This window comes from Benincasa hispida, chromosome 7 (genome assembly GCF_027475165.1).
Source record: "Benincasa hispida cultivar pf3 chromosome 7, pf3_genome.v1.1, whole genome shotgun sequence".
In the NCBI taxonomy this organism is placed as follows: domain Eukaryota; kingdom Viridiplantae; phylum Streptophyta; class Magnoliopsida; order Cucurbitales; family Cucurbitaceae; genus Benincasa; species Benincasa hispida.
In genome coordinates this window covers 31887160-31959248 of record NC_143484.1, presented here as the reverse complement: position 1 = coordinate 31959248, position 72089 = coordinate 31887160, and the positions used below count along the sequence as shown (strand labels likewise).

At 30.8% G+C, this 72089-nt stretch overlaps 2 protein-coding genes and 1 pseudogene across 5 annotated transcripts; 2 read left to right on the top strand and 1 right to left on the bottom strand.

Annotated features, from left to right (window-relative positions):
• The first annotated feature begins 20255 nt into the window (after window positions 1–20255).
• On the top strand, window positions 20256–27855 carry LOC120080891 (GDSL esterase/lipase CPRD49). Its single transcript, XM_039035557.2, has 6 exons — window positions 20256–21416; window positions 24302–24379; window positions 26365–26505; window positions 26737–26813; window positions 26901–27050; window positions 27209–27855. Exons 1-6 carry the CDS (start codon window positions 21306–21308, stop codon window positions 27420–27422), a joined length of 771 nt encoding a protein of 256 aa, XP_038891485.1. The 5' UTR covers window positions 20256–21305; the 3' UTR covers window positions 27423–27855.
• Window positions 27856–33601: 5746 nt separating this feature from the next.
• LOC120081777 (peptidyl-prolyl cis-trans isomerase CYP19-4-like) lies at window positions 33602–37422 on the bottom strand. 3 transcript variants are annotated; one of them, XM_039036937.2, is made up of 9 exons: window positions 37115–37422; window positions 36956–37006; window positions 36807–36867; window positions 36242–36289; window positions 36117–36140; window positions 35801–35983; window positions 35572–35647; window positions 35308–35479; window positions 33602–34434 (listed from the first exon to the last, which is right to left on the bottom strand). In XM_039036937.2, the coding sequence occupies exons 1-8, from the start codon at window positions 37190–37192 to the stop codon at window positions 35338–35340; spliced, it is 663 nt and encodes a 220-aa protein (XP_038892865.1). In that variant the 5' UTR covers window positions 37193–37422; the 3' UTR covers window positions 33602–34434; window positions 35308–35337. The 3 variants fall into 3 exon arrangements, with proteins under 3 accessions (XP_038892865.1, XP_038892866.1, XP_038892864.1); XM_039036938.2 differs by having other exon boundaries at window positions 33602–34153; XM_039036936.2 differs by having other exon boundaries at window positions 33602–35479.
• Window positions 33682–34402, top strand: LOC120081778 (protein ELF4-LIKE 3 pseudogene; annotated as a pseudogene). Its single transcript, XR_016530639.1, has one exon. The product of XR_016530639.1 is annotated as a protein ELF4-LIKE 3 pseudogene (transcript).
• Window positions 37423–72089: the final 34667 nt, after the last annotated feature.

Sequence of the window (72089 nt, the reverse complement as noted above, 5' to 3'; positions counted from 1 at the left end):
ATAATAATAATAAAGAATAAAAGATGGATGTAAATTTTTTACCTTTGAAAGAACAAAAAAAAAAAAAAAAAAAAATAGTGGTTAAATTGTGTCGAGCATTGTCCAAGACAAGGTCTAACCTTATGGGCAAGTTCAGGCCTAAGACATCCAAGAGTTGGAGTACGTCTAAGGATCCACACATCCCTAATAGAAATCAAAGCCTTGAGCGTTGGGCTAGCCATGTCGAGCTTGAACCCTATACCAAAAGTGTAATGATCGAGTTGAGCTCATTGTTGGGAACTGCAACCTCAAAAATCAAACCTACACTAATTCTGTCAATATGTACATGTCCCAAGCGGATGTTAGATAATGAATTCTATAAATAGGCTCATTCCTCTAACTCATGGATAAGCAATATTCACAATGCTTAGTTGAAACTAACTACTTCCTATACTGACTTAGGCATCAACATGAGTTCGTTTTGACACCACACCAGTACGAATTCTCCTGACAAGTCTAAATTCATTCACAAGTCTAAAGGAGCTTTGTCTACAGGCTCAAGATTGTGACGAGATTTGTCTGTTAACAAACTAGTAACAATCCAAAGAGATAAATTAATTTTGTACTAAATAGATTATTTTCCTTCCAGATGGAAATAAAGATAGAATTACAAAGGTTTGGAGGATTGACCATGGGAATGAGCTATTCCTATCCCATACTTTTTGTAGGAAAAAAAAAACATTCTCTATGCTCAATAAAAATATGAACAACCACCATGATTTCTTCCTCTTTATCACATTAAAAAAGATTAAAATTCTTTTTTTTTAAAAAAATCAAATTGCTATGTAAGAATATTTTATTGTGTGCATCCGATTAGTATCTAATTATTTCCTATTTTTGTTTACTCATGAGAAAGGGGTATTTAATATGAGTTTCATTGTGCGATTATCTTTATTTTATTTTTTGTTAATATCCATCTTTCTTTTAAATACATTTATTTCTTCTATTCAAATTAACTTTTATAATACGGATGATGTAAAAGTTATTTTATTATATATATATATAGAATAATCTAATTCATCAATACAAATTATAATATATTAATTAATTCAAATTATTTGATTGATTAAAAATACATCCACACAACGAATTCTCAATTTTAAAAAGAAGAAAAAAAACCAAAATTTACCTCTATATTTGTCAAGTTATATAAATTTCTATCATAAACTTTTAATTTCATGAAGTTATACTCCAATCGAAAATAAGTATTATAATTTTAACGTAAGATATTGCAATTTATATCCATCAATAAACTTTACTTGAAAGTTGATGGAAGCCAATAAATAAATTGATGAAATGGGTATTATTGATGAATATTTTCTTTCTCTTATTGGAAAATGCAACGTGTCACCACATGGAAATTAAATCACCCTATAAGTAAGCTGATAGGTCCATTTAATAAAGTAGAAAATAAAAACGAAAGCCACAAAAAATTGAAAAAGAAAAAGTCCACGTGGCTTTACCTTGACAACATGAAACCCTAGCTTAGGTCACAAGGTAGGGGATTTTATCATATTGGCCACACACGCATACAAGAGATTCATTCTCCATTTCCCTTTCATACCTTTACGTGTATCTTCATTTACAATCTTTTTTTTCTTAATCATTATTTCTTAAAATCCTTCCTATTTTCTAGAATACCAAACCATATCTCTAGTACACGTTGTGTGTTTTGGAAATTCTAGTTTTTTTTTTTTTAAAAAAAAATTATAAATAATGTAGATTGAAATAGATTTTAAGCATGGTGGATGCTTGATGTAGATTTTGATAAAGTATTTAGTACTAGAGAAAGATGTTTTGTATTGATGTCAAATTTTGGAAGAGGAAAAGAACTTGCACATACTTTGATAAGAAGAGAATGAAAGAGTGTGAAAGCTTGAGAGTTTGAGAGTAGAACTCAAGTTACCTCTTATATGAAGTTATAATGATGTATTTATAGAGAAAGTTCACCTATGGTATTCTCTAGGGTTTTCAAGTTGCCTTAGAATAATTAGATAATCAAACGGGCCAATTAAGGCGTATGGTTTCCTGTTTGGCACAGTAGTCGAGGCCTAGCGTTTTTCTTGGATTATATCTTGGGCTTAAAATGCTACTTTGGGTCAGGGCATGCATAAAACATGTTTCTTTAGGCATTTGGAAAAGGTCAGCCTTGGCCTCGAGCCCAAGCCCAAACCAGTCCACTTTTCCTAGGCCCATTTCGATTTTTAGTTGACACTTTTGGTCCGTGTCAAGCTTCTTCTTGATTTTGGCGTTCCTAAATGTCAATTATACCTTTCGATCCAAAATCGCCATAACATTTTGTATTCAAAGTGAAACTCTAGTATTCATCTTTTCATGTTTGGATGTCATATTTGAAACTCGATTAACTATATATCTAGTTGATTACTATTAGATTTGGCTTCATTTGTTAATCATTTCGATCTCGTTTGGTAACTATTTGATCTTCAACTTTTTATTTTTTAAAATTGTGCTTGCTTACACTCTCTCAATTTCTTACAATAATTTCCATCTAAGTAAAAGAATTGAATTCTTAACAAAATTCTAAAATAAAAAATTGGTATTTAAAAACTTTTTTTTCAAAACTTGATTTGATTTTTTATAGAAGAAAGTAGATAATTAAACAAATAAACCCAGATGAGATGTTCATTGGTTAATTTAAAAAATAATAATAAAAAAATCAAATATCAAATGATTACCATACCAGATATTCATTTTTAATTTTATTTTTTTGAAATTTATGTTGGTTTCTTCACATTTGATGGGAAACTATATTTCCATCTTTGATATTTGTTCAAGAAAATGAGTAGAAGAAGTTCATAATAATACATTACTTATGTCTTAACTTTAAGTGAACTAGTTTGATTTCTTGTCCTTGACTTCACTTTAAAATTGTATTCCCAACACACACTATAAAAAAACTCTTGTAAATTATATTTACTTCTTCTTCTTTTTTTTTTCTTTTTTTTTTTGTGTGTGTGTGTGAGAAACTTTTTGAGTTACTAGTAAATTCTAATAGAAAAAAAAAAGATTTGTTGGCTTACAATTTAGTTAGATCATCTAAGATTGTTTCTTGGGATGAGTAGGATCTTTATTTTCCAAAGAATCTTCTTTTTCCATTTTCACATCTTTATTTATTCATTTTGAATAATTTTTCCACAAAATTTCAGTCCTTGTAGGTTGGGTTTTTATTTGATTGTTCACATTTAGAGAGCAACCAAAAAATAGAATTTCAAGCAAAGTCTCTTGCTTTAAAAAAAGTTAAAAGAAAGGAAACTTCCTCTAATGGATTAGGCTTTACCCAAAATAATAATAATAAAATAAAATAAAAATAAAATCTTTTGCTCTTCCATTTTCAATATATATAATGTGAGAAAGCCCTAGCTTACTCTCAATGGAAAGGAAACAACTAGACTTAGAAACCCTTTTTGTTTCATTTCTAGACAAGGCCATTTGTCACATTAAGAGTACTCTCTTGAGGCATTATTTTATCTATATAAGCTAAGATGGTGACAATTGATACTTTGGAAGATATGAAATTAAATTTGATTTAATTTTATGAAAAGTTAAGAATTATCAATTTTAAATCATTTCTATTTTGCACCACAACCTCTTTTCAAAATATCTTTTTAATAATAATATCAATGAATAATATTAACGATGAATAGTTTTATCGAGAGAGAAAATTACACAAACTACTCTTGAATTATATTATATTGATTTTGTTATAATTATGCCAATGAAATTTAAAATTAAAAAATTGAATAATACTTGCACTTTCATAATGTTAAGTTGGACACAAAATTTATGAGCAAAGTATGTGGGGAAGAAGTTTTGAAATTCCATTGAGGGAAAATAAAAGGGAAAATTTTTGTGAATGAGAAAGAAGAGAGAGACGACTTGAAAGGGTGTTCTCTTTTCATAGACTTTTTCAAAACCCTCAATCAAACTATATATTTACTCCCATGTTTTAATCTTTAGATTAATTGCTACATCATTTATATTTAAAAACATTAATTTTGGCCCTAAATTTCTTATATTCTATCAATTTAGACTCTAAATTTTCAATTTCACCAAATTTAATAAAAAATTTACATAAATACAACAATTTTAACTCACAGTTCAATTTTAGTTAATTCACGTAATGATTTTTTAAAATGTATATGCTTCGTTAATTCATTAATTTCAATAAAATAAAGTTTTGCACAACAATAAGTTTGACCAATGAAAACTAAAGATTGAGTAACATTTTTCAAATTCATAAATTAGAAAAAAAAAAAAAAAAAAAACTCTAATGCTGTTTTTCTCTAAAAGAAAATATCATTTTGCATCTTAGAGTCCAAATTGTACTAGCTTTCTCCGATTTTTGCTTCTTCAATTTCTTTTATTATTATTATTTTTTTCTTTCTCCGATTTTTGCTTCATCATTATTTCTTTCCTTCCTTTTATTTTTTAATTTTCTTTCCTTTATCTAGTTTTTGTTTCTTTTTCTTTTTTTTAATCTTCTTTTCTTTATCCAATTTTTGCTTCTTCCATTTTTTTCAATAAGAATTTTGAGGCCGAGTTTCGTACCCAAGACTTGAAAGGACCCAACTCATAAGTGACTTAACACCAACAAGTCAATCATCAAGTTTGATTATTATAATGAAACATTAAATATAAATAGCAAATGAAAACGGATTTGAAAAAAAAAAAACTATTTTTTTAGTTCACAAATTTGCACCATTTTTAAAAAATATTTTTTAAAAGTCTAAAATAAGAAACGAATAGTTATTAAACAAGTTTATTTCTCAAAAAATGAGAAATGTGAACGATATTAGATAGGTCAATAGTTTTTTTTTTTTTTTTATAGGACTTTAAGAGTATGATGTCTATCAGAAATAAACTTGAAAAAATAGCATAGATAGCCCAAAATGAAGGGCACAAATTGAAATATTTGTGTATTTGTGTATCATAATATCTTTTTAAAAAATCAAATGAAGAAGAAGGTTTGGCTTGACTGTTCATTGTTTTTGTGGAAGTGCCCTTGAGAGGTATCAAAAAGAAAAAGGAAGCGTACGAATGTTTGGAAAGGACAAGGAAAGGGACAATAAGGTAGTTAATAGTTATTATGGATAGAAACTACCACTAATAGCATGTTATCGGTGATAAAAGCTAACATTAATAGTACGTGATCGCTAATAGAAGCCACCACTAATAGCACGTTATTGATGATAGAAGCTACCACTGGTACCATGCTATTAGTGGTAGAGAGCTATCATTGATTGCATGATATAATGAGATCATTGATATCATGATAGCAGTGAGATCATTGATAGCATCTTATCAGTAAGATCATTTATAGCATCTTATCAGTGATGCTATCAGTGAAAGAAACTATCACTGAGAACCACGATATGAGTGATATTAGTGATATCGGTGATAGAAGTTAGGTGAAATCTATATATCGAGTTTCTTTGAGAGTTCATGACAAGTTATAGAAGTCTATCATTGCTAGTCTTAAATGTTAATATTTCAAGGTTGATTCTAATTGATGAAAGTCTATCAGTGAAAGCGATTGATAGCTGCTATTAGTGATAGCCACGATAACTACTATCAGTGATAGCCATGATAAAAGATTATTAGTGATATCTATTGTGTTAATCTTTCAAAGTTGATAGTCATTTATGAAATTCTATCAGTGATAGCCAATAATAGTTTTCCATCACTGGTATAGCTCAATCTTTCAAAGTTGTTGGTTTTCTTTCAATATTGATAACTACTTATAAAAGTAGTTATCAATATTGATAGCCACTGATAGCCTTAACGGTTAATATTTCAAGATTGATTCCAATTAATGAAAGTGTATTAATGATAGCCACTGATAGCTGATAGCAAATTAAAAGCTAATATTTCAATATTGTATTAATATTTTTCAAATTGAAAGCTACCACTGATAGCAACTATCAATGATAGCAATTTATAACAATTATCGGTGGCTATCACTGATAGCAGCTATCAATGATAGCTTTCGATTTGAGAAAACCAGAAAGAAACAAACAAAATAGTGGCTAGATGTGGGCTTTTTAGTCTTTTACCATTTTTGTTCTATAAATGCAATTATTTTATCATTGTACTACATATTCTATTATTTTGGGTTTGAATTCCATTTATGCAATTAGCCCTTAAAAAATACCTCGAAACTTTGGATCTTATATCCAAAATACCTCTAAACTTCGAAAAGTTTCAATAATACCCTTGAACTTTAAAAAACAAACTGTAACAAAAAAAAAACAAAAAAACAAAAATAGACGTGAATTGACAAATATTTGATATGATGTGAATCAACTTGTTCCTCAACGAAGTCGTTGGTCAACAAATTTTTTCATTCACCACATTTCAATCTCAAGTTTTTCGTTTTTTTGTTGAATTGTTTGTCTTATTATTTTTCTTTTAAATGTATCAACACATGGTTTTCAATAATTTTTTTTACATCTCAACATCCATGTTATCATTTTTTCCCAATGTCATATGGGTATTCATTCCAATTGAACGGTCCATGTCAGTCTTTGCTTGGTTTGCCAACATCAAGAATAAGTTTAGTCGATTTTCTAAAGTTCAAGGATATTAACAAGTGTAAATAGGAAAAAAGATTTTATTCATTCATCTAATTAGCGGAAGATTACATCCCCAATATATAATGGGCTCACTACTAACAAATTATTATTGCATTTCTAACAGAATAACAAACCGTATAACAAAATATATAAATAACTTAATACTTCCCCTCAAGTTGGAGTGTGCATATTGAAAACTCCTAACTTGGACATAAAATATATCAAAACGAAGAAAGATAAAGCCTTTGTAAACATGTCAGCAAGCTGAGAATGTGAGCGAATAGGCAGTAGATGAAGAAAACCATCAACAATCTTTTCACGAATGAATTGACAATCACTAACAATGTGTTTGGTCCTCTCATGGAACGTTGGGTTGGAAGCTATAGCAATTGCAACCTGACTATCACAATACATAAGAGCAATCAATTCTTAAATCATGAAGAAGCTACCTAATCCAAATTAGTTCACTAGTAACAGAGGCCAAAGCACGATATTCCGCTTCTGCAGATGATAGGGGACAACAGTTTATTTCTTGGACTTCCAAGATACTAAAGAGTCACTAATGAAGACACACAAACCAGTAATAGATCACCTTGTATCTGGGCAAGCACCCCAATTAGCATCAACAAAGCCTTTCAACTGAAAAAGAGTACAAGGTTTCGGCAATATTCCTTAGCCAGATGCGTGTTTTAAATACCTAAGCAAATGATAGACTGCATTCAAATGTGAAGATGTTGGCTGCTGCAAAAATTGGCTAAGGCGTTGGACCAAAAAGGAGATATCTGGCCTAAATATCTAAAGATATAAAAGCCTACCAATTAATCTTCTATAGCAAGTAGAATCATCGGGCGACAAAGGAGTACCTTCAGTTTTGAACAACTTTATATTAGGATCTGATAACTTGTAGAAATACAAGTTATTGTTCTCTCAAAGTTGGAATAATTAGGATTTTTGGTGATATAAACACACTTGTTATGAAGGAAAATGCATAAAATTCCATATGTGTGATAAATGCATACAAAAGTATCATTTTTAGTAAAAAGCCACTTCACTAACACATTTCAACGCAAAAATCAAAGAAATTTACTAAGTGTTGCAGTTAAAGCCAACGTAAGGGGTATGCGTCCGAGAATGTTGGACACATGAAAGATACATTTGGCTTGTGCAGTTCGTGTCGAATCACCACTTGCAGGCATGAGCATTTTCTGGCAGCGTTTAAGCATTTCCGACTATCTCAGGGTATAGAAATTAATGTAGTTAAATCACCAAGTTGGTGAGATTTTCCTATAAAAGGAGAAGACACTTGCAGAATCAGAGTTAGACAATTTTGAGCCCAGATAGTTAGAAATTCTCTTAAGCTAGTAGTTAGAGTCCTCTGTCGGTGCAAGCAAGAAGTAGAAGAGAAGACACCATTTCCATCATTGATCAAGAGTAGTCGTCAGAGAGAAGCTTGAGAAAGATATCTTCCTCAACTCTTTCAACAAGTTTGTGTAGCAAGCATTAAAAACAAGTCAAAGGGGACAAGAAATTGAAGTTTATGGCTTGACTTCTTCCTTTTATCTTTCATTTCCATTCACCATTTCATTTCATTAAGCTGAGATTATTTGTTTAAACACTTGTTATCTTTAATTAAATATTACTTTGGCCATTTATCACTTCTCTATCTGTTTACCTTCAAAATTGTGTGTGTTTGTGAATTTTCTGACTTAATGAGAACATGAAACCTATAGCTTAAATATTCCTGATCGGTTGATTAAAGTGATTAAATAGTTAAGTCACTCAAGAGAGCAATTTAACTATTGAACGCATCAAGTCAGGGCCTGAAGTAAGTCTAGAGATAGAATTGCTCACGTCTCTTGCCTGTTTTTTATAATCAACGCATGCATCCTAGAATTAGGATTATATGTGGCTTTCGCATCGAGAGATACTGAACTTAGTATAAACTAAAGAATAGAATTTTCAATGCATAGCATATACATTTATATTGTAAACAAGCATCTACACCATCTTCATTTCATCTTTATTGTGCTCATCTAGGCTTGCTATTTCTGCTAGGAAATCAACGCATATCACTGACACTTTAGACCATTAATCCATAAAATTCTTTCTCCCTTTGAACTTCTATTTATTCTTGCATGCGTGTCGTAGATTAGTATAAATAACCAACACTTCAGTTAATTAGGAAACATCTGCATCAGATCCAAAACAAACTATGCGCTAGAACATTATAGAGTCCCTGCGTTTGATCCTGCACTTACCAGGAGACTTACATTAGATTTATACTTGAGTCTGATTTGAGAGAACTTGTATGTATTCACAAGGTGTGCACACATCCACTACCAATGCATTGCCTAATTTTCTTACCAAGAGAGAAATCAATCCATCATCTAGCTCCATTCATCATAGTCATTTATCACCATTCTCCTTCATCATTTTAAACACGTTTAGAATCAAAATCATGGGGCAAACAGGATCCATGAGAGAAAAAGTTGGCTTTGAGTCAAGGAAATTAGTGTTTTCTAATATATGGAGACAATATTTCCTTTGAGACAAAAATAAACCTTGCTGAGACCTTGATAATTCGAGGCTAAGGAAATATTTAACGCTTCCTAAGTCTTTCAACATGAAATGAGAATGCAACATGCGTTTAACAGAATTCATTTCATGTGTAGATGGTCCAGTCAACATAGACTAATAGTGGAATAAAAGAGTTTCCAGTATCCTGAGTAAACAAGGAGTAGTCTGATTTCTATTAGATAAACCCATGTGACAACAATGCACTTGAAAATTTAGTAAAACATTGACATGAAGCCTGTTTAAACCATATATAGAGTTATCCAGCCTACAAACCATTTATTCCCTTACCAGCAACAACAGAAGTGTGATAACCTAATGGTAAAGACATCTATACTTCTTCAAATAAGTCACCATTCAAGAATGCATTATTTATGTCCATCTGAGCTAATTGCCAGTTAAAAGAAGTAGCAAAAGTCAAGAATACCTTCATAGTAACAATCTTGGCCACAGGAGAAAAAGGGTCAAATATGTCAACCCTTCTTGTTGATTGTATCCTTTTGCCACAAGACGAGCCTTGTAGCGATCTATAGTTCTATCCAGTTTATATTAATTCGATAAACCCACTTCGAGCCAATAGCATGATGTTTTTCAAGAAGTGATACAACCGTCCATGTTTTTGTATGTTCCATAGTCGCAAGTTCCTCGACCATAGCATGATTCCAATGATCAAATTTTGCAGCTTGATGATAACATGGAGGTTCATAAGTTGTAGACACATTAAGCATAAAATATTCGTGAGAGTCAAAATAATGATCATAGGAAATATATTTGCCAAAGAAAAAAAGAGCCGCTGAAGACAGTGGGATGTTAGCAATCAAATTGTAGTGAAAATCCTTGAGATAAGAAGGGGATCAATCCTGCCTATTTGATTTTTGAAAAAATGATTCAAGAAGAAAAAAAAATAGAAGAATTGATTGGAAAGAAGTAAAAAAAAAAACTGAAGGAAGTTGGAAGAAAAATTGTAGAGGATTTTCTGGTACTATAATAAGTGTTAATTGGAAAAAAGATTTTATTTACTCATCTAATTAATAGAAGATTACATCCCCTATATATAATGGGCTCACTACTTTATTGTTGCAACAAATTATTTTTGCATTTCTAACAAAATAACAAAAGTATAACAAAATATATAAATAACTTAATAGATATTATTAAACTTTTAAAACTTTGGGAGTAATTTTGACACAATATATTTTTATAATTTAGGCAAAAAGAAAAAAATTTCATTGGTATTTATGTGTTCATAAAATTAGTCATATTAGGCATTCCATATTGCACAAGGCATAAGGTGTTGGGTTAACTCAAGGGTCCATCTTCTTGATTGGATCTCACATCAAGAATCCATTATAATGGATCTTAACATATGGGCCCAAGTTTTGCAAATTAAAGCCTCAATCATGAACTCGGCCCAAGGTCCAAGCCCACGTTTTGCTGAGCCATTGGGCTGCGGATTCTTCTAGTTCCTATTTTCAAGCTACCCTTGTTGAAGAATTTGTACATTTTCAAAAATATAAAATTTCCCAAGACTACGGATATATTTGCAATGGTTACTAGTTGCTATATTTACAATTTTTTAGCATGTCAAGGAGATAACAACCTAACACGAACTACCTTGAAAGTTCAAACTCAAAACTCCACAAAAAAAGAATACTCTCTTTTGGCCAAATGCTCTTAAAAAAAAAGAGCAAATGAGAGAATATACAAGAAAGTAGAGAGAAAAAGACTGTTTATAAGAGAGGTATTTTATAGTGTTATGGAATCGACAAGTAAAGAAAATTAAAAAAATGTAAAACAATAGAAAGTCGACACAGAGATTTATTTGCTTTATTAATAGTGTTTTAACTATGTCCATAGACAGAGAGAGAACAATTTACTATTAGAGAGAATAGTTCATATTATTGATCAGGGTCGCCTCTAAGGTTAGAGAGTTTATATAACGCTCTTCTTTAAACCCTAAGATAAAAAATCGTAAATAATACAAATAACATAAATAAGAATACAACTTAGGTTTTGGAGTTGCCCCAGAACCCTACCTGGGTGCGTCAACTCTTGAAACCCGACTCGATGACTAGCAACGAGATTATGATACTTAATTATTTGAAGTGTCAAATAATAAATTTAAGGCATTTCAACATATAAGATAATTTAGATCTCTACAAATTTAATATAAAACTTGTAACCTCTTATACAAAAGACAATTTCTTCTTTAAAAAAAAAAAACTCAAGTTTTGATCAATTAAAAGAAACTCAAATTTTTAAAAAAACGTATAAAATATATTGCAACATTTCATATTTGGCCCATCACTCTCAAAAATGTTTTGTAGTGTGCTTCTCAATCAACCACACTTGAGGCAAAAACATTCAATATTTCCTTACATAGCACTTGATGTGCTTTGATCTTGTCCCAAAAGAATAAAAGCAATGATTACTAAGAAATTATGTTATCCTGAAAAGAGTGTTTTAATTCGATAACATAATTCAATCAACATAAATTTGTACTATTAATTTCGAGGTTAGAGATTCAATTTTCAAATTTCAAAAGAAAAAACTTCCCAACCTAACCTAATACATTTGGGTGGAATAGAAATAATAATAATAATAAAATAAATAGAGTAGTGGTGAGACCATTCTAAAATGTGATTTGATGGATGAACTTTATGAATGGGCCCTCACCATTAAGCAAGCAAAGCATTGTGTGTGAATTTGAGTGTGCCCTATATTAGTTTGACATATTCAATGGCATAAAACTTTTATAAATGCTTTCTAAATTCTAAAAGCACAAAACTCACATCTCATTTAATGACAAAGCTAGGGTTTTGGTTGGTTGGTAGTTATATATTGGTGGGGTGCTTTTAATACATGTCAAAGACTTTCACCATCAAATCAGCTTCCAATGACACCTATCCAAAAAATGCTTCAAACATTTAAAAATATGTGCTTTCTTTTTCTTTCCTAACCCTTGACCTTTCAACCCATTTCATTAAACTTGCCCCAACCCTTCTCTTTTCTCTTCATCACCCAAAATGTCTTTTTTCCCCCTTTTCCTTGGACATTGGGACATATATATCTCCCATTTGACAAGAAAAATGTTGTTTTTAATGTCATAATGAAATGTTTAGTCGAGGAAAGGACTACAAATTGTGTTTTGTTTGGATAGATTAGGGAAAACAACATGTTTATATATTTGGGACTTCAGAATTTGAAGTGTGAAAATTCACACATGTGCATCGATGGAGATCACTTTTTTAAAAGTTAATATATTGGGTGGGGAAATCAAATCTCCGAATTCAAAATTGATAATACAAGCATCATCCCAATTGAGTTATGCTCATTTTGACTAGTGGTGGGGATGACAATTTTGAAATATTCATGCAACAACCGACTTTTAACCTTTATATGACAATTTTAACAACGTTCATTATTAACTTATGTCCTACGTGTAATATTATAAAACAAACAGTAGAAATAGATCAAAAATGGGATTTTGTCGCAGGTGTTAGAATGATCTACTCTACACAGGTGTGGGCTTAGAGGGCTAGGGCACTAGGAGAATTAGTAATGTATCAGGAGAAATTGGTACAAAAAGTCGTGGATACACTTCTTGATAATGGGCCAACAAAGACCGTAATTACATAGCCCTTCTCTCCCTCTCGGTCGAGTGTCTTCGAACCTCTCCCATGGTGTCTTTCTACTTCCCTCATGTCAGGGATGTAGCACCAGGCGGACTATTAGCTAGTGTGTATCACCAGTATATAACTTTACAAAAAATATTGAAATTATTTTAACAAAAATTTAATTTCTTAAATGTGTGAAAGTAAAACATGACACGATACATCTACTTCTCTCAACAAAACTCTACCCATCAATTACCCCTTGCTAGGAGGTACCTACCCTAACATTTTTTTTTTTTTTTTTTTTGTGAGTAGTAGGTGAACATTAACAATACCTATTAATTAACATGGGAAACATGACATTAAGGTCCAAGAACGTACTATTATATTATACATGTTCACATATTCTCAATGGATTCTAGAGAAATGCTATCATACACACTTAATCTAGGATCTCATAAATAACATTAAAACATAGAAATAAAAGTAAGTTATGATACATGTTCCTACCTTCTAACAAAATATTATTAATCTTTTTTTTTTTTTGGAGATTTAAACCTATATTTGAAAAATAATTTTCTTGTTTATATCTTACATGCTATACTCTATTTAAACTATTAAAAATATAAGAGAGATTAGAGAGAGTTATCAAATGAATTTGTGGTTCTTCCAGAAATATGAAACATAAATAGTTAATTAACATATTTCTGTTTCTAATTCTAATTCTAAAAAAACATGAAATATGTTTCAAATTCTAAAAATACATAAAGTAGGGAATGGGAGTATTATCTAACGTAGCTTTATGAATTTTGATAAATGCAATTCTAATGATAATAATAAAACAAAATGCAATACAAAATTCTAATGATAATAATAAAAATGAGCTTTCATGTAGATCAGTTTCATAAACAAAAAAAATTTGGAGTAGATTTTTTTTAGTAGTCTACGTTTGTTCTTGGGAATTTTTATGTGATAATGAAACTAGATATGAACAAGATATACGATCAGACGGAGTGAGATTTTTTGTAGCGACACTAGTAGCTGGACTTCATAGATAGTTATGTCAAGATTATCAATTTTTTTGTCCTTTTGAATGGGACGTGTTCCATAGGTTTTAAGTCGACACGAGGCCTTAGATAGAGAGACTCATTTTTCTCTATCTCTTCTTACTTTATGCTTAACGATTTTTTGTTATATTTCATTATGAGCTGAAAGCTTGTAATGTATTATTAACGTATCTAATTTTGTTATGATGATCTTCATATTATAACCTATCATATTTAACGTATCTAACTGTGTTATGATGATCACCTTTTGAACGTGAAGATTATACCTTGACGCCATTAAATCGATGATTCAAAAGACCTAGTAACACGAGGTGTACTGATTTAGGCACATGAGGAGGTCACAAAACTATGTGGTTAATGGCATAACCAACATGGCCATGTTTTAGGCTTCTTCATAAATTTGGGAGAATCATTTCCTAGATAATTCTCATTGATAGAGACACTTTGGTTGATGGTTAATCTGTTTGTTTCTTTGAAAAAAAAAAAAGCTAAAGTAATAATTTTCAAATTTTAAATTATAATTTTAATTGTTAAGCTAGATGATTGTGTTTATTTAGGTTTGGAAAGTTTTAAACATTCAATTACATTATCGAAGGTTTTTGTTTTTTGACATATGAGGTAGAATAATCGAACCTTTGTTCGAGGTTAAAATACAAGCACTCTGTGAATTAAGTTATGCAAGTATTAAAATATATATTATTCTTTTATGTTGTTAAATTAAAAAAAAAAAATCTTTTAAATATTCATGAGTGATCCTATAATTTTACTTACAATTAATGATTTGATACAAAGAAGTACAAAGGAGTAAAGATATATTGGATAAAAAAAATACGGTGTAAATCATTATTTGTTATTTAAACCAACCATGCGTTCATATTAAAATCTAAATAACAGTATTAAATACCAAAAACACAATCGAAACATTATGTATTTGATGAAGATATAAGTACAATCGTCATAATTGAAAAACATTGATTTGTTTGGTAATAAATCTTGTTTCTTATTTTTTGTTTCTTGTTTTTCCATTTCATTATTAGTTATGGGGCTCGTATAAGGTATGCTTTGGCCTCCCGATCCGAGAGGGACGCGACGCGAGATGATGATGGGTCAATCGCGACTGGCGCAGTTGGTGGAACTGTTGCTTTCGCTCGGTGAATAAGAATCAATCCTTAAATTGTTCTTTGGATAAACGACTGGATTTTGATCTTCTACTTCATTCCTATCTGCTTTGTGGATTAAGCGGTGGTGGTGCCTCCCCTGGGTACTAGTAAGTGACAAAATGAAATACCTTATCTACATCTTCAACTTCATTTTATTTTCCTATAGGGAATCATAAAAGCAATGGAAATTAATCAGTGATGAGGAAGAGACTTTAGCATCTCTAGCTAGACCATCTATAGCATCAAGATAAACGGACGTTCTTGCCATTCATCAAAGGCTTTAGACTGACTTTACTACCATATCTTAGCTAGTAAATTGATGGGTTGCACGCCCGACACACATGGTTTGGCCTTGTGTGTCCATAACTCAAAATAGGTGATCTAATGGCCGCCGCCCGACTAAACATACCAATAGTCACCAGATTCATATGGGTTGAGATCTTTTTTGCTACTGGTACAGTCACCTCTCATGAGGTTGAAGCAGAGCCGAAATCTGTCCCACTAACCTGGCTAATCTCTCGGGTGAAATGTCTGGAGTGACATGTGCATTCCGAAATATTTCCATCATTTGTTCTCTGTGGTGTTCTGAAGTTAAAAGAAGACCTAAGATCTAAATTTGGACAGGGACTTTGCTAAGCTGTTCGGCCACATTCTATTCCGATTGCCTTGAGAAAAGCAGCGGGCACTACTAACCAAGCCAAGCCTAGTTCTTGCCGATAGGCGTTGGTAGCTTGCTTCCAAGCCTTGCCAATTATAATAAATAGTTGTGGCCACGGCCCCAAAGAGCCTTAAGCACTTGTACAATGTGAAAGTGCTTAAGGAAACGAGTAGGATGGAGCGAAGCAGCTCTTCGAGAGTCAAAGCAACAACGTGTCTATCTTGTTTTTGAAAAAAAAAACATGTTTGATAGCAGGTTCTTCTTCTTTTTCTTTCCTCTATTTACATTGAAATAAAACTTAAGTAGATATTATAAATAAATAAATAATAAAAAAAAACTAAAACAAATTAAACATTAAATATATTTAATTAGTAAGTTCCATGAAAATAGTTATTACAATTTAATTGACAATATTCAATGTATCATTAAATCGTTAACATGTTTAAACAAAAAAAGAAAAACATATTTATGCCTCTTAAATATTATTAATTAATATACAAATTTTTCTCCGAAAAAAAAAATTAATATACAAACTCCAACCTGCCATCATTTTAAAAAAAATGGCCATCAATTTTTTTTTAAGTGGATCTATTAAAGTTCATATCTTATAAGCAACTTGTATTGTCACATATATGCACAGATAAACAATAATTGAATGTCACGTCAAGATCAATATCTCTTTTATATTAATAAAGTTCAACATTTTTTTTAATGAAATGATCTAGTAGAGAAAATTTTAAAATATTAGAAGTAAAATTAGCTTCAAATCGAACATAATTCAATTGGTGTATAGGTGAGTTTAATAATAATAATAGACTTTACTCAATGGTAACTAATATGCACTCCTTTATACTCTATCGGGACAAAGTAAATATGTTACAAGTAAACAAGTTTAATAATATTTAAAAATAAGAAATTGATAAATTATTTATAAGCTTCAGAAAATAGCAAAACAAATGAAAATTAAATTAAATGATGTTGGCAAAAAAAATAATTGGAGTGTTATTTTTAGTGGGTAAGGATCATGGGATGTTTAGTTCCACCTAATCGTTTCCCATCTTTTTGGAAAGTTTTTTTTTTTAAAAAAAAAAAGTAAAAAACTAAAAACAACAGACAAATTTTAATCCAACATGCATCTTTCCACTTAAAAATAATAATAATAACCAAAGTAAGAAAGGATAAACAAGAACCATTATCAAACAAGTCAATTTAATCTCTTCAATTCATTGAATCCTAGAAATTTAGAAAAATACCATTTAAAAGGATACGCATATAAAATGGTCAATCATTTTGAAAGGATTAAAAGAAATTATGATTTTTTTTGTTTGGTAAATCATATTGTGATTAAGTCATTAAACCCACTTCTCCAACACATGTTCATTTCACACTGTTTTTAAAAGTCAGCTCTTTATTAATTTTTAGATCCTAGTAGAATCAAATGCCACCTAGTTTTAAATAAATTTTCCATTTTTAATTTTATATCCTTCAAAAATTTTATTATATATAACCAATTTTTAAAATCATACTGTATTGATTTTTTTTTTCAAAAAAATTATAACTTAACTAGTAATTTAGGTCACATTTAAGCATCTATAATTAAGATTGATTGAATTATAATGAGTTTTCATTCATGTATCAATCCTAATGAGTCTCAATTGTAAAGTGAATGAGATTGTTTTGAATCTGTCTATATAGGTAGTTTGTTATCGTAGTTTGATTTGCATTGAAGTCATTTACATTCACATTTGTAATAGAATGGAACAAGTGTGATTACTATAATGCCCTTGAGATTATTGATATAAATTACTTATGCTAATTATTAATTTAAATTAACGATATTGATTGTTGATACTATTGTACTAATAATGATATAGATATTGATACTGTATCGATATTGATATTGATATCGATACCGATATGATACTAATTTTAAATGCAACCAAAAGTATATGAATAGTAATTGATGACATGAGAAAAAAATTTGTAAAATCCTCGAAGGTTCACACAAGAAAGTAATGGATCCCACTAAAAATCAATGGTAATATAATTGATGACCCTCTCCAATGTCCTCCACAATCAAATTATGGACTGAGAATACAAATTTCGTTGTGGGACTTAACGTTCATTACAATTATAAAATGTCAGTAAACACCCACATACGTAATTAATTGGACCCTCTTTTCATATTAAATTTGGTTCATTATGTTAACAGTTGAGTAAAGTGGCCTTAAAAGTAAAGAAATATAACATTTTAAATAATTATAAATTATATAAAAAAATACAGGTATTAATAGTAGGTCTATTTTAATTCTTATATCCCAAACATAACAATTTAGGATTTAACCAAATACTGTAACCAATATGCTTAAGTTTAAAGTTGCAATTTATCCAATATTAGTTTATTACATATTATAGCTGATTTTTCTAAAAGCATGACTGCTAATAATTATTTTAAAAGTTACATCTATCTCAAACTATACTAGGATTCAAAATCCAGATTCGACATCCAATGGTCCCAATATTTTGCTACATCCATTGCGACCCTTGTTTATCTTAACATATCCTTTCATCATGTTTTGTTTTCACTCACATGCTTCATTAAATAGGAAGTCACCTAACATAAAATTGCTCCAAGCTAAGCACACTTAATGTAACGACCCGACTTCCTAGGACTCAAGCTAGGCCGTTACTAAACACATGCATGCATGGAACTTAAAACATATATGCCTCAATATCCTCATATCAAATACAACCTCATGGAATTAAGTATCATCTCATGCTAGCATATAAGTATCTAAGTAAACAAATAAATCTTTTAGATCCTCATACAAGAACATATCCATTTATCATGCTATCATTCTGTCATAATATTCATCTATCATGCTAGCATATATCTAGTGTCTGGTCCGTGGGCAGTTCTAGTAGTAAGATTACTTATCTCGATACTAGATTCAGATATCGATTCAAGCGACAGTCTTCAATAACAAATCTTTGAATTCAATTCCCCAACGAAGCCTGAGCAACAACTACCCTCAAGATTCCAATCTCCAAAATCTTCCTTCAATCAGACCTTGCTTCCAACTTTTAATCCATTTCTCCCTTAAAATTTTCAATTCACAAAGAATTTAACTAACCCCCTTCCACAATGAAATTAATTCTTGACATTAATTTCAAATTAAATTTGTGTGACATAAAAAGTCTAATTTCCATAACTTTCCTCCAATTAAACCAGTAAATTAAAACACCCATTCCTTCCAAAATGAAATTAATTCTTGACATTAATTTCACATTTAATTTGTTTGACATTAAAAGTCCAATGTCCATAACATCCCTCTAATTAAACCATTAAATTGAAACATCACTTCCTTCAAAATGAAATTAATTCTTGACATTAATTTCAAATTTAATTTGTTTGACAATGAAAGTCCAATTTTCATAATTTTCCTTCAATTAAACCATTAAATTGAAACACTCATTTTCTTAGCAATTAAAACACAATAATTACATTTTGAATTTTAAAAATTCAAAAAATGCCCTCTAATACTAGAAAATATAGAAATTACATTAAGAACAACATTTGGGGTGTTACACTTAACTTTTAGAATTTATATGATTGAGCCACTGAAAAGTAAGGCGTACCTTGTTAGTATAGATAGTAACTTTTAATTATTTTAAGCATTTTCTCAAAATCCTTTTCATTAAAACATGATCTCGGTTAATTGATGTACTTCCTCCTAAACTCGAGTATTCTAATCAGTGTTAAGACATGAACGACGAAAAAAAAAATAAACAAATAAATCAAAGATAGTGTACCTAGGAATTATTTTTTAAGATGGATTTCTTATAAATGAGAATAGAAACTACTTCCTTCATTATTATTATTATTATTATTATTTTAATCAATCTAGATATAACTTAACTAGTTTAGACATATATTTGCAATTCAAGAGATTAGAGGTTTGAATCTTTTCAACTCCACATATTGTTGAATTAAAATAATACTTGTTATTCTCCAACTTTTGTTTAACTTTTTATAAATAAAGAAATGGTTGGTTTTTACTGATTGCATAACTTTTCTTATAATATATGACTTCTCCCACCATTTTAACTTAAAGTCCATCTTTTAAGTTTGTTTCCCCTCCAATTGAGGGACCATTTTTAATATGATCAAAATCTTTCAATTTTTTTTTATTTTAATTAAAAGTTGATGTAAGAATTATTTAGAAAGGTTTGGAACATTACTAAAGAATGTTCTAAAGTTTAAGAGTATTTTGTATAATTTAGTTTTCTCACTTTTACTTTTAATGAAATATATTATTTTCTAATTTGACAATTGTCCAAATAGGAGATCGAATCATCAATTTTTGGGATGTTAATAGATGTCTTATTCATTTCGTTCAGAGCTCAACTAATCATGACGTATATATTCCACACGAAAGTTAAATGTTTGAATCCCATCCCACATATTTTTTTTTAAAAAAATTGATATATTATTAATTTATTGTTTTATTAACCTATTTAAACACATGTACACTCAAGTACTACTTGATACATAAAACTCAACCTGCCTATTAAGAAGATCCAACATATTCATCATCAAATTCCATTTATTCTTGGAGATTTTTGTATGGATGACTCAAATTTCATGAAGATATTATCGAAAAAGATCTGAGCGGTCTCGTTGCAAAAAAATTGCATCTTTCTTTTTGTTTGTGAGTCGGTCCACCACGATCCTGTGAAAAACACGATCGCCTGCCAGTGGAAGGCTTTCTGCGTGCGGGAACCGCTTTAGCTGCCACTCTAACAGCGTAACCAAGAGCCTTTATCCATAGCCTTGGGGCAGTGTCTCGATCTCCTACGTGCGAAATCAGAGGGACTAGTTCCTATGGAGATTCCCCTTGGTCTAATTCCACGCCTGCGTTATGAACCGTGGCCGCCCCCACCATTTACCCAAATTTAAAAAATAAGAATGTATAGCTTTTTGCTTATGTCACTTTCTTGTGCTCGTGTTCGCGTTCGCTTCAACTAATTGTGTTCTCACTTCTTAGGGTTCTTTCTCTTCCACCCTTTCACGCTTCTACTCGCTGGTTTAAGGAAAGTGTTAGCAAGTGATTGGTGACATCAACGAAAGATTATTTTGTTTATTATTTTCGAGACTTATGTTAAACAACATTTTGGACGTGAAATTTCGATTCTACATACCAAAAAAATCTATTAAAAATGTCTAAATTAACCCTAACATGTAAGTAAAACAATAATAATGTGGTGTTTCTCAGAACAGACTTTAACAAATAGTTTATAAGGAAAGGTTGGAATGTGAAGCGGTGGGAGGTCAAGACATAGCAAAGCGCAACAACATCAGCGGTTTATAAAATCAAAGCGAAATGAATGCTGTAGAGGCAAAGCTACAACTGCAAAGAAACCCCTTTTGGCCTTTTCAAATTTCATTTTCGATTTCCTCTTCATTTTCTCTCTCTCTTGTGGTTGTGGCCTTAACTTCATCCGAGCAACAGGGAGTGAAAATCGGCGCTTCGTCCTTTTTTTTTGTTTTCCCCATTTCGCCGTTTTGGATGTATCTGTTTGATTGAGTTACAACGGATATGGTAGGACCTTCGAGACCTCAGTTTGTTCTTTTTGGATCCTCCATTACTCAGTTCAGCTTCTCCAATGGCGGTTGGGGTGCTATTCTCGCCGATGTTTATGCTCGCAAAGTAACCCCTCTTTCTCTCTCTCTCTGTTTTTTTTTTTTTTTTGAATTTCCCCTGCTTTTGTTGTTGTTGAAATTTTTGACCCATATGCCAATTTTTGAATTCCCACAAGGGAAACTCACTAATTTGATGATTTTGTTGAATTTGATTATTTCTTTGTTATTTTTGTTCCTTTTTGATCTGTTGAGTACCTGAAATGAAGGAAGATTGTACATGGAAGCCCTTTTACTACATTTGGATTTTGATGGTTCTCTGAAAACATAATTTGTTTTCTGTTTTTAATTTTATTTGTTTTGTAGTTTTGTTGTTGGGTTGGTATTGCTGGCCACCGAATGTGGTAGGAGAAAGTTAGGCTGGACATTCCAGGACATCAAAATCAAAAAGAGTTTTCTGTCAATTTTTGGTTAAAAAATACATTTGGTTCTTAAAATTTCATGAAAGTAGCAATTTAGCAATTAAACCCTAGTCCATGTACTTTCAATTTGTGTAACAATCAAGTCTATATATATTTTCAAATATATGACAATTTAAATCCTGTTATAAAAATTTTCATCAAAGTTTTTCCATTTTTATTACTTAACAACGTAGGCTTGTTAGCTTATAAACATTGTAATCTATGCAAGAAAACTCATTAAATATTAACACCAATTTTCTTGATAGGGACTAGACTTTTACAAATTTTAGAGTATAAGGGCCAAATTGTAGCATACTAAAATTTAGGGATTAAATTGTTACAAAATTGAAACTTTAGGGACTAAATCATTAAAACTAAAGTTCTGAGACCAAATTGTTTTTTTCACGTAAGTTCGGGACCAAAAGTGTATTTTAGCCCCCTTTTTTTCTTTTTTTCCTTTTTGGTTGTAGGGAATTGGATTTATGGTCTGATTCTTCTATTCATTGTAATGGTATTTTGCAGCCTTCTTACAAGGTTAAATGTCACTTCTGAGTGTCTAACAAAGTCATTTCAAACTCATCCTGAATATCGGGACTGTCAGAATCTTGAGAATTCATTGTTAACTTTTCTTGCTTTCTCACTTCATAGAGGTGGGATTTCCTCAGCCTGCAGATTAGTTCTTTCCTTTGTCGATGTATTTTGGGAGAAAGGGTGTAAAGTATTTATATTGAAAGTGCTTAGTGCAAGTCTTGGCCAATATTGATGTTTCCAAAAGGGGGTTGGGGATTCAAACCGTCGGACCTTTTCTTCAAGAATATAATACTTTAACTAGTTGAGCTATGCTCAAGTTGTCGATGTAAATTATCATTTTTCTAACACAAATGTCTTGACTATGAAAAATACTTGCGCAAGTCTTGGTCAATTTTGCTCCTGCTCTCTTTTTTAGAAAAGTAAAAACTTTAGAAAAAAAGTTATACGATTGATACCACATTCATCAAAGAGGCATGGACATCTCTTTTAGGTTGCATGCCACTTTGGATGGTTATATTTATGCTTGAAAAGACTCCACCAGTCTACTCTATTTGTGCTTGAAAAGACTCCATCAAGCTAGGACACTTTGATGGAATTAGAAGGTTCCAAAATACTTATTTTATTTCATTTAATGCAATTTTTTTTCTTTGTTGGGCTGGGTTTCATTCTGATAAGGCCTGTTTTAAAAGAAGCCCATATAACTTGAGACCTGATGTAAATCTGTTGTGTTGGGCCTTTATACAAATGGAGGACTTTTCCTTTCATTTTATATACCATTTTGACAGAAAGTTTACAAATTTACTAATCATAGTAAGATATTTTTAAATCTAGTCTTATATTATTTTATTATTTTATTCTATATTTTTCTCCTTATTTCCATGGTATGATCAGATTTTTATTTTTGAAATATGATCGGATTCTTTCCTAAAATGTTATATTTAACTAATAGAATCTTTTCTTCTTACTTTTCCACTGGAAAAATTCTGTATAGAAGCCAACATTGTCGTCCCTTTCAAAAGTATTCTCAGTTCACACCATAGAATAAAGAACCATCTCTATTCTCCTGCAGTAATTCCTCCCTTTTCTAGAGTAGAATTTTAAATTCTAAATAAATTTGTTAAAATAATGTATTTTCCTTATAGTTTTCTTATTTATTTTCTGCCTCTATACAAGATATTTAAAAGTAGGATTTCATTTCTATACAAAAGAGGGGCACCCGCATAATTTCATTTTAACGCTTGCATCAATCGAGTGGTATATATTTGTTATAGTTTTGAAGTGCATGGTAAATTTGTAGTTATTTACACAATCTGGTCTACTTATGTAAATATTACTCTTTATATATATATATATATATATATATATATTTATTTATTTATTTATTTATTTATTGATTTTAATACTATTTAGATCTTAGTAATTGGATTACATTAACATTACATTCTTAGCCATCCTCGGAAAGTTAACACTTCCATACATCACATCATCAACTCTTTTAGATCCTCAGTTTCACTTGATTAAGTCAGCGACCTTACTTGAATGGGATCTGTTCTATAGGTTGTACAATTGTGTCTTAGAGTTCTAAAAAACTGGATCAAGTCAGATTTTCGCTTCCCCCTGATGAAGAGAATTATTATTTCTATTACATTTATCACCTTTTCCAATAAAGCCTATCAAATACTTCTTTGTCATTGCCCCTTTCTTCATTTGCATTTTAAATTTTAAATGGGTAGAAATCCTTAATCTCTAGTAATAGAAGTTAGATGATCTAAGATGGGGAATGAACATGAAATGATTGTAGTCCAAAAGGCTTTTAGACAGAAAGCAGAGAGTAGGTTTTCAGATTGAAATCAAATTACTTCTAATTTTTAGTTGAATTTGTTAGCCAGTTTGAATTTCGTACATGCCTTATTGTATGATTTGTGACAATTTTATATTGAACCTCTTTGACTCTTTCCTTCAGGCAGATATTCTTCTACGAGGTTACTTAAGTTGGAATTCTCGGCGTGCTTTACAGGTTCTTGATCAGATTTTCCCAAAGGTATGTTGTCAAGTTTTTTAGAATTTGGAGGTGTCTGTTTTGATTTCTTTGTTTTCTGGACATCTTTATTATTAAGAATGAAGTAGATGGTTCTCTGACTATTTTCCTCGTGTATGTATCCCTAAACATTGTGCTTATGACATATATACTATTGAACTTTAAAGTAAAACTGTTTGGGTCATATTTATTGTGTTATTTATTATGAATAAAGTTTAATATCACGTGAATAATATATGAATTTAGTATTAATATGACTGATTTTGAATAATGTCATCTGAGATAACATGTCTTAATTTTTGGGCTATTTAAAATATATAGTTACATGATTACAACTCCAGAGGAATAGGTTTGACAATTAAATTCTTTTATCTGATAGGAAGGTTGCAAAAGCAAAACCACTTTTCTGTGTCGGAATAAATGATAGGGATGGATGTATATGAGAATGTTACTTGGTTTATATATACACATGTATGCATGAGTTGATTCATATACATACACAAGTATACAAGGTTTAAAATGTTGATGTTGAATCTTAAAAATAATAATAATAATAATAAAAATAAAATATGTTGACGTTGATAGAAAAGTCAAGTTCTCAGTTTTATAGAAATGTATGATGAAAATATCGATTTTGCTGGATATTTTTGAAAAATAAAAAAAAAAATTTAAAAGAATTATAAAAGATTAATAATAAAATATAAAAGAAGGAAGTAGGAAGGAAAAAAAAAAAGGGATTACAAAAAGGCTCTCAAATTGTTCAAAAGTGAAGAAAGAGAATAGTTCCAAAAAACTTTGGATAAGAGACCCCAGCTAAAGTGAAAATAGATTACAACCCAAGAGAAGTCAAAATTCCTTCCACTATTTTGGAAGTTTCCTTTATTCTTCTTCATCAAAAGCTCTCATGGAACAGAAAAATAAACGATAAAAATAAAAAATAGGATTAATCTATAAAACGAAGAGATGGTTACTGTCTTTCTTACTCTCTTCTACAAAGAACACACTGAGAAAAGGGGATAAGAACTAACGGAATTCTTCTGCTGAAGTTTTTAAAATGCTACTTATTTTTTCCTTTCTTTTTTCTCGATACCATAAATGTTTGGAACAACTTATGGATACCTTGACTAATCTCACTCGAAAACTATTTGAAATTATATTTGATGGTGAGGAAAGTGGTTGGATTTTAGATATTTGAAAATATCCCAGGAAGGTGTGGGTATGGAATGGACAAAAGAGGACTGGCCCCAATAATATCACAACTACACCTCCTAATCAAAATTCCTAGCTTCATTAGCTGGATGGAAATACTAAAATTTAGGACACCTTCATTGGGGATGGCATTTTACAATCATTTCTTATACTCATGAAGGATTTCCTGGGTTGCCATTGTATATACATTATCGAGTGGGTAGAGTTCTGCAAGTAGATCAATTGGAACTGTAAATAATCTGTAGAAAATCTGACTGATGGAACTTTATATTATTTATTAACAAAGAGACTACAAACTCAAGGAGAATTAGAAAGCTTCCCCTTTACTCCTAGACCTGTGTCCTGACTAGCTCAATTCACTAGGGCATGCCTTCTCTCTTACTTGCATCCTCCAAATTCCTCTTAAGTTACACGGGGGCAGCAACTTTCTTTTCAGTACTTATTAAGGAGTTTGAATTATCTAGGTCTGAGGCTGATCTGTGTATATTAAATATGTTAGCTAGATGTCAATTTCTCTACGTAGGTACTATTTTTTCGTTGTTTGCAACTGGTAACTTTATTAGCTAGATGTTATGCGACACTGGTCAAATGAATAGCATTAGAATATGCATCAATAGTAATCAGTATTTGCATCTATGTAATCTATTCAACGTTCCTTTCATTTTCACCATATTCTTATTTTCAACACTAGTTCTCTTTCCTTTTTTCTTTTTACAGTATTGGTTGTCATTGTTATTATTCTTGTTGTCATTTTATTTATTTATTTATTTTAATCTCAGGATGCTGCTATACAGCCTTCTTTGGTAATAGTTTATTTCGGTGGTAATGATTCAATGGGTCCCCATCCATCCGGCCTTGGCCCTCATGTACCACTTCCTGAATACGTTGATAACATGAGAAAAATTGCTACTCATATCCAGGTATTCCAAGCAGAACTTCATATTAACTTCAGTCTTCTAAATTGTATCTTAAAGGACTCTTGAACGTGAAATTAGTAGGTAAAAAGATCTGCCTGTCCTTTGTCAAGTGTAGCATAGCTTCTAGCTAACAAACTTATCGGTCGCAAAATGAAGAAATTCAATCACACTTTTAATTTTCTCATGTTAACTATTGTTGATGCATATACTAATATAAATCCTTTAAAAAAACAGAGCCTTTCAGATAAAACACGCCTCATCTTTTTAACGTGCCCTCCGGTGAACGAAACCAAAGTTCGTGAAGGTCAAAGGTGCCCGCCACAGTTTAACGCATCGTCTCCAATGTACTTTTTTATTTTGTGTTTTCATTCTAAAATGGTTCATTTGTGATTAAGCAGTAAGTTCCTCAGTGAACTGGTGAGAACAAATGAATTGTGCAAAGCATATGCCCAAGCATGTATAAAGTTGTGCCAAGAAATGGGTGTAAAAGTTGTCGATCTTTTTACCGCCATCCAAAAAAGAGACGATTGGATGAATCTTTGCTTCACGTAAGTTTTTCCATTGCCACTTCGAATATTGATTGTAAACTTCCATTATTTTGTCCGTACGATGCCAAGAGTTTTTAGGAAACTGAAACACGTCAGAAGTCTTCTTTTCGGTTGGTATTTGTTATAATTTGAAGCGATTTTGTTTCCCCATTTTGCAGAGATGGGATTCATTTGTCAGCTGAAGGAAGCAAAGTAGTGGTGGAGGAGATTATGAAAATTCTCAAGGAAGCTGAATGGAAGCCATCCCTCTTCTGGAAGTCCCTTCCAACAGAGTTTGCAGAAGATTCGCCTTACGATCTCATTGCAGCTGATGGCATGAAAACTCTCAACGGCTCCGATTGGATCATTCATCGAGATAGTATCTGGGATTAGTCTTCTCGTCAACCTCCATGTCGGACCCCCATTGCAGCCATCTTACAGAAATCACTTGCTCAACAATGGCAGACATGGAAGAACTCCATAGAAGGCAGAAGGAATGTATAAGAGAAGTATGCAGTTCTTGATCTTTCATGCTTGCAATTACAAGCAGTAGAAAATTTTAGGATTAAGTGGATAGAATGTGCCATGTGTCAGAAATTAGTAATAAGATCTTCATAAACTTCTTAGAAATTTAATAATATCATTTGTGCTGCTTTATTTCTGTATTGAACTCCATGCAGAGCCAGCAAGCAAGCTCAGTTGATGTAGTCAAAAGTAGAAATTTTCAGTTTTGTTTTGTTTTCTAATGTTTATATAGTAAATGGATTATATTTGAAGTGTGTTTGAGAGTAATTTTTAATTATGGAAATGATGAATACTTGAGAAATGTTTGTGTTTCACTACTTTATCCCAGAAAAAACATTTCTTAAAGAAAATTATTTAGATGAATCTTGGGTAGCATTTATCAATCATAATTTGTCATTTGATAAATTCTTCATATTTCTTTTTTGAAATATTTTAATTCCTTTTTGATGTGATTGATGAGAGCTTGAGAGGGAGATGTATAAAGATGAATGCAGCTTGGGATGCATCTAAGTATTACCTTTTTTTTTTTTAATATTGAAGATATAATTTATTGATATCTACCCTCATTTTCTAAGTTTATTAATTGATGGTGTAAAATTTTTACTGACATGTTGATATTTTTAGATTTTCATAGGTTATTCATTGAAAAAAGTTGACGAAATATAAAACATTAAGTAAAAAGTTACTAATATGAAACAATAAATATGTTAATTTGGTTTTAAAAGCATAAAATGTTTATTTGTCAACTTAAGTACTTTTTTTAAAAAAAATTCTTTTGTTTTTATAATTTTTCTTTTCAGAAATATCCATTGACATCGATAGTTTTATCGACAATTTTGTTAAATTGAAATTTCAACATTTTAGCTAACATGAGAATAATTGGTCTCTGGAAAAAAAAAGAAAAACTAATATGAGAATAACTTGATTGACATACAACTTATATTATCAACCTCGATATTTCATTATGTATAGGTTGGTCTTTCTTGTTAACTTTTCTGCACAAATTATTTTTGTTTCACTTATTTCTTTCTTCACACACATATTAAACTTTCTTTTATGAATTTTTCCCCATACACCTTTTCTCTCACTAGCTTCTTTCACAAGTATACTCTCTCATTATTCTCTTTATGTACACTTTTTTCCCTTACTAGTCTCTTTCATCACATACTTTATCTCACTTCAATTATTTTTTCTTTTCTTCAAATTTTCATGGTATTCTTCACCAAAATTTTGAATTTGTTCCAAAAATATTAGTTAGGTCACTACTAATTCTAATAAGTCAAAGACATTTTTTTCTTGCAAACATAGGATGGAAGAATCGTACCTCTAATTGTGAGATTGATAGTACAGGCGTTATGTCAGTTGAGTTATACCTATTTTGACAAGTCAAAGACATTTTCGAAACATTAACGTGCTTATAAGTTGTAATAAGTATGTTTTGTTTATTACTTGCTCTCAAGTCATAACTAATAAAGATAGTTTAATATGATAATATGATAAGATTAATAGCTTCATTGATTTTAGTTTTGATATTTCATTTTCAACTAATTAAGGTAAATAAATGAAAATCTAACCCTATTAATAATAAAGCATGCTTAATATTATTTTTTTTAGTACAACAAATGCGATAACGATTGAATCTTCAACCTCAATGATAGAAGGTCATGTCAATTACTATTGAGCTAAGCCTACTTTGACATAAAGCATGCTTATTTAGTTTCATAAATGTGGGGTTAGAGAATCAGACTTATCTTTTGAAAAAATCTTAGGTATTTAATCTACTGGTTCAGGTTCAAAAACTCTTTTTGTATTATAATGTATTCAATAGATATTTTACCCTAAAAAAAATTGTTGAGAGCATTTCAGGTGAGGTTCAAAGCCCACGAGCGGTCCCAATCCTGAGGGGAAGCAAGAGTCAACACTTTCCAAAAGGAAAAGTCAAACTCTTAGGTCGAATCGATTAGCTAAGCTCGCCGCTAGCACTTTAAAACCTTGAGAGTCACACCCACCATGACGTTGCCAGCAGTACACATAACTCCAAATGAGTATCGGAAGAAAGCCTTACAAATAGCTACATATTGTTAGTCTCAAGAAAAGTAAAGTAATTCTCTCCATGTTTAGGTAAGCTAAATACTCCCTATACGAATTATGGAATTTGAATGTGCTTGACTCGGTACCATGTCATATAAGTACTTTCATGCATTGCTACTCCAACATGTGTTCGGATTAGAGGAGTGGACTAAAAGAATGCTCAAGATGTATATGCGAATTTCCCGTGCCAAAAAATATTTTAACAAATATGCGAAAAGATGTGATCTAGTTCACATTATTTTTATATTTACACATACCCTTTAACTACAATAATTTAGAAAATTTGTAGGTATAACTCCAACAGCTGAGATAGAGTATACTAATCATAGTCCCCATTTTTTCCCTTAAAATTAATGAATAAAAAGTTAATTGAATAAGGGAATATAATTGAAATATCCAACGAAAGGTGGATAAAATTATTCTCTGCCATCTGTAATAAGCAAAAGGTTAAGATATTTTTATCTCTAAAAAGAAAAAAAGGGTTAAGATATTTATATTATTAAATCAATTTATTTACAAAAGTTTTAAAAATAGTACTTTACTCCATGTATAAGGCTTTACATCGTTTGTTTCTATAGTTTCAGGATATTTATTTTAGTTTTAAACTTTTATTCTTTTTAGTTTTTATATTTTTAAAATGTCTATTTTGATCCTTAAATCTTTAAAAAGTAAACATTTGGGTCCTATCATTTTCAGTTTTAAGGTATCAAAATGACCGTTTTAAAAAGTGTACCGACTAAAATGCATCTAAATAGAAAGTACAATAACTTAAAAAAATATTTTGAAAATACGTAAACTAAAATGAACAAAAAAAACAACACAAAGATTTGTGTGATTGACTAACGGTATGTTGACTACGTCCATGGCTGAAAAGAGCAACAATTTCATTATCCTCGCGAGCAACATAGTACATGAGGTTTAGATATTTATAAAGTGGCGAATCTTAAACTTGAGTTTGCCATATTTACCACTAGTCTTGTTGTTGGTATTGGTACTATATCAGTTATATGGGGGAGGGGGGATTCGAGCTCCCTAAACCTATACTGAATCCATCGGTGGATTTATATATGACACTCTTTTTTAACCTTAAATAGAAAAAAACCCAAAACGAAAATAGAAACATAATCTCAATAAAATTTAGTTTTTAAGTCATTTCGGAATTCTATTAAACAAATTTAACACATCTCAACAAAACACATAAATAAAATAAAATATTTTAAAAATACAGGAACCAAAAAGGACGAAAATCGAGAATACACATACGAAAGTAATATTTGAACTTAAAAAAAAAAAAGGAAAAAAGTGAAAATAATAAAATAGTGAGGAGATATTTGAGAAGATATTTAAGATAGATGCTTAAAGGTACTGGAGAAGGGACCCACTTGGTGTTGCGTGGATCCCTTTTTCTACTCTTTTTCCATTTATTTATTCCCTTTCTCTTTTTATATATTCATCTTTGGATATTTTCTCAAGAAATCTATCCCACTCGCCCTCTCTAAGCGCGTCTTCACATTCGCTCTTTTGATATTTTCTCTTTTCCCACGTGTTTTTATTTTTACTACAAGGTAAAAATTGTAAGAAGTGACAACTCACAATCACAGTGTTAATTTTTTTTTAATTTTTTTGAAGAATAATTTCTTTTAATTCTTAAGAATGATTTTTTTTTCTAAAAAAAGAAAGTATATTTGTTTAAAAAATATCTTTATACTTTAAAAAATTATAATATTACCTTTAACTTTCATATACATTTTAAAAATACCATTAGAATAGAAATTATTTAGAATTTAGTTGGAAATTGAGATATAAAATGGTATAATAGGTGACACAGAATAAAATTTTGAATCGTCACATCGTTTTTGGTCATTACCACATAATTATAAATCATAACTTTTGTTTGAAATTCTAAAGAAATTATATTCTAGGAGTAGTTTTGAAACGTGAATGAAAGTCGATGAATAATATCACGATTTTTAAAAGTATAAAGATATTTTTGAAGTAAAGATAAAAATTGGAGGGTGTTTGTTATAATTTAGCATAGAGTGGTTTTATTTTTATTTTAAAAAATAATTTTAGACTCGACAAAAGTCAAGTACTAGTCCATTTCCAAATTACCAAATGTACTGGTAAGAAAGGACAGAAAAAGTAATAAATAAATAAATAAATAATCCCCTTTCCCCAAAATGTAAAAGTCCAACAAATAGAATTACTCTTTTTATTTTTCCTTCTTTAATGAAAGACATACCTACCCATGAGCAAGGATGAAAATATATGTAGATATGTCGATATATACGTTGATATATCTGCAAATCAAAAGGTTCGATATTGATATTAAATATTCATGGATATTTCTAACATCTTTTATAAATAATCGTAAAACATAAAAAAATGTTATCTATTTAATCTAATATACATATGACTACTCATAACAATAACCATAACTTAGTTTTGGAGTAAAAACAACTTAATTACTAATCTAAATAAATTTTATAAATTTCATGACTTACAAAAATATCAGATGATATCAATATTTTATCGATATATCCATAAAATTGAAATCTTGATATTGATATTGATGTTGATATTTTAATCCTTGCCCATGAGAGAAAGAGCTCATATTTTACCCCCTTGGCATGTATTTCTATATCAAAATTTCTATTATTCAATAGAACAAATTCTAGTACCATTGTACAATTAATTCTATTCATAATTTGACACGTTATTAACTAATATATTAATTTATTAGCGTAATGTAGTATTAGAAAATTTTTCCTATTTAATAGAAAAGTTGTCAAGAAATTTAGATAATTTGATTTTGACGACAGAAGTACATACCAATTAGTATTGAAATCGCATCTTTAAAGCTTTTAAGCCAATACAAATACATTACATCATAAAGTAACTATAAATTACTGTTTAGTAGGTAAATTTGGTTAACCTAAATATACAACAATTAAAATATATATTCTTTTCCTGAGTTAAATTATAATTTTAGTCTATAAATATAAAAACTTTGCGTATATTCAGTCCATACACTTTAAAAAATGCATAATAGACTATTGAATTTTCAATTGTTTTTAATAAGTTATTTAATTTTCAATTTTGCATCGTATAGATCTCCAACAAATATTCAAGTTTTTAAAAATTAATTGAATTACTAGACTAAAATTTGAAATTTATGTCTAATAAAATTTTAAACTTAGAGTTGGAGAAATTTTTTGTATGAAAAACCCAAATTTCACAAGAATATATATTTAAATTTTCTATTCCGAGAATATGAAAATAATGATGTAACGTTTAGCTTATGCTTTGCTTCTCCCTCTTCGAACTTGCCCTCACACTCAACTAATTCAATACAATAGTGCTCTCAATTGCAGTCATGCTCACTACTATTATAAGAAAATCACGTTGACAATAGAATTTTGGATGTAAAATTTGAATCATCAGTGTAAAACCTCAAGTTTGAGGGTATAAATTAACTTTTTCTCTTTGTTTTGGTGCATAATATTTCTTGTCGACATGTCGATATTTTTATCAATATTTTCATATTTTTATAGGTTCTCAACATTGATATAAGTGAATCGATAGTTTTATTCTATCGTAGAAAAATCTACATCCATAAAACATAAAAAATAAACAACCAAATGTTATTAATATAAATACAGTATAAATAATAAACATGTTGATTTGTTTAATAATCATAAAATATTTATTACTCATATAAATTTATTTTTTAATTTTTTAATCCAAAAATATTCATTAACATCCATATTTTTAAGAGAGGAGACGAGAGGTTCCAATTCAACCAACAAATAATGTGAAAAAATCCATTTTTCCTTTGCTAAGATCTTCTTCCCACGCGCTCTAGGTGCGCGTGGGCTTTGAGCTCCACGTCCCGAGCTACACCGATAATGGATCCTTTCAGTATTTAGTCATCACCGCCACCGCCATTTTTCCTCAGCACTTTTTCCCTTCTTCAAAGTTCAACCTTTTCCCTTTTTACAAACTCATCCCTTTTTCTTTCCATCCACTCTCAACCATGGCCGATAACAACCCCCGCCGTAAATCCAAAATGAAGCCTTCAGCAACCACCACCACCACCACCACCACAACCACCACCAGCGACGACGGCCCTCACGACGGCGACTTCCCTGACGAGTACGATGCCGAGGTTTGGGCCTCCTTTGACCAGACCTTCCGCCAAGTCCAATCAGTGCTGGACAGAAACAGAACTCTGATTCAACAAGTGAATGAAAATCACCAATCTCGAATTCCAAGCAACATGGTTGACAACGTTGCTTTAATCCAAGAACTCAATGGAAACATCTCAAAAGTTGTTTCCATGTACTCTGATTTTTCCTCTGATTTCTCCTCTGCTTTCAGTAACCACAAACCCAGAAATGGTAAAAGAGGAAGCAACAACCCAAATGCTTGAAGAATTCAAGCCATAACAACAAAAACAAACTTACCCATTTCCCCATTTTCAACTCCAGACTACCATTGTTTTCTCTCTGTTTCATCATTATCAGAATCATCAGTATCGACAGAATCAGCATCAGCATTGGTTAGAATAAAAGGTGGGTTAGTAGGTTGTGTGGAAATGCGAGAGATTGAAGAACTTCTCGCAGGTGTATGCTTGTGGGTGTGTGTGTGTGCTCTTTTCCCTCTCTATTTAAAATATCTTTCCTAATGTAACAGTTAATGCATGCTTCCATCATTATCATCATCATGAATCATCAAACCATGGCTGTCAGAGTTCATTGTCTTCTTCTTCTTCTTTAGTTTACTTCTCCTAAAAGATGGGAAACTTTTATTATCAGCAGTGGAGGATAAGAAAAAGAAACATTACATGGGAAACAAAAGTGCTTCAGTTTTGATATAAAAATAAAGACCCTTTTGAGTTTTCAGTTCATAGGAGAAGGAAAACAACAAATATAATTCTATATTCTAAGTCTTTTCTGAACTACTACCTTTTTCTTTGTTTTTCTATATTTTGTCATATAACAAACAAAAGCAACTGAATGGATTTGGATGATATAACAAACACAAAAGGTGCTACGTATGCTACTGTGTTGTTCTGTACCAAAAGGAAAAAAAATAACGATAATTCCTCTTTTGCATTAACTATCTCAAACCGTAGAAAGAAGGTGAAGGTTTTTCTTTTTAAACTTTTTTTTTACTAAATCTACTAAAGAACACAAATCTTGGTGTTAGATGGATATAGAAAGTGAGAGATGCGAGGATTTCATTCAAAATTGTTGATTTTGCGGTCGGTATCTGTTCTGCAAACTTTTTATTTCATTTTCTAAACTTGGAATCCACAAAAGAACCTGATGTGCTTATTTTGAAAACTTTTTTGAATTTAGAATCTTTAAAAGAAGATGAAGTTTGATTGTGACTGTTGTTTTCGAGAAAGATGCTCAACTGAAACACCAATCTACCATTTTTAGAAGGAGGATTTTGTCAATTCACTTCAAGAGAAGAGAAGTAAAAGTACCAAGCAAGAAAATCTAAGCCCTTTGATTGAGATTGCAAAGATGAAGTGTGTTTGTATAGAAATGATATATAATGTGAATGAAATCCATTAAAGGCCTTGGGATAATCAACTCTAATGTGAAGCTGATGCCTACATCTCACTAGAGAGAAAGTTGTAGGGAGGGGGAACCTTTGTTATCAACAATCTCTGTTTCCAGAATTATACTGGAAGCTCTCCACTTTGTGAAATGTAAGCTTCAGTCTTTGGTTTTCCATCCCCCTGACTTCCTTCAGCTTCAATCTTGAAGACGACATCCATACCTGAAAGGACTTTTCCAAATACGACATGGTGCCCGTCCAACCTTCGAGATCAAAATTATGAAATAAGCAAACGGATTTAAATAAGTTGATTCAACAAGGAAATTCATCAACCTTTTGCAAATGAAACACTTACCAACTAGTTTTAACGGTTGTAATAAAGAACTGTGACCCATTTGTGTCCTTCCCAGAGTTTGCCATTGACACAAATCCTGATATGAAGCCAAATCATTCATTAAAGACGGGAATAGGTTCCAAAAGTAAGTTGAAATCTAATATTAGAGTTCTCAGATTCATGTGTTCAACTTCAATCAACTCTACATTTGTATGGATTCGCAGTTCGGATATTAGAGTAGTTAGTGTACCTGGACCATCGTGTTTCAATTGGAAATTTTCATCTGCAAACTTCTCGCCGTATATCGACTCTCCACCTCGGCCATCTCCCATAGTAAAATCACCACCCTGTATCATAAAACTGGGAATAATTCTATGGAATGTGCTTCCTTTGTAATGTAGAGGCTTCCCACTCTTCCCGATTCCTTTCTCTCCTAGAACAAGATTTTATAGAAAAAAAAAATAATTCAAGATTTTGAAACACTAGCAGAAAACTAATAAATGGTCGCTGCTTCAAACAATATGAAGAGAAACCTAACTATTGAAGAGCAAAATCTATTTGGCTACCCGTGCAAAGAGCGCGAAAATTCTCTGCAGAATACACACATGGAAGTAAAGTAATCAGCAGCATTCTATAAGAATATCAAAACATAAGCATCAACAGTAGAACCATAATTATTTAAATTCCCTACCTGCTGTTTTAGGAACAGTTTCTCCGAATAGGCCAATCACAACTCGTCCTGAGAAAAACAAATTAGAATATGGATTATGGAAGATCTTCATGGGACTTTCCATTTGTGGAGTCAATATATGCTTCTGGTACATAACTCAACAACAGAAGCAAATCTTTGCAATGGCCATTTTCATGTCGAAAAGAAAATTCTCTCAAGAACAATCTGCTAGGAGTCATCACCCTAGACACTCAACTTTTGCATTTGCTCTACACTAATATGGTGTTCATTAAACAGGATGAATCATTGAGTTTGAAAAAGAAATACCATTACTCTAATTGAACAAAAAATTCCCCCACATTAAACTGAAATTCGGCTGGATTTCATTACAAGGACACAACAAAGCTCATCAAATCACAACCCCAATTTCACACTCCAACTTTCATTACTCTCATTCCACTAAGAAATCAATGATATGATTGAAAAATCATTAACCTAACCTTACATTAGGGTTCATAAACAAAACCCATCTCCCTAAACAGAACTGGATCGAAAATTTTCCAACTAAAAAGGAAATGGGTCATACCAGAGGGCTTTCCACCGATTTCAATATCGAAGTATACTTTGTGAGTCACCGTCGCCGGATTCTATAATGAATTACAAAAGTGAATTCTGTTTGATCAAAGAGAAACACAGAAAGAGAGAGAGAGAGTGTGTGTAGAAACGATAACTCACTTCTTCGATGACATTTTGTTCGGATGAGACACAACCATCTTCTAAATGGTTCTGCAAAAACGAAAAGAAAATCATTAGATTGAAGAACAAAGATAATTTAGAATTGATGATGTTCGTTGAAGATAAAAAGAATGGGAAGATGGAAATAGAAAAATTTACGAGAATCAAGATAATTGTGGCAATCAGAAACAAAATCCATAAAAACACAGCTGAGAATAATCTCCTCAATGAGGTCATCTCTTCTAATTTTCTTCTCGATCGCTTTCGATTTTCAGGAAACTCCTTCAACGAAGAACTTGGGATTTTCCCTGAAGTTATAATTTTTTTTTTTTAAGGTGAAAACAAAACTAATTTGATAATTTTTTCTTAAAAATATATGAACATATCCTTTTCGAAAGTACCCTTCGAGTGAAGTTATTGATATATGGGTTAGTGACCCAAATTTTGGGGAACAAATGTGATTTGCCATGTTTTTCGAAAAATGAGGGTTATTTATTTATTATTTTTTAAATTTTATTATTTTATTTAGTATTTTTTTTTTTTGGGAACAAATGTGATTTGTCTCGCACAAATATTGGATTTCTTGCTCTCTTGCTCCCTTTTCTTTTTCACGTATCATTTTCCTCTCTTGCTTTCTCTCACGGTCTCACTTCTCGGTCTCAATCTCATTTTTTGGTGTTCGATCTCGCTCTACAACACAACTAAAAAGAGGGAGAGAAGAAGAAAAAGTGGTCTTGCTGGAGAAGAGGTCATGTGGTCGGGGATGAAAAGAGGGAGAGAAGAATAGTGAGAAAAATCTTAAATCACTAATTGACCATGAGTAAAGGTAAATTTAATATTATATCATCTAACAAAGAAAAAAGAAAGAAAAGAAAATAAATAAAGAAATTGAAGGGACAAAGGAAGAGAAAAAAAGATAGCTAAGGATAATTTTGCAAAATTGCTGATGATAATGATGCAAGTAAGAAATCAAAATTCTAAAATTTCAAAAATGAGGTAAAAATCACTTTGGGCTTTGAAATTGGGTCTTTTAAATATTTATATATAATATTCTCTAACGATTAAGATCCCATTTGGTAACAATTTTGTTTTTTTTTTTTTTTTTTTTTTGTTTTGAAAATTAAGTCTACTTCTTTCCCATTTCTTACAATGATTTTCATCATTCTATGGTTGAATTCTTTACCAAGTTTCAAAAACAAAAACAAGTACTTTTTTTGGTTTTCAAAATTTAACTTGTTTTTTAAGCTATTGGTAAAGAGTGGATAATAAAGGAAGAAATATAAAGATGAAGATAGTGTCTATAGATTTAATTTTTAAAAATAAAAAATAAAATGGTTACCAATCAGACCTAAGTTATTTTTGAATGCTTAAAAAATGAGTAGATCTATTAAATATAAAAGTATTATTCACCTAACAAAATCCTAAATGGTAAATTTTATATCAAATACATTTTTGAATTTTTAAAAAACATTAAACTGTAAAGGTGCAAAAAAATGGGGAAAAAACTCCTTAAAGTAATGAAATTGTTGTAAAATCGAGGAGTATGGATATGAAGAAAATATAATAATAAATAAATATAATATAATATAATAATAAATAAATAAAATAACTAAAATTATGAAAATTGGATCATATGAAAATTTGAGTGGAATTTTGAAGTGAATTTTTTCACCAATGTGTGTATTTTGAAGATCCACCAAGTGCCACTATTTATAGGTAATGTGACAAGTAGGATATGGTCTTATATGGATACCAAACATGAATAATTACAAGGCACATGGACAACATGAAGACTGACATGACTTTTAGTATACTAAGCATTGGACATATATTTTTATAATATTTATAATATTCCCTCCTTAGATGCCCATATATATATATGAAAAATGCTTCGTTAAAACCTTATAGGAAAAATCCAATGGGAAAAACCCTAGTGAAGGAAAAATAGTAGATATTTCATATAATATATACTGTTAAAAGAATACGATATATTTACTCCCATCATGAAAGTATCACTTAAGATCTTTGAGTCGTCGCTTTTCAATATTATGCACCAATTTTTCAAAAGTTATTGTTGGTAATGCCTTAGATAAGTCTGCCAAGTCTGCCAATATTATGACAAAAGTTGCTGTTGTACAATGATATTGCTATTTTCTTCAAGATCATGAGTGAGGAAAGCTTCGGTAAAATATGTTATGTTCTATCTCCTTTAATATATCCTTATTTGATTTTGGGCTATGCAAATTGTGTTGTCTTCGTATAATATTGTTGGAAGACTTTTATTAGAAAACAAGCCACATGTTTTACGAATGTGTTGAGTCATTGATCTTAACCATACACATTATCGACTAGCCTCGTGAATTGCAAGAATTTCAGCATGATTTGAGGAAGTAGCCGTTATGATTTATTTCAACGATCGACATGATATAGTAGTTCCTCCACATGTGAACAGATAACTTGTTTGAGATCTAGTTTTGTGTGGATAAGATAAATATCCATAATCTGCATAACCAAATAAATCAAAACTTGATTTATTTGAACAAAACAAACTCATACCGATTGTTCCTCAAGATAACGGAATATATGCTCAGTTCCGGTCCAATGTCTTTTTGTAGAAGAAGAACTAAATCTAGCTAATAAATCTACTAAAAATACAATATCTGGTCTTGTATTATTAGCAAGATACATAAGTGCACAAATTACACTAAGATATAGTACTTTAGGACCAAGACGTTCTTCATTATCATCTCGAGGTCAAAATATATCTTTCTTTATATCCAATGAACGAACAATCAATTGGAATATTTAATGAATGTGCTTTGTTGTATAAAATTTTTTCAAAATTTTTCCTCTATAAGTTGACTAATGAATAAATATCCCATCTGCTAGATGCTCAATTTGCAAACCAAGGTAAAATTTTATTTTTCGAGATTTTTCATCTTAAATTATTTTTTAAGATATTCTATTATCTTTGAAAGCTCTTCAAAAGTTTCAATTATATTTAAGTCATCAATATATACAGCTATAATAGCAAATTCTGATTGTGATTTCTTTATAAAAACACACAAATATATTGGATTGTTATTATATCATTTTTTTCAACAAATATCCACTCATACGATTGTACCACATTTGTCTTGTTTGTTTCATTTCATATAACAATCTCTGTAACTTTATTGAATGCAATTCCTGAGAATTTGATCTATATGTTTTAGGTACCTTAAATCCTTTTAGAATTCTCAAATAAATATCATTATTAAAAGATCCATATAAATATGTTGTGACTACCTCTATAAGATGCATATCCAGACTTTCATACACAATTAGGCCAATTAAATATCTTAGTGTAATTGCATATACCATTGGAGAATATGTCTCCTCATAATCAATATCGAGTATTTGTGAAAAACCTTGTGCAACTAGTCTTGCTTTATATCTTGTGACCTTATTATTTCATTTATTTTTCTCACAAATACCCATTTGTGTCTTACATGTTTGACACCGTCTAGTGTTTGAACTACTGGTCCAAAAACTTGACATTTTGAAAGCGAGTTTAATTCTGCCTCAATTGCTTCTTTCCACTGAAGCCAATCTTTTCTATATCGACATTCTTCAATGAATTTTGGTTCAGAATCCTCATTTGCAAATATAATATCAAGAGCAACATTATATGCAAAATTTTGTCAATAACTACATGAGTCTGATTCCATATTTTTCCTATCATGACATATTTTATTGAAATCTCATTATTATCTTTAGGTATCTTACCTTCTTCACTAGTCATATCAATGATTTCTTTATGAGTATTTTCATCCTCAACCAAGTTTTTTTTCACTATTAATTTATTTTTCGTTTTTGAGAATTTTTATCTTTGGAACCCATTGGTCACGCTTCTGGTGTGTTCCAAACTCATTAATGATAACTTGCTGTGTTGGGATATTAATTTTTTATGGAACATTTGCAGCTGGTATATGTGATTTAGTTACTTTCTTAGCATCTATAAATGCATCTGGTAACTGATTTTGTTATATTTTGCAAATAAATTATTTTCTGAACTTCAAGTTCACATTGATTTGTATGGAGATATAAATGAGACAATAACGATACTTTCTATGTAATTTCTTTTTTCAACTTCTTAATTTCCCCCCCTAATGTTGGAAAATTTGTCTCATTAAAATGACAATTAGCAAATCTAGTAGTAAATATATCATTTGTTAGGGGTTCAAGGTATTTAATAATTAATGGGGAATCATATCCAATATATATTCTTAACCTCCTTTGAAGACCCATCTTAGTGCATTGTGGTGGAGCAATTTGCACATCAAAAAATTCTCAGATGAGAAATATTTGGCTCATGGTCATAGGCTAATTGTAATGGTGAGTACTTATGCTAAGCTACTGGCCTAATGTGTACAAGTGATGTTGCATGCAAAATAGCATGTTTCCATACAGATGTAGGAAGCTTAGCTCTCATAAGTAATGGTCTTGCAATTAATTGTAAACATTTTATAAATGATTATGCTAAACCATTTTATGTATGAACATGAGTTACAGGATGTTCAACACTTATCCCAATTGATATACAATAATTATCAAAAGTTTGAGATGTAAATTCACCAGCATTATCAAGATGAATGATTTTAATTGTATAATCAGGAAACTGTGCTCTTAACTTAATTATTTGAGCAAGTAATCTTGCAAATGCAAGATTTCGACTTGATAATAAGCATATGTGTGACCATCTACTAGATGCATATATTAATACCATAAAATATCTAAATGGTCTACTTGGTGGGTTAATAAGTCCATATATATCGCCATGAATTCGTTCTAAAAATGCAGATGATTCATTTTCCACTTTAGCTGGTGATGGTCTAATTATTAATTTGCCTTGAGAGCAAGCATCACATGATAATTTATTAGATTGAAGAATTTTCCAGCTCTTCAGTGGATGTCCATTTGAAGTCTCAATAATTTTTTTTCATTATTATAGACCTTGGATGACCCAATCTATCATGCCAAATAACAAATATATCTGGATTCATGAACTTCAGGTTCATTGTTGCATATGTTTCAATTACTCGTATATGTGTATAATACAATCCATAAGATAAAGTAGACAACTTTTCCAATATACATTCATTTGAGACAATAGAGATAATATATAGATATTCCACATTATTCTTACTATCAGTCTCAATATGATAACTATTGTAACGTATATCTTTAAAACTTAGAAGATTTCTCTTTGATTGACTAGAGAACAACGCATTGTCAATTGTAAATTTTGTTCCTCAAGGTAAAATAATATTTTTTTTATCCAAATCCTTCAATTAGGTTTGCAGCACCTGATATTGTATTGACTTTCACTTCCAGCATTGTCAATTGCGAAAAATAATTTTATTTGTATGTATTGTATGCATAGTTGTATTGTCTAACATACATATATTTTATTTGTTAATTTTGAATCACTCAACATATGAAAACGATCCATGTTTCTTCATTAAAAGCAAGTAATTACAATAAGAAAAACAATACTTGAAATATACAAAAATTAACATCTACTAAAAGAAACATAATGATAGATAAAAGAAAACAACAACATTAAGTCTAGATATTCTCAAAGTCAAAAGAAACACTTGATGTTCCATCAACTGTGCCAATCTTCTCTTCAGGAGATTCAAAGAAGGTCGCCACATCCAAGTTTGTCATATGGTATGGGTCAAATATGTCATTATCTTAGTATACAAAATTTGCTTCTACATTTTTCCTTTTTTCCTTCGGGGAGGCTTGATAGAGGTCAACTATATATTTTGACATACGGCAGGTGTGTGACCAATTCCCAATCATTCCACATCGGAAGCATTTATTTTAAACACTCTTTGAACTCTTATCTTGTGGAGCTTTTCCTTTGTGATTATCATTTTTTATGGTTCTTTTGAAATTTGAATGATTAGAAAGATAATCACGAAAATAATAATTATTTCTTCCTTTGTGACGATCACGATCTCGACCACGATTATTAACATTCACAACATTCACTTTAGGGAATGGTGTTATTCCAGTTGGTCGAGATTCACGATTCTTCATCAATAACTCGTTATTTTGTTCGACCACGAGAAGACATGAAATTAATTCGGGATATTGTTTAAAACATTTCTCTTGATATTTTTGCTGTAGGAGCATATTCAAGACATGAAATATAGAAAATATCTTCTCTAACATATCCGTATTAGTAATTTTCTCTCTGCAAAACCAAAATTTGAACTGATTTTAAATAATGCGGAATTGTAATCACTTACTGATTTAAAATCTTGAAGCCTCAAATGCATCCACTCATAACAAGCTTTAAGAAGAATAATTGTTTTTTTTTATGATCATACCTTTCTTTCAAAAATTTTCACAAGATACGGGGATCTTTTATTGTAAGATACTCCATTTCAATCCCTCGTGGAGATGATGACGAAGGAAATTCATAGCTTTTGCTTTTTCTTGACTTGATGTCGTATTTCATTCTATAATTGTTTCTCCCAAGTTCATAGCATCTAGGTGGATTTCGGCATCGAACACCCATGACCAATAATTATTGCCATTAATGTCCAGAGCTACGAATTCTGATTTCGTAAGGTTTATCATGATAACACTATAAAAAAAATTTGTATTTATATTAGAAATTTAATATGTACTAAACATGCAAAATAACATTTAATTTATTTATTATAATAAAGAGAAAAAAACGACCTATCTTTAGGACTTACCTTCAACGAAGGAAGAGATAGGAGCTCGTATTGATAACATGTTGTAACATTGAGGAACACAACGAGAACATGGTTATAGAGAAAATATAATATGATAATATAAATATAATAATAAATAAATAAAAATAATATAATATAATAATAAAATAAAATAATTAAAATTGTAAAAATTTGAGTGGAATTTTGAGTAGATTTTCTTATGAATGTGTGTATTTTGAAGATCCATCAAATGCCACTATTTATAAGTAAAGTGGCAAGTAGGATGTGGTCTTACATGGACACCAAGCATGAATACAAGGCACTTGTACAACAGAAGATTGACACATGACTTTTAAGATACTAAGCAGTAGACATCTATTTTTATAATATTTATAATAGAAACCATTTTGATATGTAAATAAACAAAAACAAAATATATATATTGTCGAGTTCGAGTTTGGTGAAGGTGAAGGTCAGATAAAAAATATATGGAATTAACCAAACATATATAGTTTTAAAACTTCAAATAATGTTTCAACTAATGATTTTAATTCAATTGGCTCAACACACGTTAGAAATTTTCAAGTTACTTTCAAAATTGAGAGACTTTGACAATAATTTAACCAATGATCCATTTCATATTAGACTTATTTTTAGACAATGATACTGTAGTGTGATTGGCTGATTTTATTACAGGACTGTAATGTGATTGGCTAATTTTATTACAGACAAAACTCGAGCAACATGTCGTACAACATGTCAAAGACGTCGTCATAAACATTGTTTTTCCATATATGTCTGCATGATTTGTAGATTTCTGTATCTACCTTCCTTATTTTCCTACAAAGGATATTGTTGTAGGTGTCTAACCCATTTATTGCACAAGGAAAACTTTCTTTTAAACTTATGTTTTATGAGGTCAATTGGGGCTAATTTTTTGGGTTGACCCATCTTGAAAGTCCTAGGTTTTCTTTTATGTGATATGGGTATGACCTAAGGGGAAAGAGAGTGAGAAAAGATGGCAAATCGAAAAGAAAGGCAGATAGCTGTGTAGTTAAGTTTTTTTGCGACAACAACAAAGTTGTCGATTTTCGAAGTTTGATCCGTTGGGTCGTACTAAAATTTGGTTAACCTGTTTGGGATATAGAAGGCTTTCATTTTCAATAGTTGGATATTTGTTTGAATCTCTGGTTTGTTTGTAATATTTGTTGAACAAAATCTGTAAAACTAGGTGATTTTTCATTTTTTTTTATCTCTCAAGTGTTGATTCTTAACAAAAGTGTTAGTAGGTAGTGAATTTTTGTATGACTGGTTTGAGTTCTTTTTCCCTCAGTTTTTTCATAATAAGAGAAGTTGACAAAATCTGTAAAACTAGGTGATTTTTCATTTTTTTTTATCTCTCAAGTGTTGATTCTTAACAAAAGTGTTAGTAGGTAGTGAATTTTTGTACGACTGGTTTGAGTTCTTTTTCCCTCAGTTTTTTCATAATAAGAGAAGTTGACAAGGTGGATTCCTCACAAGTCCTGTGGTTTTTACTCTTCACATTGAAGGGGTTTTTCACATATAACTCATGTGTCCAAAATTTTCTGGTTTATTGCTATCCATTACTAGTTGATTACTTGGTGATTATTTGATGATTAATTTTTGGTGTTTTTGGAGCACAATTTTTTAGTTGATTGTCTTGGAGGTGATCCTAGTAGGTTATTGATATATTATTTGGGTCCAATCATTTGGTATCAGAGCGAGTTTTAATTTAATCATTGTTATGGAGTCTACTAGTAATGGTGGAGGTAGTTCAATCATAAAATTGACATCAACCAACTATTCCACCTGAAAACTATGTAATGGAGTCTACTAGTAATGGAGGATTTTTTATATTGCAAAGATTTGTTTGATTCAATTGAAACAACCAAAAACGTTGATGGCACCATTACTAAACTTGCAAAACCAGAGAAAATGGAAGAAAGAGATTGAGGAAAGTTAAATAGAAAAACTTTGGGGACTATTAGGCAGTGAGTTGATATTAGCATTTTCAACCATGTGGCTAAGGAGTTTGATCCATATGAGTTGAGAAAGAAATTGGAATGTCTTTATAAAAGGAAAAACGTACATAATAAAGCTTCTTTAATTAACCAACTTATTAATTTGAATTAAAGGGTGGGAAGTTTATTTTTGAAGGACTCTTAATTAGAGGACCTATGAGTGGAAGCGGATCGTTCCAAACTCCATAGTGAAAAAACTTAAACATTTACAATCATACTAAACAGATTATGCATTAAACAATAAATTACAGCATGCTTCTTGAAATAAATACAAAGGATGAGAAACAATACTTTTGAAGAACCTTTCTTCAAGTGTTTCCCTCGATCAAACTCGAACACAACAATCAAGAACTCAAACTCGAACGGACACCAGGAACGAGTAAAACTCGATCCTCGATCAGAATCGGATACTACTACGAGATTGCCTTGGTATTCTCAGTGTGAGAATCTAGGAGTTGTGGGCTCTTACTTATTTTAGTTTGAGGGAAGGATTGAAGTAGACGAATGAGTAAGCGACTGAAGTATCGTCAAGAAGAAAGAAACCTATCACATAGACTTGATACTCGGTTGTTTAGAAAAGAGTACTATCGTATAGTAAAACTCGATCCTATCATTTATTCTCTCGATTAGTAATCTGATAACCAGTTGCCGTGTTGAATGAATAGAAAAACCATTTTTCTTCTTTATCCCACTTAGCCATAAAACTGTCTAACCACCTTGAGAAAAAGAAATTCAATTATCTTATACTTAATAAATTATAAATAAATACAATAACTAACTTATCATATTATATTTATAACCTATAGTTTTAATATTGCATCATATGCAACATATAAACCATCGTTCTTTTTCTATTTTATGGCTTTTAATATAAATCATATTTATATTAATTCCTCCAATCAAATAATAATGTATCAAATACATCATATCAATTATATCATATATAATTGAAATAATTTAATTATATCATATATAATCAAATTTCCTCTTATTAATTTGAACATTTCAAACTAACACAAAAACTGATTCTCAACTTGAATCCATTGAGCTACCAAGGGGACCTTATGGACCTGTAGTTTGAAGCTCCAACGGTACGTGAATAGCTGACTAAACTATTTAATCATATTATTCACCATTCGTTAACTGTCGAGCACTCCATTAAAGACCGACAACTGCACTCTTCGCACTACAGATATATTTCTGTATCCATTGGATATAACCAATCAACAATATGATGACCCTTCAAAAATCGCTCGTAAGTATAGTTGGGCCAAATTATCGTTTTTCTCCTATAGTTACATCTAACTCTTTAAGTACCACTGATTTCTTTAATGAACAATAGATCATAGCCCTACTATGACTAAACCTTCTTAGGCCAAGAGAAGGTGTGACACCACATTGTTCAAGCCCCGAAATCAGCTCTTAAGGGAGCAATTTATCTATTTACCTTTGCATCGAGGAAGGAGTGAATTTCATCTTGTGTAGCTGAGTTCTCAGCTTCCCAATCAAATGAATCTCCGAAATGGTAGGCTTGTGAGTCGATGATCTGGCCACTTTCACCTGTACAAATCAAAGGATCCCCTCAAGGAAAGAGTTTATAACTCATTCAGGATTAAGGTCATGTTACCTATGGTCATCCTAGTGAAATGAAAGTCTCAACTATGAACGATGTTGTATAACGAGACTAAATATTTCGTGGTCTGATCTTATATAAACTCCTTTGTATAAAATATCCTCGTTCGCATGTCTAATATATGAATGATCAAGATTAGATCATTTGTAGTACTTTACAACATTTGTAATACCTACAAAACAGGCCACGCTCGTAGTGTCACCAGGATAAGGTATCCCTCCTTATCCATATACTACAGACCATTTAGGTTATCACTTAAAACACGATCTACTTGTATGTCTCTACATACATGTTTAAGTTACAACGATAACCATGGTTCTTAGTTTATTGGTTTGTGGTTAATGCAACTAAAATATCTCATATTTCATAACTGAAGTGAATAAAATATCATATATTATAAATCACAAAATGCTTGTTCATATATGTGTTTACAAACTACAGGACCCTATGAGATTTAGGGCATCAACCCCAATAGCTTTTAAGCATTTGAGTGACTTTCAGGATATTACTAATAAGTTGAATACTATGAAAATTGATCTTGATGATGAATTGCAGGCTTAGTTCTTATTGAGTTCTTTGTTGGACAGTTGGGAAACCTTGGTTGTGACTATTAATAACTCTGCTCCAAAAGGTTTTCTGTCTTTGGATGTTGTCAAACAAAGCATGTTCAACAAAGAAATAAGAAGAAAGAAGATGAGAGTTGATAATTCACATGCTCTTGTTACTAAGAATCGTGAAAGAAATAATAGTAGAGGACCCAAAGGTCATGCTAACTTAAAGGGAAGGTCCAAGTCTAGAGACAGAGAAACTAGGACATGTCATTACAAGCATGGTCATATAAAAAGTTTTGCTATAGTTGGAAGAAAGAACAAGGTAAGAAGCAAGACTCACAAAAGAGGAAGATGATAAAAATACTGTAGCAATTATTTCTCAGAGTGATAATGTTGTCACCTTGATTTGTACAACTAGTGAGTGTCATCATGCAGAGAGTTTAAACACAGAGTGGCTGGTGGATTCAGGTACTTCATACCATTGTATTCTCAAAAAGGAGTATTTCATGAACTATCATTCTGGTGATTTTGGTAGTGTGAAGATGAGAAATAAGAACTCAGCTACCATAGTTGGGTTAGGTGATATTTGTTGAAGAAAAGTGTTGAGTGTACACTTACATTAAAGAATGTGTGCCATATTCTTGATTTAGACCTTAACTTGTTGTCTGCAAATGTCCTTGATCAAGAAGGATTCTGACATACTTTCGATGATGGTAAGTGAAAATTTTTTAAGGGTTCAATAATAGTTTCTCAAGGTGAGTTGTGTTGCTTTGTATAAAACAAACTTGAGTATATGTTCTTCTGAGCTAAATGCAGTCGGAGAAAAGAATTCTCCAAATCCATGACATCGAAGGCTAAGGTATATGAGTGATAAGGAGATTAAATTGTTGGCAGGTAAATCTCTTATCCTTGTTAATAAAACAATTTCTCTTGATCTTTGTGACCATTGTTTGGTAGGTGTTTAACATAGAATTTCCTTTTCTGGGAAGTCCATTAGAAGACAAGGAAAATTGGATTTAATACATTATGATATTTGTGGTTCTATTAGGGTGGAGTCTCTTGATGGCAATAAATATTTTGTCACTTTTATTGATGATGCTACTTGAAGAACTTGGGTGTACATGTTGAAGATAAAAAGCCAAGTGTTCGAGATTTTTAGAAAGTTTATGTCATGGTAGAAAGGGAGATCGAAAGAAAATTGAAGTGTCTTTAATCTGACAATGGTGGTGAGTATATTTCGAATGAGTTCAGGTATTATTATTGAGAACACGACATTAGATAGGAGAAGACAAACCACAACACAATGGAGCTGCTAAGAGGATGAACAAAACCATTGTGGAGAAAGTGAGATGCATGCTTGGAATGTCTGATCTTCTTAAGACATTTTGGGGTGAAGCAGTGCAATGTGCCATGTATTTAATCAATCAATCTCTATCAATTTCTCTTGGTCTACACACTTTAGAGAGAGCATAGAAGGGACATAACCCCACTTATTTGCATCTTAAAGTCTTTGGCAGCAAGGCATACATGTATGTGCCTAAAGAATAGAAGTCAAAGCTTGATTCAAAGACTAATCCATATGTTTTTGTTTAGTATGAGGATGAAGAATGTAGTTACAGGCTCTACGATCCAGAAAAGAAAAAGGTAGTGAGATGTAGAGATGTAGTATTCTTTGAGCACGAGAAGAGTGCAGATCTTCTGAGTACAAGGTGTACTTGTACTTCAGAGTTGTGTTTTGATACTATTAATGATTCTACTGAAAGAACTCTTAAACAAGAGAATCCATGAGCGAAAGTGGATCTTTTCGATTTCATAGTGATAGAATTACCACACATGCATTCTAACAAATAGATATGCATTGTAACACTAATTACAGGCATGCTTTAACAATTAAAATACAAAAGACTGAGTAAACATACCGGTTGAAGACAATCTTCATGCGAACTCAGTCCAGCGGAAGCGAACTCCTCTACGCTTCTTATCACCCAGCAAACAGTCGCCAAACAGCACCACACGATCGTCTACACGAGCGATAGTGCACGAACCAACAACAACCGAGGATGACACCACCACTCGAAGCCCTCGGTATTCTCGGAGTGAGAATCCAAAGGGTGGACTTTGATGGAATTGGTAAAGGGAGAAGGAAAAGACGATCGTGTAGTACGAACAAGCAAGTGGGAGATAGTAGATGACTATCGTATAGTCGGGTGCTTGTCGTTTAGAGAAAGCTACACGATTGTGTAGATTTTGCTAAGCGATCATCTAGCAAATAGTAAGCGGTCATTTAGAAATCGTGTGCGATCGTTTAGTGTGCGGATGTGCGATCGTTTAGGACGATGGGCGCTATCGCATAGGCTCTCAATGCTAATCGATCATAAACTTTTCACACCGTGAGTATTTTCTTGCATGTCTTATAAAATGAAAACAATTTTCATTTTATTCTTCAGTTACAGGAACCGAATTCGATCTTCCCACTTTCGCGCGATTCCGAAGAATTACTCGGCCAATTATCTCATAACCACTTTATTAATTAAATAATAAATATCATCATACTATATTCTTAACCTATAGTTTGATATCACACATCTACTATAGTAATTTCTTCTCTACTTGATATAAATCATATTTATATCCAATATATCCAATTTCCTCCAAAATAATGTATCTCATACATTTAGTCAATTATATCATATATAATTAACCAGTTCAATTATATCATATATAATCGAACTCCCTCTTGTCAATTTGAATATTTCAAACTGACCAAAAACTGATTCTCAACTTTACCAAGCTACCAAGGGGACCTTATGGATCTGTGGCTCGAAGCTTCAACGGTATGTGAATATTTGACTAAACTCTTTAGCCACGAGATCCACCATCCGTTAACTACCAGACATTCTACTAAAGACCAACAGCTGAACTCTTCTTACCACATATATTTTTCTGTGTCCATCAGATATAACCAATCATGAGTACGATGACCCTTCAAAGATGCTCGTAGGTACAACTAGGCCAATTTACCGTTTTGCCCCTGTAGTTACATGTCACTCCTTAAGTACCACTGATCTCTCTAATGAACAATACAACATAGTCCAACTATGTGTGAACACCTCTCAGGCCAAGAGAAGGTGTGTGGTGCCACATCATTTAAGTCCTGGAATCAGCCTTTAAGAGAGCTATCTATCTACTTGCTCCTACTCTAGGGAAGAAGTGAATTCCATCTTGTGTAGCTGAATTCCCAGCTCCCAAATTCGACCTATCCCCAAAGTGGTAGGTTTGAGTTGGCGACTTGGCCACTCACACCCATGCAAATCAAAGAACCGCCCTCAATGACAGGAGTTCCCAACTCACTCAGGACTGAGGTCATATTACCTATGGTCATCTTAGTGAAGTAAAGTCTCTGTCATGAACGGTGTTATATAACGAGACGTTAACACTTCGTGGTCAGGTCTTATACAAACTCTTTGTATAGGACGCGCCGCTCGCATGTCCCCTACACGAATGATCAGGATCAAACCATCTGTGATAAGTCACAACACTTGTAACCATTCCATAAAGCGGGTCGCATCCGTAGCGTTACCAGGATAAGGTTTCCCTCTTATATCTATATACTACAGACCATTTTGGTTATCACTCAAGACATGATCCACTTGTATGTCACCACATACATGCACATCCAGATAGCTAGGGATTTTAGGTTTATTGGTTTGTGATAAATCAAATAAAACATTCAACTGAGCAAAAACAAGAAGTGAAGTAAAATATCATATATTATACATCACAATCATTCGTACAAAATGTTTACAAACTACAGAACACGAGACTTTAGGGCATCAACCCCAACATCTACTTCTACTTCTTCTGTTGTTCAGCTGACAAATGAGAATGTTAATTATGTAGATGATGATGTTAGTGAGATATAACCTGATGGTAATGTATCGGATCATGTTGATGACGATGATCTTGATGAGTGTTCATCTGATGAAGAAATTCATGAGGAATATGCACATGAGAAAGTGATTCATGAAGAAGTTCATAAGCAGAGGGATCAACCTATTCCCCAAGTGGAGGATACTCAGGCTTGAAAATCCACTAGAGAGCATAAACCTTCAACAAGGTATCCAAGCTCAGAGTTCATTCTAGTTAGTAAAGATAGAGAGCCAGAGAACTATCAAGAGGTATTATCTCATGATGTAAAAGACCAATGGCTCGATGTAAGGAAGAAAGAGATAAATTCTTTGGAAAAGAATAAAACCTATGAGCTAGTGAAATCTCCAAAGGGCAAGAAAGTATTGAAAAACATATGGGTTTTCAAGTACAAGAAGGACGTTGAGAAGATAGTGAGGTACAAAGCTAGATTAGTGGTTAAAGATGCAACCAGAAAAAGGACATTGATTTTGATGAGATATTTCTCTACAGTGGTTAAAATGACATCTATTAGAACGGTGCTGGGTTTAGTAACAAGTCTTAATCTTGAGATAGAGCAACTTGATGTAAAAATTGCTTTTTTACATGGTGACTTGCATGAAGAGATCTACATGGAGCAACCTGAAGGATTTGAAGAAAAAGGTAAAGGTAAGTTTGTTTGCAAGTTGAAGAATAGTCTTTATTGGCTTAGACAGGCACCAAGGCAGTTGTACAAGAAATTTGATTCGTTTATGATAAGCAACGATTATAAACGAACTACAATTGATTCTTGAGTGTATTTTAGAAAGTTCCGTACAGGTAACTATTGAGGTTGATGCCCTAAAGTCTCGTGTCCTGTAGTTTGTAAACAGTTTGTACGAACGCTTGTATTGTATACTATATGATATTTACTTCACATCTTGATTTTGCTCAATTGTATGTTTTATTTGCTTTACCACAAACCAATAAACATAAAATCCCTGGTTATCTGTATGTAACTTAAACATGTATGTGGTGACATACAAGTGGATCATGTCTTGAGTGATAACCAAAATGGTCTGTAGTATATAGATATAGTAGGAAAATCTTATCCTGGTAATGCTACGGATGCAGCCCGCTTTATGGAATGGTCACAAGTGTTGTGACCTGTCATAAATGGTTTGATCTTGATCATTCATGTAGGGCACATGCGTCCTATACAAAGAGTTTGTATAAGACCTAACCATGAAGTGTTAACATCTCGTTATATAACACCGTTCATGACAGTGACTTCACTTCACTAGGATGACCATAGGTAACATGACCTCAATCTAGAGTGAGTTGGAAACTCTTGCCATTGAGGGCAGTCCTTTGATTTGTATGGGTGCAAGTGGCCAGGTCGTTGATTCAAACCTACCATTTTGGGGATTCGTCTGATTTGGGAGCTGGGAACTCAGCTACACAAGATGGAATTCACTTCTTCCCCGAAGCAGGGGTAAGTAGATAAATAGCTCCCTTAAGGGCTGATTCCGGGGCTTGAACGATGTGGCACCACACACTTCTCTTAGCCCGAGAGGTATTTACACATAATTGGACTATGTTGTATTGTTCATTAAAGGAATCAGTGGGACTTAAGAAGTGAGATATAACTATAGAGGCAAAATAGTAAATTGGCCCAGCTGTACTTACGAGCATCTGTGAAGGGTCATCGTACTCATGATTGGTTTTATCCGATGGACATAGAAATATATCTGTGGTAAGAAGAGTTCAGTTGTTGGTCTTTAGTGGAATGCTTGACAGTTAACGGATGGTGGATCCCATGGCTAAAGAGTTTAGTCAACTATTCACGGACCGTTGGAGTTTCGAGCCACAGGTCTATTAGGTCCCCTAGGTAGCTTGGATAAAGTCGAGAATCGGTATTTGGGCCAGTTTGAAATGTTCAAATTGACAAAAGGGAATTCAATTATATATGATATAATTGAACTGGTTAATTATATATGATATAATTGGCTAAATGTACGAGATACATTATTTTGGAGGAAATTAGATATAAATATGATTTACATCAAGTGGAGGAGAAATTACTATAGTCGATATGTGATATCAAACTATAGGGTAAGAATATAATATGATTATATTCATTTATTATTAAATTGGTTAATTATAAGATAATTGGCCGTATTATTCTCCTCAATCGTGCTTTAGTGGGAACAGCTGCATTCGGTTATTGTAACCGATGAATAAAATGAAAATTGGTTTCATTTTGTAAAAAGTTCGAAAATTTGCAATCGATGTGGAAACGTAAACGATTGCCTAGCTTGAGAGCCTATACAATAGTATCTCATCGTCTAAACAATCGCACACCAGCGTCTAAACGATCGCACGCCTTTTCCTAAACGATCGCATAGCGTGCCATGTTTTCTAAACGATCGTCTACCTTTTATTAAACGATCACTTAGTAAAACCTACACGATCGTGTAGCTTCATCTAAACGATAAACATCCCTGCTATACGATAGCTCTCTCTCTCCCACTTGCTTATTGTCTACACGATCTGTCTTCCTACCTCTACCAAATTCACCAAAGACCACACTTTGGATTCTCACTCTAAGAATATCAAGGGCTTCAACTGGTGATGTCATCCCCGCTGTTTACTTGTTCATGCTTGTTCGAGTTGCTGCCGTTCATGTAGACGATTGTGCTGCCGCAACCGACTGATTTGCTGGGCGATAGAGTTTGTGTAGAGGTTCTTCTGCTGCTTCTGAGTTCGAAGTTTGAAGAGAGTCTTCAACTAGTATGAGAACTCTTTCCCTTGTATTTTATTTATCGAAGCATGCCATTAATTAGTGTTTATTTGCATAACTATCTATTGGAATGTATTTATTGTATATCGGTCACAATGAAATTGAAAAGATCCAAATGCGCTCATGGATGCTCTTCGTTAAGAGTTCCTTCAGTAACTTCATCATTTTTATTTTATATGTAGATGATATGTTGATAGTTGGATAAGATATGGATATGGTTCAAAATTTGAAAAAAGATTTGTCCAAGTATTTTGACATGAAAGATTTGGGTCCTACAAAGCAAATCTTAGGTATGAAGATTGCTCGTGATAGGGAAGCTAGAAAACTATGGTTATCCCAAGGGAAGTATATTGAACGGGTGCTTAAAAGGTTCACTATGAAATATGTTAAGCTTGTTATTACATCGTTAGCAACTCATTTTAAGCTAATTAAGAGAGCTTGTCCTACAACAGAGAAAGAGAAAGAAGTTATATGTCATCCATTTCTTACTCTTTTGCTGATGGTTCTTTGATGTATGCTATAGCGTGTACTAGATCTAATATATACATGCAGTCAGTCTAGTGAGTCATTTTCTATCCAATCCAGGTAAGATTTATTATGAAGCAATGAAGTGGATCTTCAGATACTGACTTATTAGGAAGCAGTGAAGTGGATCTTCAGAAACTTGTGGGACACCTTTAAACTGAGTTTGTGTTATGGATGTGGCAAACCTATACTTGAAAGCTATATTGATGACATGACATATGATCTTGATAACAGAAAGTCTACCTCAGGTTACGTGTTTACATTTTCAGGGGGAGTCATCTCATGACAATTCAAGCTACAAAAATACGTAGCATTGTCCATAACTAAGGCAGAGTATATTGCAGCAGTAGAAGCAAGCAAGGAGATATTATGGTTTAAAAGGTTTCTTTAAGAGTTGGTTTGAAGCAAGGTGAGTATGTAATATTCTGTGATAGTCAGAGTGCTAGAATTCAATATATCGTGCTCGTACAAAAAATATTTACATTAGATACCATTGACTACAAGATGTAATTGAAGAGAAGAGATTGAATCTGAAAAAAATCAACACGGACAAGAACAATGCAGATATGTTGACTTAGGTAGTTCTCGGAAGCAAGATTGAGCTTTGTAGTAAGCTTGTCGGGATGAGATACAAGTGATCATAGATGTGATCATGTCTTCCCAATATTGGGATGGAGGGGGATATTGTTGTAGATGTCCAACCCAATTGTTGCACAAGCAAGACTTATTTTAAACTTTTGTTTTGTGAGCCCAATTAGGGCTAATTTTTTAGGTTGACCCATCTTGAAAGCCCTAGATTTTATTTTATGTGATATGGGTATGACCTAAGGGGAAAGAGAGTGAGAAAAGAGCCAAAAGTTGGAGAGAAAGACAAATATATGTGCAGTTTGATTTTTCAGCGATGCTCTTACAAAGTTGTCGATTGCTGAAGTTTCAACTATTGAATCGTGCTGAAATTTGGTCAATCTATTCAGGACACATAAGGTCTCATTTGGAACAGTGGGATCTTTGGTTGGTGCTTTGGTTTGTTCGTAATCACTGCTGAATAGAATCTGTAAAACTAGGTGATTTTTCATTCTTTTTATCTCTTAAGTATTGATCTCTTATATATGAAAGTGTTGATCGGTAGTGAATCTTTATATGACTGATTTGAGTTTTTTTTTCCTTCTATGTTATCATAAGAGAGGTTGACAAGGGTGTACTCCTCACAAGTCCCATGGTTTTTACTCTTCACATCGAAGGGGTTTTCTATGTATAATGCGTGTGTATTCTTTGCTTTTAGTCTTCCAAAATTTTATGGTTTGTTGTTGTCTGTTATTGGTTGATCGCTTGGTGATTATATGGTGATTAATTTATGGTGTTTTGGAGTACAATTGTTTGATTGATTGTCTTGGAAGTGATCCTAGTGAGTTGTTGATATATTATTTGGGTCCTATAAAATATTGGTTCACTCGTAAAGATATTCTCAAAACTACCCTTATTTTATTTTATTCAATTTTAGGGTTAGTCGCCTTACTAGAAAAATGTGTATTGAGAGATTTGAGCTCAGGGTTTGTCTAAGCCTCAACCTCCATATATTGTTATTAAAATATTTGTATTTTTTGATGAAAATTTTGGCTTGGGAGCCGTTGTAAGACTTGGAAGGAGTTTTATTTGATATTCTATTTAGGGGGAGGGGGCCTAAATACGTTGAAGATTGTGAAAACTCATATTTAGGAAGAGCCTATGCCTAAATATAGTGAATGTGAGGGAATCTTACTCTTAGGGGGAGCCTAAGCATGTTGTATTGAGGAGATCTCATACAAAACTTGAAGAAGCATTATTGTGGAAGTGATGGGAGCTTAAACTTAGGGGGAGCCTAAGTTGAAACTGAAGAGGAAGCTATACGTGAGTCACTGTGAAGAGAGAGTCTATAAGACAAGTACTTTCGTTGTAATTGCTAATCTCTTTATATAATAAAGTTTCGTTCCACCGGACACACAACCTCCTAACCCCTCAGACATAGGTGATTTTGCACCAAATTGGATTACCAATCTCTGTGTCATTATTTTTCTGTTTGCTTTCGTGTTGTCCACTTATCATGCATATTGTTTGTGAGTTGTAATATTGTGCTTGACATTGTATTCTATGTTATATCTATCCTCTATTCTGCAGACAAGTAAGATATGGGAATATGAATCTCCAACTTTGAAAAAAAATTACATATTAATTATGATGAACTATACTAACTTGGTGAGATAATTGTTTTTTTAATAAAATAGTTTTAAACCACAAGTATTAAATCAGATGGTCAAGAACATTACAAATTGGTAGTGTTTTGTAAATTTTTAGCGAGTAATTTTTAATTTATTAAAAACAATTTTGAAAAGTCAATTCACAAAAGTAGTTTAGAGAATTCTAACAACAATTAAACCCCTCAAATGTTTCTTGACAAAGAATTTAACTAATTTTTTAAAATGCTTAAAAATAAATCTTTTACTAAAGAAATAAAAAAAAAAAAATTCAAATTCACCTTTGCGAGTGAGATTTAAAGACTTTTTTGACCAATAAATTATGTTTAAATCAATTGGATAATTATCATACTCACTTTTATTTATGTTTCTCACCATGACAAAGAGATTATCTTTCTCACAATGACAAATGAATTAAGATAGTTTTACTTTTTGTAAAGTATATTATCATACTCTCTAATTCACATGATACAAGATTGTAAAAGAAAAAATGAAAATTCTTAAAGCAATCAGTATGTTTATATGCACCTGTTGGGAGAATATATATTAAGGCCAAATACCCTAATGCTAAAATCTCCTCTTGACAAGTTTTGTCGTACAAATTATTAATCATAACCATAGATATTAAAGATATTGGAGAAAAGAAACCACAATGAAAAATATATTGGTTCGTTCCAAAACTCAAAACTACATCATTTTTTTTCACAGTTGCAGATTTTACCATAATGGAAAATGTAGTGACTCTCATACTCTAAGAGAGAATACACAAATTCTCTTACTTCACAACTATTGCATAATGAAGAAAAACGTTAAAAGAAAACCACCCACACAAAAGGTCATTTTATTCAAGCATATTACCAAGTTAGAGACTTGACCTTTGACCTAAGAAACTATCTTGAGCTTCTACTTTGATATCCTCACTCGCCTTGACAACTTCATCAATTCATTCAAATATTTAAAAATTTGGGATTCACTGTAGTAATTGAAATTGACTTTCACTTTCGAACTTTCCATTTATTTTTGAAATGATGGATCTGACTTGATTAATAGAATTTAGCTATCATTACTGCTGGCTCAATCCTACCTTTACAACCACCATTTGATGCTTTAATTAGCATCTGCCGTCTCTTTAACCTTTTGGCATACATCTATACAATGTAGACTTCTGGTGGCCAACTTCCACCACCTTGGATCCAAAACTGAGTTTTCAAATATGACTACCAAACTTAATCGTATAGCCTTCATCATCCAACTTACTAGTATAAATGAGATTCATCTTAATACTTAACATATATTTGACATCTTGCAACATTAAATCTTTTCATTATCGGTCATCAGACTAACATTCCCAATCTCATTGATCTTAGAAACTTTACTATTCCCTGTACTTAGTAGGCTATGATGTCTTGCAACAAAGGATGTAGACAAATTCCATTGATCTTGAAAATTTTAATATTTCTCCATCCTCACCAGATCATTAAATTGTGAACAAATTGAACAACTATTTGAAGTAACATTTGTAGTCGTTGCTTTGTTATTAACCCAATCAGATGAGTGGTTACTAACTGTTGTGTCACTCTTAACATAAACTAAGGCATCATGCACTACTTTAGCCTTGTTATTGACCCTATTCATATCCTCTAGCATCTTTAATTTATAGAGTTGCTTCGATCATGACTTTTATTTTTCTTATTTTTATTGTTCCACTTCTCTTTGTTGCTACTCAAATTATTCTCTTCGAAATCAATAGATTGTACAATAGATTCATTTGGACTATATTTCCTATAAATTTCCTCAGCAAAAACTAAATCACAATTCTCTACAAATTTTAAAGTATCATTTCCTAATAGATTAGACAATAATGTCTTCCTAGTTTCCCAACCTTTAGGCAAAGAGGTTAACAATTCACTTCATCGATAAACTCTATGTTAATTATAATTGATTTATAAAAGTAGTAAATTACTTTATTCAATATAGGAGTTAACTTAAACATCATCACCCATTTACATATTAAATAACTTCTTGATAAGGTAGATCTTATCATTAACATAGGGTTTTTCGTACCTATTAGCGAGCGCTTTCATTATAAATTGTAACAGTTTCATTCAACACGTTTATTGATAAACACATTCTTATAGTTACAATAGACTCTTCATTCAAAGTGTCCCTTTTCCATCTGACATTCCTTTTGGTCTTACCTTCAAGGCTTTATGCAATTTCTTGTAGGTTAGGTAGTCCTTGACTGTATCTTTCAATACAAATTTTCTTCACTAAACTTGACTACTCGTCCAAAACTTTTAGGCTTCAACGATTTCGTAGCCCTTGAACCAAAAACATCGACCCTCGACCCTGCAAATAGTCTAACAACTACTAGACTTTCAAGTACTATAACTTGGAATATACACGGAAAGGACTTTCAACCCCACTAGAGAGAGAACACAAATTCTCTACTTCACTCACTATTAAAAGTTCTTCAACCATACACTCAAAGAAATTGAAGAAATATTTGGCCATATATTTATGTAAGCCGAAAAGAAATGAAACCTAAATAACAATGGGCCTTGAACTTGTGGGCCGTGGTGGGCTTTACTTTTCCTCAACAACACCTAACAACACCAAATAAAATTAAGGGAAATTGGACAAAATAGCAAGAGTTGGGATATCATTTGGATTTTTGGTGAATTCTGGAAATAAGTAAGATTTTTTACCAAACGTATACCACTCATACGAGATCGTTTTTTATAATACTCAATTTTTCTTCGTATGGTCTTCCATTAAAAATATTGAATACAATGTAATTGCTATAGTATGAATCAATTCGGAATAAAAATATAATGTAAATGGATTAGTGTCAGTTATCAATTTCTAACCTTACAAATTTTAGAGGAAAAAGTGGCACATTTTTCGGCCAATTTAAATTTCGTATTGACAGTTTTTCCTCCTATTTGAATCTATTAAAAAAATCAATCTTTGATCTTTATCTCTCTATTTAAATTTTAATTTATTGTAAATCTTCAAATTTTACATTATCTTATTGATTTTTTTTATTAATATATCATATTGTTATTAACCTATTTAATTCCAACTTAGTTATTTTCTAATTTTTTATTTGTTTAAATATTTGTTACAAATTGAATTGTATCTAAATCTTTATTACATTATTTTATGCATATTGTTATCAAATTAATTTTATCTTCACACACACACAAAAAAATATTTGTTCTCGACGCATGAGTAAGTATTCCATTTATAATGTATGTTACTGATTTTTCTCCACCAATGACACTATGTTATGATAATTAACTAATATACATTTACACATATAGTGTAAAAGTACTATAAAGTTCTAAGATTTAACTAGTCTATATTTAAACTTACAATGTAATTACAATGTGAAGTTATGAGGTTTTAACCATTAGTTTTTGTGATTATTATAATATTGTATCTTCCCGATTTTTTTCCACCAATTTTGGTATGTTCTATTAATTAATTAATATAATTTACACATACAATGTAACAGTAATATTAAACTATGATATTGAACTAATATACATTTACACATATAGTGTAATAGTATTGTAAAGTTTATGAGATTTAAACATCTCAAGTTCTAGGTTTTGTTTGAAAAGATAATTAATTTAAATTTATTTGATAAGTTGATAAAACACGTAGAATTTGAAAATTTTTAGTTGGAATTATATATATATATAAGCAATCTAAATAAAATAAAATAACAAAAAATCTTGAATCTCATATTCTTTTTCTCCTTTACTTAGTTGCCGCCACCCCTCCCCTCAAATCTCTCTCTCCTTTACAATCTCAGGCCTATCATCTTCACTTAGCCGCTTTCAAAATCTCTCTCTCCTTTTGAATCTCATGCCTACCATCGTCGAAAGCAAATGATCGTCATCCACTGCCTCATCTAGCCCAAAGATTCCTCGCGTTTTGTTGGATCCCCACTATAGCTTGTCATAATTTTTTCTATGATTCCACAACTTAGTGGAAGCGGCGATACCGAAAATAATATGAAAGAGATTTGTTTCCTCTTGAGTTTTCGAAAATTTCGATTTTGATGCAAGATCAAGAACAGAGTCGCCGATACTCATGGACGAAGATGAAGATCCACGGTTGTGAAAATAAAATGAAGAATAATAGAGAAATTTTGGAGAGTAAAATGAACAGATGGTCGAGAAAAATATAATGAGAAATAAAGCATCGACATCGGAAGAGATTTAATCAAGACGGTGAGAGGATTTCTCTCCAGTAGACGATCTTGTGCATTTTTCTAATGGATTTTTATTGCTGAATGCATTAGCTCTGGACATCCATAAGCTTCTGACGATCGTCATCGCCTAGTTGTCGACTTCCCTCGCATGCATGCGTCTTATAGGCAACCGGAAGCATTAAGGACCATATTGGGTGATTTTTATTTTTTGCTTCTGAAATATTTAGATAGAGTGTATTTGTGGTATTTGAGTTGTTTTTAAAAGAATGTATCTTTGCATTCTGGAATATACTTAATTCTGTTGTTTTTAGAGTAGTTTGGTAATTTATTAATTAGTATTTTCCATTATTTAAATTTGTTTTGCTATTTTTACAATTTTGAGACATTTTGGTTATTTTACCATTTTTCCGAATGAAACTTTAAAATTTGTTGTTTCTCTTGATCAAATTTTTACTCCTAAGAGTTGGTATACTTTCTATTATCAAAATATTACATTTTTAACTTTAAGTTTTCACCTAATTCCTAAATTTCAATATTTTATATTTTTACATCCGAGTTTAATTTTAATTTCTACATCCAAAATTGATAAAACAAACACTAATATTTACCATCAAGATTTTAATTATCATGCTTGGACATTTAATCTCCAACATTTAAATAACAAATATATAGTGTTTATACTCATTTTAAAAACAAAACTCAAGACGGTAAAATATAACATTTGAAACTTATAGACAATATTATTAAAATGTAAAAGAGTGAGCCTAAAATGAAAATTTTCTTTTCTCCAATAAAGGTAACATTAATAATACACCTCACAAGTGTGAGCTGGGGCTCATGGATGTGGGCTGGCCACATGAATAAATCTATTTTAAAATATGGGGCTTTTTCACATAAAGTCCTAAAATTAACTTATATTTTATTAATTTTCGTATTTTTCTTTATTTACGAGAATATCTAACTTCTTTAAAAAATTACGGTAAAATTATAATCAAATTACTATTTAATCCCTAATAATGAGTTAATTATACATTTTTAAAATAAGAAAGAGAGAGGAATTTTAAATAAGGTGCACTTTTTCAGGTAAAATATATTAAATCATAACTTTTTTCAAATATCCATAACTTTCTATATTCTTCAATTTTTCTCTCAAAACTCTCCCTCATATATATAGAGATGATATATATATTCGATATATATTGTGATGTATGTACTTTTTTTTCAATCTTTTGTAAGAAATTTGATATATACTATGATATATATATTTGTTTATTTGAAATAATGAGAGTTTTTTTAGATTTCAGGTTATTATTATATACAAATTTTGATGTGGTGAGATTCTTACTATTTAAATGATATATATAATGTGATATAAACGAAATTTACGATATATATTGTGATTTATGTCGAATATTAAGCCAATATGTGATTTATATACCATAATATATTTCATATGTTAGTTTATACTGTGATTTATGTCAAATGTTGATTCAACTCTAATTTATATAATATGGTATATTACATACATTAGTTATGATATTTTCAAATATCTAACAAAATGTTCTAAGATATATTTAAAATAACTATGAATCTATCCGATAAATCAATAAGTTATATGTGAAACTAACATAAATAAAAAATAATATTTCATTAAATATATTTTCTCTACCTATTAACCAAAAGAATAAAAACCCAACAAAAGAAATGTATTTCTCTCCCCAATTAAACAAAAGGAATAAAATCATAAATATATTTAATCTTTTTCAACATTAAAGGTGCTTTATAAATATGGAAAAAAATTTCCCATGTTCTCTCTCCACCAACCACATTGAAGTATATTTTAGTCCGAAAACTTCATTAAATTTTATATACGAAAATATAAAAAAGTTTAGACATTTATAAAAATAAATTTTTAAAAAAGATTAAATATATAATGTCCCTAAAATATATTGTTTTTTTTTCTCTGTTTACATATATAAAATAAAAATAATTACATGAATCGTTTCCATTTTTAAATTATAAAAGTATATTAAATAACTAAATTTATCTCAAATCTTCACTTTTTTTAGTTTAAAAAATTAATTTACACTCGATCAACTTTCAAATTTGAAACAAAAAAATAGTGATAAAATCATCACCACACTATTTTAGATTCCATTTTTCATTGATATTGTATTTTAAAAGAATGTCTTTAGACAAAGTATTTTTTTTTTTATGTTCACACACTACCTACCAAAAATTTGTTGTTTTGCTTGTCTAATTTGTTGGTCATTTATTTATTTATTTAATATGACCAAAGGTAGGACATTGAACTTTCTAATTATTTAACAAGTTATGTAAATGTCAAAATTTTATCAATTTATTAAATAACAATAAAAGCAGTGTCATTAATCCTTTTAAATGGCTGTCTTGTAAGCTAAAAAAGAAAGGGACTTGGAATAATCATATTGACTTGGAATAATCATTCTCGGAAATTTTCACAAATTGATTCAAAATCCAAAAACTTTTATACCAACGACCTTTTTCTAAAAACTTTTCTACTACTAACATTTTGTCCATGCGAAATTCCAAAATTAACCCCAATTTTTAAAAATTCTTCGGACCGCACCACATTTCTTCTCTCTTCAACAATTTCTTCAGCCCTTCATTCAATGTGCACTTAATACACCACCAACATTCTACCAAAACATTTATTCCCAACTAATACTATTCTAATAGCATTGAAGAGAATGGAATGTCACTCTCAGTATTCACTTTCTATCGTCGAACTCACACGAAATTCTCTCATTGTATTCTTGTAGCTTTCTCTCAGAGTTTTAGCCCAACATCTTCGTTGATCACTTTCATCATCCGAATCAGTCCACATTTCTTCTTACTTCAACGATTTCTTCAACCCTTTATTCAGTGCACGATTTCTTGTCCCAAATCGCTTTCATAATAAGTGTCGTTTAACATTAAATTACAATACGATCGTTTATATATTACTATGCGATCGTTTATACATTACTATGTGATCGTGTACAAATTACTATGTGATCATTTATACATTACTATGCGATTGTGTATAAATTACAATACGATCGTATAGTAAATTATAAACGATTGTATAGTAATTTATATACAATCGCATAGTAATGTATAAACGATCGCATAGTAATTTATACACAATCGCATAGTAATGTATAAATGATCACATAGTAATTTGTACACGATCACATAGTAATGTATAAACGATCTTTCACTTATCAACGATTTGTTTATCCCATTGTAGATCAATGACGCTACTTCACATCTTTGTACGATTTGATTGGGATTGGGATGAGTCTGGAAGAAATTATGTTGGTGGTCATATGAAAGGTCTAAAAGTCAGAAATAATATAATAGTCAGTGAATTAGTGAGTATGATGCACCATCGACTGAATAACGATCCGTATATGTTTGATATACACATCAAATGTTGCTACTATCTATTGGTCCCGACTCCCCCAAATACACAGGTATACACGATGTGGTCAGAGAGGACATAATAGAAAAAACGTGCAGACAAACATGATAACACTTGGTATTGGCCCATCTAGACTAAACAATATGTAATTTTTCACTTCATTTTCTGTACAACACCAATTATGTTGTATTAATATGTAATTTTAGCACAAATTTATCTAAATGATCGCTTAGTTATTTATTTGCTTAGTTAAATGTACAACACAAATTATATACTACAAATTTAGCACAAATTTATCTAGACGATCGCATAACAAAAACTAAACGATTGCATAACAGATATCTAAACAATCGCATAAACATATATCTAAACGATTGCGTAACAGTTAGCCAAACGATCACATCACAAAATCTAAACGATCACATAACAAAACCTAAACGATCGTATAACAAAAAGTAAACGATCATATAACAAATATCTAAACGATCGCATAATAGATATCTAAACGATCGCGTAACAGTTAGTCAAACAATCACTTACTATTCTCTATAGAATCGCTTAGTAATCTCTATCTAATCGCTTATTAATATCTAAATGTTCGCTTAATATTCTCTAAACGCTCGCTTAGTATTCTCTATCCAATCAATTAGTATTCTCTCAACGATCAGAAAATGAATGAAATGGAGGGAGACCCTATCGTTATATAGTATTCGTAAAGACGCGCGTTCATCAAACGGTCTGAAGATTTTTTAAAAACTGTGGGTAATTTTGGAATTTCGCATGGGCGAAAAGTAAGTGGTAGAAGAGTTTTTAGAAAGAGGTCATTGGTAGAAAAGCTTTTGGGTTTTAGGTCATTTTGTGAAATTTTCCATCTTATAAAACACATTGGAGTGAACGTATTTGAATTAATATATCGTACATATTTCAGTCAAAAGGTTAGAGGTTTAAATTTTTCCATTCATGATCATATTGAATTAAAAAAGAATTGATTAATACATTATAAACTTATTTATAAAAAAAATTATGATAAAATATCAATTTCATAAAAGTTAGAGATTTAAGATTTATTGAAAATTCATAGATTAAGATTAGACAATTGAAAGTAGAGACTGAATGAAGTAGAAATCAGATTGCAGGGATAAAAATGGTATTTTCACATAAAATAAGGATACGTGGGAGAATTTGTGACTAGATTTTCGTAATAAATGCTTCTTAACATTATTTCTTCATACTCATCATGTTGCAACAGAAAATACTTTCTAATAATGACTTTTTTTAAAAAAAAAAATTCTTTCACGAATGGAAATTATCATCTTTACTTATGTGAGAAATTATCAATGCTTTTTATTAATTAGTTGAGTTATAATTTTGTGATATAAATTAAAGCGAAGGTAACTTTTACTATGAGCCAGGGACGTTAGTATAATTCATATTAACAAATATGACTATTTTATATATGCATAGTAAGTCTATTTTTTTTTATCTTAGTTTGAGAAAGATCTTTGTCAAATTATTTCTAAAATATATGATTTTACCTTTAATTATAATTAATAATTAGTAATGAAAATTAAACATAGAAATTAAGTCTGTAGGCTGTAAATGCATCCATACAATTGGCAAATGAAAAAAAAAAAAATTACAGAGCTTCAATATGACGTAATTTATTCTATTGTAAGTATATGATCATAATATCTATTACTTACCCAACATTAAAAAAATTACTATAAAATAAAATAAAATAGATTTATCATAAATATAATAAATTAATTGAAAATACAACGTGCAGAGCATGTATGAAAGAACTAGTATGGTTAAAAGGTAAAAAAAAAAAATCAAATTTTTACCTCCATATAATGATGTGAAATGATTTGGAGGTGGAGATACAAATTTATATTTTTTACTAATAGAATCGATTTGTTCTTTAGTATTCATGGATGTTAGTTGAGGTAAGGTTTTTTTTTGGTATTATCCTTAAAATTCTTGTTCTTGTTGAAGAGAATTGATTGGAGAGTCTTAAAGTCTTGTACACTTTAGAATGTGTTGGATTTGTTTTCAAAGTTTGCAATTTTTAAATCTCTTTACTGCCTTATTTGGTCTTTGAAAGATTCTTTAATTTTGTAAGTCTTTTGAATTCTCTAATTTCTCCCATTTCTTAATATTATCATTATTGCATTTTTCATAAGTATTGTATATGAGTTTGGTCTTGTTAGGAATGATTTGAATCGGAGGATATAATCGATATAAAATAAAGATAGAAATAATAACATCAAAAAAGTTAAGGGTAAACAAATTGTAGAAATCATCCTTGATGTATAGTGATAGTTGTAATTATACTCTTAAACTTTCAATGGTAAAAATTAGGTCCTTAAACTTCTACAAGTGTTAAAATTGGACCCTTAAACTTATAATAATTGTAGAAATTGGATTTACAAATGATAAAAATTCAACTCTTAAACTTCTACGAATGTTACAATTTATATAATTATGTAAGTTTGAAGGTCCAATTTGACCTAATTTTAACATTTATATAATTTTGAGGGTTCAACTTTTAAAATTGAAAGTTTAAGGGTATAATTGTAATTCGTACTTTAGGTGTGGTTTTTGCAATTTGCCTAAAAAATTAACAATGTTTGGGCCAAAGATAATACTCAGGGGCCTAGAGAAGATGGTTAGTTCATATCAAAGCAAAATGAATATTCTCGACCTCGACCTCAATCTCGGCCAAAGCTAAGGCGAAGATTTAGCCTAGCAAAATAGCTAATAGGGCATGGCCCATGCACGCCCCGACCCAAGGCATCACCCTAGGACCAAAATGGACCAAGAGGAAGATGCTTAGCCAAGCCCAATAATGACCCTAGTCAAACACGAAATAGGGCATGTCTCTCGACCCGATAAGTTGTATGACTATCCTAAAGCGACTCTGAAACCTTATAAAAAAAAAACCTAGATCAACCTCTGTTATAAATACATCATTATAGCTCCATACGAGTTAATTTGAATCATACTCTTAAACTTTTTAGATTTCATACTCTTTCACTCTTAAACTGAAGTATCGAAGTGTGTGTGGCCAAGCACAACACGGGTGTACTTATTTTCTCTTTTGTAGACCACGTTCTTCTCCCCTTCAAACAATTTCACTATTGGTGTCACGTGAATGTGAAATACATTTCTCCTATCTGAATTTTGACATCAATAGATCTCACTTGGCATTGAGTTAATTCATTGGATTTTTCAAGAAAGAAAAAAGACAAAACAAAGTCATAAGAATTGTCTATCTTTATCAATAAGATACATAACTCGAAAAAATGCTCTTCCAAGTCTAAGAGGTAAACTACTCAAAACGTTATATTTACAAGATATTCTACGACACTATTTTGAAAATTATAGATATTTTTAAAGTACGAAGATCAAAATTGTATTTTAACCTAAAATAAATAATAATATATTGCGGATTAGACATTATGTTGAAGTGATAAAACTCTGACGATAATATCAATATGTTAGACATTTATTTTTAGTTTCCATGTATAAAGCTCCTATTGATAAAGTAACAATACAAAAGAAAAGAAAAATTTTCAAAAAGAAAAAGAATAAAAATCTAGAACATGCCCGACATCTTCCATTGGGATATGATATGATCATATAGGAGAACAATACAGTAATATAATCTTGAAAGTTATGTTTAAGAATATTATTTTCGTTACTTGTAAGTTTGACCTATTAAATCAGGAATTTTTTTAGGGCTTAGAATCATGGTATTGATTTTTTATCGACATGTAAATATTTTTATCGATATCTTAATATAATTTCTTGGATTCGATATCAACTTAAGAAGTGAATTGAATATTTCTATTTAATCATTAAAAAAAAATTATAAAACATAAAAAATTAAGCAATAATATGTCATTAGTGTAAATATGATACACATGATAAATATTCTAACTTGTTTAAAAAGCATAAAATATAAATGATTATGAGTTGACTTGGTGGTAAATAGAAGAAAGAGATCATGGGTCCAATCTATGGTAGTCACCTACGTAGAATTTAATATTATACGAGTTTCCTTAGTACTCAAATGTTGTAGGGTCGGACAGGTCTAGTGAGATGAGTTGATCATGTACGCGTAAGGTGGGCCAAACACTCTAGATATAAAAAAATGTATAATATTTTTTTTTGTTCATTTAATTTTTTTGTTTTTATATTTTTTCTAAAAGGCATCGACATTTTTATCAATATTTCGATCGATCCTTATGTAAAATTGAGACGATGATGTTTCAATATTTTAAATTTGGATTAGGAAAGCAAGTTGAAGGATTTTCCTTTTTATTTCAACCGTATTATTTTGAATTCTAAAAAATAGATGTGATCTATTTGAAAGAAAGTTAAATATATGCATGGTATTTGAGATGTAGTACTGAAAATAGTGTTGAAGTTTATTTTTAAATACTTTTGGAAGAAAGTTAATTAAATATTAAATAATGGAGAAAATATCAATTTTTACATTTGAATTTGTCAAGTTGAATAAATTTTGATTATGAAATTTTGATTTCAATTTCATTAAATTGCACCATAGATTCAAATAAGTGTTGTCATTTTAACTGCAAACTTGAAAATAGTTTTGCAAGAAGATTTCCTTGAAAAATCATTAAAAAAAAAAACTCTTATGCTTTCAATAAATTATAATATATCAACATCAATCTATTGAAATTTGATACAACTTGATAAATTTACGATTAAAAAGTTTGATCTAACACTCACTTGGAAACACTTTACTTTATTTTAGAAATTTTCAAACATATTTTGATTATCAAAAATTAGAAAAAAAAACGGTTTTAATTAATTAATAATACTTTTTAAAATTATCAAAATCATCATATAGTTTAACTAACATAAAATTTGTGTTATTAATCTCAAACTTAAAAGTTTGATCCTACGAAAAAAATATTCTAGCATGTATTTCAATGTCTGTACATTTGCTTCAAAATAAGAAAATGAATCACTAATACTCAAATCATCTATCAATTTAGCTTGGTTTGGTTCATGTGAAACTCCAAACTGGTCGGATTCATCGAGTTTTTCTACACATCAAAACTGTCAATCCGAACAAGTTTCAAAACAAATCGACATTAGTTTCGATCGGTTTGAACAATTTTTTCATTTTTCGATTTTGACCTTGCATCCCTACTTTAGCATATATTTTAATGTTTGTAGCATATGAAAACATTTGTTGCAAAATAAGAAATTGAGTCATTAATACTCAAAGCACCTATCGATTACATTGTGAAATGATGCGTTTGATAATTGAATTATTCTTTCCAGTTTGTGGTTGACATCCATTCTCTATCAAATCACTCAAATATTAACATAATTATATTAAAATTATTTAAATATAATATTTTTTAAGAAAAAAAAATTATTTGAATAAAACTAAAATACACAATTATATTGAAAAACATCCTTCCATTTAAAATCAACTCAAAATTTATTATTTACTAAACAACACATTTATCTTATATTTTAAAATTTTCACAAAATATTACAACATGCCATTTATGTGAACCTAGCATTAAATAATAGGAAATTTAAACATATTAAAAAAAAGCGAAAGGATTATTTGTTAATTAAACTTTTTTATATACGAATATAATTTAACTTACCGTATACTATTGACTTCAATGTTCGAACTTTAATCTCGGTCTCACTTACTATAAAAAAATAGATATTTTTATAAAATTTATATTTATGAATGGAGGTTTTTAAAATCCGTTTTAAATTTTTTTTTTTCCGATTTTGAATTCTAAAAAAATCTAATTCTATAAATATAATTGTTTTTAAACATGAAACTAAAAAAATATATAAAATCATTCAGTTGTCAAATCCTTATTTTTAATTTTGAGAAGAAAAAAAAAGGGATACAAATCTAGAACATGCAAGATATCTTCCATTGAGATTTGGTCAATCTAGGAGAGGAATAAAACAACACTTTTTTCAATAATATTATTTTGATTCCTTAGGATTTTTTTTTTTTTTTAGCTTCACTGATCAAATTAAATATTTTTCTTTTTTGAGAATTATGAAATTATATTTGTTTTTTAATATAATAAAATAGGAAGATTCGAACTACATACCTTCAATCATATGCGCAGGTTGAGTTGTGATTTACGCTCCATTTGATAGAAATGATTTGAATTCCATAATTTTAAACGTGGAAAATGATTTCAAATTATTATGTGCGTTTGAACCAAAATGATTTGAAATATTTAACTATTATTTTGTTTAATACATTTACACGTAAATGTGTTTCATCAATTGTCCACCACAATGCTATATGTAAATGTTCTTTTATGACCGGTATGTTTTATAATTGTCAAATAAATGACATGTATAATGTAGAGTGTTTACCTTAAAATATAAAAAATATATCGTGCAATTTTTTAATTTCTTGAGGTGTTTCGGACTCATTTGGTTGAATTAAATATTCTTCCTCTAAGGAGGTGATTACTTTAAAAATTTACAAAAATGGCGACTCATTGTATCACTTAATCGACTACAAAAGGATCTAATTGTTCTGTTTCTCACAGTATAAGCTAAAAAATGCAGAAGCTTGGATACTTTTAACTATATCATTTCTTAATTTCATTTTTTGATTTATTTCTCGTTCCTAAACTGGTTAATAATTATTTATTTGGTTTCCAAAACACTTTTTTTAAGATAAAATTTCCAAACCACTTTGCGTTTTTTAAGTTTCAATATGCCAATTATTTTTAAATTTTTATTTTAATTTCAATTTAGAGTTTACAAAAGAAAATTTCAATATCAATATGTATCAACCCTTCACTTTGTTTTAATAAACCTTTCCAAATTTGTTTCAATATGAAGTTTCTAAAAGAGATAAAATTCTAATATCAACTTTAATTTTATATTTTCATAAATAATTTTTAGTTTCATCTTAATTCAAACCGAATATCAAATTTATTCAATTTTAATTCCTAAAATATTTTAAATTTTTAATTCTCTAAATAACATTCAATTGGATTTAAATCAACTTTGAAAAATG

What these genes read in the sequence shown, in the direction of transcription:
- LOC120080891 (XM_039035557.2), top strand. Translation starts at nt 21,306, where the DNA reads ATGGTAGGACCTTCGAGACCTCAGTTTGTTCTTTTTGGATCCTCCATT. An exon ending in CCGATGTTTATGCTCGCAAA is followed by an intron (nt 21,417 to 24,301) that starts GTAACCCCTCTT and finishes TCTTTCCTTCAG; the next exon opens with GCAGATATTCTTCTACGAGG. An exon ending in TTGATCAGATTTTCCCAAAG is followed by an intron (nt 24,380 to 26,364) that starts GTATGTTGTCAA and finishes TTTTAATCTCAG; the next exon opens with GATGCTGCTATACAGCCTTC.
- LOC120081777 (XM_039036936.2), bottom strand. Translation starts at nt 37,192, where the DNA reads ATGACCTCATTGAGGAGATTATTCTCAGCTGTGTTTTTATGGATTTTG. An exon ending in CCACAATTATCTTGATTCTC is followed by an intron (nt 37,007 to 37,114) that starts GTAAATTTTTCT and finishes TCGTTTTTGCAG; the next exon opens with AACCATTTAGAAGATGGTTG. An exon ending in ATTGAAACACGATGGTCCAG is followed by an intron (nt 35,648 to 35,800) that starts GTACACTAACTA and finishes GCTTCATATCAG; the next exon opens with GATTTGTGTCAATGGCAAAC.